At 46.0% G+C, this 60,948-nt stretch overlaps 1 protein-coding gene across 2 annotated transcripts; it reads left to right on the top strand.

Moving 5' to 3' along the window:
- The first annotated feature begins 3,870 nt into the window (after positions 1–3,870).
- On the top strand, positions 3,871–44,847 carry HMBS (hydroxymethylbilane synthase). Of its 2 annotated transcripts, XM_068240810.1 has the most exons (15): positions 3,871–4,000; positions 10,816–10,939; positions 11,532–11,585; positions 11,712–11,784; positions 17,408–17,457; positions 17,599–17,654; positions 26,508–26,585; positions 26,677–26,754; positions 29,464–29,539; positions 33,737–33,850; positions 34,227–34,265; positions 38,856–38,975; positions 41,321–41,374; positions 41,493–41,579; positions 42,185–44,847. In XM_068240810.1, the coding sequence occupies exons 2-15, from the start codon at positions 10,919–10,921 to the stop codon at positions 42,356–42,358; spliced, it is 1,074 nt and encodes a 357-aa protein (XP_068096911.1). In that variant the 5' UTR covers positions 3,871–4,000; positions 10,816–10,918; the 3' UTR covers positions 42,359–44,847. The 2 variants fall into 2 exon arrangements, with proteins under 2 accessions (XP_068096911.1, XP_068096912.1); XM_068240811.1 differs by lacking the exon at positions 10,816–10,939.
- Positions 44,848–60,948: the final 16,101 nt, after the last annotated feature.

Genomic DNA, 60,948 nt, shown 5'->3' with positions numbered 1-60,948 from the left:
GGTTAACATCCCGCCGGCGCTTCCGTATGGCCGGCGGGATGTTGCGGCGGGTCAGCGGTGACAGGCGCCGGCGGAGGATCGCGTCACGGATGACGCGATCGCTCCGCCCATGCCCTTACAAGGACCGCCACCTCTGGGTGAGCTGGTCCTTGCGGGCTCCACTTCCCAGCCGCCCCTGTGCGTTAGGCGGTCGGGAAGTGGTTAAGCCATGCCCCTGGCACACTCCTATTCACACATACCAGCAGCACGGTGGAATAGTAGTTAGTTCAGGCATGGGCAAACTTGGCCCTCCAGCTGTTAAGGAACTACAAGTCCCACAATGCATTGCAGGAGTCACAGTCATGACTCATAAAGGCAAATGCATTGTGGGACTTGTAGTTCCTTAAGGCTTCTTGCACACCAAGACGTTGCATTAGGTGGCACGTTAAGGTCGCATAACGTGCACCTAACACAACGTATGGTGCTGCAAGAGCCGACGGTAGAGTGAGCCGCGTTAGGCGGCTTGAGTCCTATAATGTCTCCCAGAGTGGCGCTGATTGGCCAGCGGGACCACGTGATGCGGAGCGAGACATCACGTGGTCCCGCCGGCCAATCAGCGCCCGCCAGTGCAGTGAATATTAAGTAGCCATGTGCGCGGCTACTGTAGCTGGCTCTCCCCGCCTCCTCTCCGCCTCCCACTGCGCATGTGCAAACAGTCTAACGCGGCTATAGCCGCTCCAACGCCGTAGCATGCTGCACTTTGCGGAGAACGTGCAGCGTTACATGTAACGCAACGTGGGCTGTGTGAACAGCCCACTTGTGTTACATTGCTGTGCGTTGGGGGAGCGTTACAGGCGCACTAACGTGCGCCTGTAACGTCTTGGTGTGTAAGCAGCCTAAAAGCTGGAGGGCCAAGTTTGCCCATGCCTGGGTTAGTTAGTGCTCTCGCCCTGCAGCGCTGGATTCCCAGGTTGAATTCCAGCCAGGGCAACATCTGCAAGGAGTTTGTATGTTCTCCCTGTGTCTGTGTGGGTTTCCTCTGAGCACTCTGGTTTCCTCCCACATGCCAAAAAACATACAGATAAGTTAATTGGCTTCCCCCTAAATTGGCCCTAGACTATGATACATGCACTACACGATACATACATAGTCATATGACTATGGTAGAGATTAGATTGTGAGCCCCCTGAGGGACAGTTAAAAAAAAACCTGTACTAAAAAAAAACATCCCCTGGGGGGTGCTCACCTCGGGAGGGGGAAGCCTCAGGGTCCCAGTGAGGCTTCCTCCATCCCTGTAGCTGCAGGCAAACCAGCGCTGCCCCCCCCCCCCCCCCTGAAGCATCCCACAACCCTCCCCCGACAAGCCTGACAAGGCTTGATATATTTACCTTGCCGGGACCCAGCGCAGGCGCAGTAGCGGCTTTTCCTTTTGGTAAGGCAGAAATAACCGAACACGATTCGATCCGCTCTACTGCGCAGGCGCAAAAGGTCTCGAGCCTGCGCAGTAGAGCCGATCGATCAGGTTCGGCTATTTCTGCCTTACCCAAACGAAAATCTGCTAGTATCCCTGCGCTGGATCCCGGCGAGGTAAATATTTACATCGCCGCACTTTGTGGGACCCGGGCAGGCTAACGGAGGCACGCAGGAGGAAGGGGGAAGCCTCCTTAGGATCCAGAGGCTTCCCCCTCCCGAGGTGAGTATCCCTCAGGGTCATATTTTTTAATACAGATTTTCTTTAAGTGGCAAGACAATATACTCTGTACAGTGCTGTGAAAGATGTTGGCGCTATATAAATACTAAAAAATAATAATACCACAAAGATATGTTGTTTTATAATTCAAACCACAATAGACCTTTCTATCCTGGTTCATTTTCCTTCATAGTAACAATTAAAAATAAGAAATATATCAATTTAAACCAGGGGAATAAAGTTTGCATATATTTACATAAATTTGTACATCAGTCCTGAAAGAAGGACACATGAAGAAGAAAGAAGGACAGGGGGATTTGGTTCCCAAAGAGTGACTGTCCCTCCAAAAGAGGGAAAGTTGGCAGCTAGGACATATTCACGTTTAAAAAGCACAAAACGCTTGCGTTTAGTGGGTGATTTTTCTGCAATTAAGGTGGAAAATCACTGGTCAAATACGCGTTCTTGGAGCAATCACGGTTAGCGCTTCTATAGAATGATAATGGCGAGCGCTCCTGAATCGCCAAAAAAGGCATGCAGGCGTTTCACGATTAGCTTGCCGCTAATCGTGAAACGCCCGCAATCACAGCAGTGAGATCACTAGCAATTGCACTAGGGCTTTAAAAAGCGCACGCGCTTTGCCGACTAGCTGTAAACCGCTGCTAATAGCCCTAGTGTGAATAGGCCCTTATGCCTGTTGATGGCCTTTGTTTCCCCGAGATTGAGATGGTAAATAAGATGTTAATAATTTTGAGTTGTTGCAAATACTATACAACTTGGAAATAAACCAACCAAATGCAGCAACTACTACATTTGGTGCATTTGCTGCATAACTCTAGCATCAACTCAGAAATATTAGCATCTTATTAAAGGACAACTGAAGTGAGGGCTGGTGCACACCAAAACCCGCTAGCAGATCCGCAAAATGCTAGCAGATTTTTAAACGCTTTTTTTTAATTTTTATGAGGCGTTTTGCTAGCGTTTTGCGGATTGCTGCTGCGGTTTTCAGTATAGTAGATTTCATATATTGTTACAGTAAAGCTGTTACTGAACAGCTTCTGTAACAAAAACGCCTGCAAAACCGCTCTGAAGTGCCGTTTTTCAGAGCGGTTTGCGTTTTTCCTATACTTAACATTGAGGCAGAAACGCATCCGAAATCCAAAAAATGCCTCACCCAGGCATTTTTCGTTTCTGCAAAACGCCTGCCGCTCTGGTGTGCACCACCCCATTGAGATACATTGACCAAGCAGATCCGCAGCCGCAAGCGGATCTGAAAACGCCCAAAAAGCCGCTCGGTGTGCACCAGCCCTGAGAGAGAGATGTGGAGGCTGACATATTTATTTACTTTTAAGCAATACCAGTTGCCTGACTATCCTGCTGATCCTCTGCCCTTAAGCCTCATCTACACATGTAGATGAGGCGGCGATCCGGCGGCTCGATTAGCCGCCGGATCGCCTCTTCCACGTCCCCGCTTGGCGTGCGTGCGCCGGGAACAATACCCGCTCGATTCCCGCTCGTCCCCGCGCCGCTTATCTTCCGCTCGATTCCCTGCCATTGTCCCCTCGCGGGGAGCGAGCAGGGCATCAGCGGTGTGGAGATCCGTCCTGTCGGATCTTATCAATTGAGCCGCATCAGCGGCTCGATTGATAAGGAACATCGCGGCCGCCTCTACGCATGTAGATGCGGCTTAATACTTTCAGTCATATAGCCCCTGAACAAGCATGCAGCAGATCAGTGTATCTGACATTATTGTCAGATCTGACAAGGTTAGCTGCATGCTTGTTTCTGGTGTGAATCAGATACTATTGTAGCCAAATAGATCAGTAGGACAGCTGGTATTGTAGGAGATAAATATGGCAGCCTCCATATACCTCACTTTTTATTTTAACCTTCCCTACTCGAGTCGAGATATAAGTTGATTTACTGTATTTAAAAAACTTACATACTATGTAAAAAAAACTTTTTTTTTTTAAATGCTAAAACCACTATTGTCCCTCAAAATGTATTTCATTCTACTTATTACAATGAGTAGTCATATGTTGTAATAAGAGAACCGTGTTGAGCAACTCCATAACATAGCAGGCGCTGGAAGACATGAGCCAAAATAATGTATGTACACCCTTTCCTCCCACTCTGTGGTACAGCGTCAGTTCTTTCTGTTTTCAATAAAGTTTTATTGAAAAAAAAAAAGCGACCTTCAAGCGCACAGCGTGTCATATGACGGGAGTGCACTGAGATTAGTGTCGGGGAAGAAGCATGGTTTTGATCGTTCCGCAAACTTGTATGGAATAAAACATCATAATTTATAGAGTATCGCTGCGGGGGAACAGCATGGTAAGTCAGCAGCAGTATGGTGCAGAACTTGTGTGAGAGGAAGGGGTCTGGCTGCGAGCAGTTTGCAGCTTCCTGTAGTGTGTTTTGCAGAGTGAATGACAGAGCTCAGTGTCACGTACTCTATAGGGAATTTTGTTCAGAAGTTGCAGCATTAATCGTCTCTGTAAGCTGAGTCACACGAGCACAATTCTTTTTCTTCTCTCTCTAGTTCCATTCCATTCTCTGTACAAAATCAAGAAGAAGTTTAGATAGTCAGTATAGTGCCTGTGGAGGATGCTGTTTTGTGGACCGATGTCCTGTCTTGCTGAAAGTGTAAAGCCTGGTACACACTTTCAATTATGATTGGCCAATCACTGACCAATTTTACCACCTTTATGTAGTATGAGGGCCCTTTTACACTTAATCAGTTGTTCTCAGTTAAAACGGAAAGAAAACTGATTTAGTAAGTAATGCCCATGTTTTCCTATGGCACCTTTTACACTTAACACGTTTTAACTGAAATATTCTTCCCAATGCACTGCTATGGAAAAAACGCGTACCAACGCGTACTAACACATACCAACTGATTAAGTGTAAAAGGGCCCTGAGGGTCAACAGATATGGAATACTATGAGCAGATTGTGTAAGTGAACTCTTATAGCACATGGAGGCGGTAAATTGGTCAGTGATTCGCCAATCACAATTGAGTGTGTACCAGACTTTTTTATGTCAGCGTGGGTCGCTGTCCACGCCGTATGCTGGGAACCTCAACCACACACACAGTCATCTCTATGATGGTAGAGTTCCTGTGAGCTGGTCAAGAGCCGCTTTCATTGGCTCCTGACCCTGCCTATCAATGTAAGCCAATGGAAGCTGCTTATGTTGATAGACAGGGCCAGGAGCCAATGAAATCTGCTCTTAACCAACTTACACGGCTCTGCTGTTATAGAGATGGCAGAGCAAGTGAGCTGTGGCGGGGAGCAGTGGCGAGATCGTCAGGAGCGACGAAAGCAGTGAAAACGTGTGGTGTCGGTGGGTTGAAATCTACGCCCTGGCAGCCAGAGAGCCATCAAAACAGTGCGTAGATTTCAATTAGCGCGATCCTTAAAGAAGAACTGTAACGTCAAAACGTCCCCTGGGGGGTACTCACCTCGGGTGGGGGAAGCCTCCGGATCCTAATGAGGCTTCCCACGCCGTCCTCCGTCCCTCAGGGGTCTCGCTGCAGCCCTCCGTGCAAAATGACGTCATTATTTACCTTCCCGGCTCCTGCGCAGGCGCTCTGACGGCTGTCGGCTCCGAAGTAGGCGGAAATACCCGATCGCCGTCAAGTCTGCTCTACTGCGCAGGCGCAAGTTTCCGGTGCCTGCGCAGTAGAGCGGACCCGACTGAGATCGGGTATTTCTGTCTACTTCGGAGCCGAGAGCAGCCACAGCGCCCCCGCTGGAGCCAGCAAATGTAAATATTGAATTTACAGTCGGGTCTGTCGCCGGCTGTTCGGAGGGCTGCAGCGAGACCCCCGTGGGACAGAGGACGGCGTGGGAAGCCTCATTAGGATCTGGAGGCTTCCCCCACCCGAGGTGAGTACCCCCCAGGGGATGTTTCTGATGTTACAGAGTCTCTTTAAGTAGTTAAACACTATGCAACAGTACAATCGCATTGAAATGCAATTCAATTGTATTTCATTGAGGCTGTTTGCATTGCGGTATGATTAGTGGCGTAGCTAAGGTGCTATGGGCCCCAATGCAAGTTTTTTTACATTGTGCACCCCAAGCATTCTATGCAGAACAATTTATACTGCGCACCAAAACCTGGCAAGGACAACCCCATTATCAGAGGTACAAGAAGGGGATGGGGAACAGTTTGTTAAAGATTACTACTATTCAGAGCATCTATAGTAGTTGTTATTATTACTGGAACAGGACCAATATAGAGCTATTACTGCAGTTTAGGACAATCGGAGCCCCTCAAGTCCAGGGGCCCGGTGCGGTCGCAACCTCTGCACCCCCTATTGCTATGCCACTGTGTACGATCAGTCCTGGTGGAACTGTGCTGCCTGCAGTGTGTTTACCGGTGATGTGCATGAATTGGGGAACAGTGCAAGTATAAGTGCATGGACTGTATGCTACACTGTACAGTATGTGTCGCATTGCATTCAAATGTGCGGTGCAACTTTTCAGCATCTAGTGTGAAAGTAGGCTAAGGAACATTCAAATCTGTCAGTAAGCTTAGGGTTCAGGTACTGGCAGGAGGACGGACTAAGTATAACTAACTATTTACAGGAACAACCGTTTGGTCCCCAAATCACTGAAAAAATGATTTGAAGAGCAATTTTGCAGTGCTTAAAGGAAAACGGAGACCGTATAAAAATAAAAGTTTTATACATACCTGGGGCTTCCTCGGGCCCCATGCGCACGGATTGTTTGCACGCTGCCGTCCTTAGTCTTCTGTATCGCCGGTACCGGGTCCCATAACTTCCTCCAGTTGCGGCCAGTCTGCGAAAGAGACGTGCGCCCTCTACGTATCTCTCCGGCAGCCGCGCCAAAAATGCTGCATGTCTGCGATTTTTCTAATCCCATTCCCACTAGTGGACTCAATCCTAACAGAATACAATGGTAAAGTGTTTTTTGGAATTGTTGGTGAGCCAAAAATGCTGCCAAAATCTCTCCCCAGCCCTGAAAGAAAACCTGTAATGAGAAAAAGTTCCCCTAGGAGGTACTCACCTCGCGCGGGGGAAGCGTACGGATCCTATCAAGGCTTCCCCCTGTCCTCCTGTGTCCCACGGTGGCGGCAAAAAATCTCCCGGAACTGCGGAGGTGTAAATATTTACCCTCCCGGCTCCAACACAGGTGCAGTATCGACACTCCGCTCGGAGATAGGCGGAAATCGCCGATCGCTGTCGGGCTGCTCTTCTGCGCAGGCGCAAGTCTCCTGCGCCTGTGTAGTAGAGCGGACCCGACGGAGATCGGCTATTTCCATCTATCTCCGTGCTGAGAGCCGCAACAGCGCCCCCGCTGGAGCCAGGGAAGGAAAATGTAGCTTGTCGAGCCTGGATTGCCAGAGACTTCGGGGGAGCCAGTGCTGGATTGCATGCAGCTACAGGGGTGGGGGAAGCCTCATTGGGACCCTGAGGCTTCCCCCTCCCAAGGTGAGTACCCCCCAGGGGAACTTTTGTTTTGTTACAGTCTCTTGAAACTGAGTTGGTCATAATATTGATAGTTAAAAAAAGTAATTCACTTTAGATTCATTCTAGAATGGTCAAAAAAAAGCATGTGCAGCAAAATGCATTAAAGTAACGTGAAATGCCGTACTCACACATTCTCAATATGCATTACTATTACTGTGCATTTTGCATGCACTACCTGGTATTGCTATATGGAGCTTCATTATAATGGAACTTCCTGTCACTCACAGATCCTCCTGAGTGATGCACAGTAGGTTTCCTGTATACTTCCTGCTGAATTGTTACAATTCCTGCTTTTACATCTTAGATCACCAGTGGGGTCAAATTGGTGTTTTTACTTCCATATGGAATCTGAGGGCATTGTTTTTAGCTACAAACCTCCATATAGGGCCTATAAGCGTAATTAGTCCTGTTATGTTCGCTATTCGTCACATTTATAATAGAGGTGACTCACAAATTCTGTTTCCACCACTTTCTCCACTTATGGGATTGCTGCATTCATAAAGGGGATGATGGGCTTGGGTGCCCCTTTATATTCATGAAAGGATTTCAATTGCTGTCACGGATTGCCATTTGTAAGGCCACACAATTTCAAGCAGCTGAACGGCAGCGTTTGTAACCCCACGTGCATCTTTATTTGACATGCATGTATCTTTATTTGACATGCCCTGTGGAAACAAAAGTGACATCGCATGTGAGAACAGCCACACTCCAATGTGACTAAATATGCACCGCCCGTACCGATAGCTAGCAAGCACCCGGCCGGTGCTCGGGGGCAACTGATGGGTGGCGAATTCACTCTAAAGGAGGCATTCTATGGCACAAGTGGTAGACACTGGTTTAAGGGAAAAAAACAAAACCCATCACTCTCTCTACCCCATTGAAGTAAATATCTTTCTCTGTTTTTACATTGAAAAATGTGCTGCCTTCGATCGTGCTCCCAAATGGCTTTTTTTAATTTAATTTTAATCTTTATTCACATGGTGTAAGGTAAACTCACCCTAAGGGGAACATTTATTATTTTTTATATACACTAAATATGCGAACGTGCAAAATGTTGGGCATGCTGTTTGTAAGGATGTGATGCTATTGCCACCATACAAAGCAAAAAGCATTGGTTTGGATCGCAATTTAACTCTGTGAGTGCTAGCACTTCCCACCGTCAATCAACTCTCAGCCACTAATTGTGACTTTTTTTTTTTTTTCCCCCACAAAGAGGTCAGCCATGGTCATTGATCAGCCATGTCATGTGTTTTTATGAATAGGTGAGAGGTTGTAATTGTGTAACATTGCAATGTGCAGTGAGTGGCAGTACTGTATTACCCTGCAGTTGAGAAAAGCTACAATATAAAGACCAGCTAGCCAGAGGGTTAGAAGGTTAATACTCCTGGCACCTTCATCCTCTACAAAAAATATAAATGTTTTACTGAGTTATTTTGTTTTCTTCTCATTAAGCATTTATTTTCAAATAAACGAATTTCCCCTCTAGATGTATTCTGGCTAGAGCACCAGCATTACTGCCAGTAACGTTTCATTCATTTGTGTAGATGGGTAGCGGTGCCGGTGCACAGGACAGTGACCAAGTAGATGCAGCGGAGTGCAGCTTACCAATTATAGTGGCAAAATATCAGGCAGAGCATAAGTGCACATCCAACATGAAGCAAATTTAAGAATTACAGGCATCAGTATAGCAATTAAAAGGAGAGCGGTACAGGCAGATGGAGGGTCAACAGTCGTTTTTGCGCCATAGGTGTGTGGTGCTTTATTAGGACCTATCATCCCTATCTGCCTGTTCCTCTCTCTCCATTTTCTTATTGCGGTACTGATGCCTGTAATACTTAGAGATTCGCCCTATCCGGACCTCTGTCACCACCAAACTCCTCATCCATGCCCTCATAATGTCCAGCCTTGACTACTGCAATGCCCTTCTGTCTGGTCTCCCTATGACCCGAATTGCCCCGCTGCAGCCCGTCATTAATGCGGCAGCCAGAACTATACACCTTTTCCATCGCTCCACCATGGTGGCTCCCCTCTGTGAATCCCTCCACTGGCTTCCTATCCAGTCCAGAATCAGATTCACTATACTGTCTGGCCTACAAATCTATCCACAAAACCTGCCCAACCTACATGTACGATCTTACTCAGTGGTATACACCTAACCCAATGATGGCTAACCTTGGCACTCCAGCTGTGACAACTACAAATCCCATCATGCCTCTGCATGACTTGTAGTTCCATCACAGCTAGAATGCCAACGTTAGCCATCACTGACCTAGCTGCTCACTCCGCTCCTCCAATGAACATCGCCTGACTGCCTCCCGCATCACCCAATCCCATGCACACCTCCAGGACTTCTCAAGAGCTGCTCCAACACTGGAACTCCCTACCTTCCCCATTAGGGTTTCTCCCTCCTTCAATATCTTCAGGAAGGCCCTTAACACTCACCTCTTCACTCTGGCCTACCCCCAACCCCCCCCCCCTCCAACTGGCGCTCTAAACCCGCAGCTGAGCTCTGGTCCCCTACCTTTTGTGTCCTTACCTCTCCCTCTAGATTGTAAACCTTCAGGCAGGGTCCTCCTCCTTATGTCTCGTACCTGTTCATGCACCTCCATTAGTGTACACCCATCCTATGTATATGAGTGAACTCGACTTGCCTAATATCTCCATGCTCCCAACCAGTGACTAAGCATTACGGTACCTTGCACTCATAATGTGCTGCGTGATCTGGTTTGCATGTAGGGATGAGCGACGGATTAAAAACGGATGAAATCCAAATTATTTTCATTTGGATTTCATGCTCCCAATTACTGCACCTGAGTGGGTGTGTAGGGGGGGGTGTTAAACTTAACCAGCAGCCGTCTTCTTTCATCCGTCCCACGGCGCCTCCAATGCTGCGTTCCAAGCCGCGGTCATGTGACTACAAACTCTCTCTCCTTCAGGGATGCGGCTTGGAACGCAGCATGGGAGGCGCCGTGGGACGGATGAAAGAAGACGGCTGCTGGGCAGGTTTAACTGTCTCCCCCCCCCCACACGCTATAACAGCATAGAGAGTGATAGCAGCGGCTGGGAACGCGGAAAATCAGCCACGTTCCCAGCCTGTCGGCGGCTGTCGCCGAACCGGAAGTAGCCGCCGGCGGGGACAGGACGATCGGAGCGGGGCTGCGAGGGCACCATCCAGCTTCGGGGGGCTGAGGGATGCCCCAGGTGAGTAAATGTCATTTTTTTTTTCTAGACTTAAGTATTCCTTTAATTGTGTTGTTCATTCACATAAATTTAAAGATTACATTTAGAAAACCTGTTTCTATTCATTTTCTTTGTTTTAATAACTGGACTTCCAGTGAGAAAAGCGAGCCCAAGGTTCTTTCAAAAATGTGTGTGCAGATTAACTAAATTGCTACACAGTACTTTACTTGATGCAATTTTGTTCAGGATAGGGGGATTAATTATTGCAGCTCAGCACTGAGGTAGGAGTTAACCCTTTTTGTGTCCAGATAAGTTCCCTCATGGTTTGCATTTCGCAAGAGGCCTAGTCTGAGCGACACTGATAACACCCTATGAGATCCCCTGATGAATTACACTGAGGGGTGGGGGCGGTAGAATGCTATCTATCCCACCCCTGGCTCCTAAACTTATCAGTCTGTCCATATTGTTCCAGACCTGGTCATATAACTGTCAGTGTAGAAAGGCCTGATCACTCACAGGAGACACGTGGAGGAGAGCACTGTGGAGGAGAGCACTGTTCCTTGCTGGGGTGAAAAATGGAAACTTTAAAAGCAAAGGTAAAGAATACTGGATACTATGTCCTTGTATATACGATATTCTGAGTAGGGCAGGAGTTGCTTAGATATGTACATATTATTATTTTACAGCTAATCTAGATCTGTTTTCAGTAGTGATTGCTGTGAGAATTGCATGTACATTTTAAGATAGTGGTTAGCGCTTTCACCTTGTAGCTCTTGGTCCCCAGTTCAAATCCCAGCCAGGATACTATCTGCATGGAGTTTGTATGTTCTCCCCGTGTCTGCGTGTGTTTCCTCTGGGCATTTCAGTTTACTCCCATTTCCCCAAATCATACAGTTAAGTTAAAAAATTGGTCCTAAATTACGATACATACACTACATGATGCATACATAGACAAGGCTATAGTAAGGATTAGATTATGACCTGCGCTGAGGGACAATTAAGTGACAAAACAATATTCTTTGTACTGCGCTGCGGTAGATGTTGGTGCTATATAAATACTAAATAATAATAATCGGTGGCAGTTCATAAAAGTTTGCCTTATTTCTTTTGTTGTTGTTGTTTTGAATATTGTTTTATAAAGGGATATCTAGCAGGCTTAACACATGCTTTTCTTTCTGTCTTATTTAGGATGGTGCAGGAGAGAGAAGAGATGTCATCCGGGTAGGAACAAGAAAAAGCCAGGTAAATATCTACACCTGATCTTATAATTCAGTCTGGATGGCTGCCTGGGTATTTATATGGGCGGCAGGGCAATGATAAAAGGCGTTAAGTTCACACTTGGTAACCATGTGCCGTGTATTCCTGCAGCTGGCTCGCATACAGACTGACAGTGTGGTGGAGATGCTGAAGCAGCAGTTCCCTAATGCTCATTTTGAAATTGGTGAGTAAGAATTAAACATAAAGTACTCCTGGTATTTTAGTATTATGTGGTTAGGGCTGTTTCAAGCCCATTGTAGCCTATTTGTGTGCTATATGTAGAAGTATTTATACCTCATTCATAAATAGACCTGCACGATAACTATGGTACATTGATTTTTATTTATTTATATGGTCATTGAAATTCCTATGCATTTTATGCATTTCTTCTATTCCCCCCCCCCCCCCTCTAAACTCTTATCTAGTGTAGAACTCTAAAGGTGCCCATAAAACACTCCATAATGTGGCCCAATTGACATTTCAATTTGATAATTTTATAGAATCGGCAGAGAATTGGTTCTACAACATTGCAGCCTGATCAATCATTCAATTGATTTTAGGCTGAAATCTGTCAAAAGGATTGATTGCCCGTGCTACAAAATCTTGGTTGCAAGTGCTTGATCAGATGCGTGATGGAGAATGACCAACGGATACACCACAAAGTGCAAAAGCTTCCCGCCTGTGTACAGTATAAATGTCTCATTTGTTCCCCGCCATGACTGCTGTCCTTCTCCGGGCTCCGGCGTCCACCATCAGCGCAAGTGCATTACACTATGTGGCACTAGGCGCATATATGATGTCACACGCTTGGCACCACGTGGTACAGGCACAGGTGATGCCAAATACTGGAGAAGGCTAGGAGTCACGCCAGTGGACAGGTGAGACTCTACAGAGCATGGGCACCTGGGGGACACTTTAACACTTCGAGTGCAGGCAGCGGATGTGGTGGCACTAGACTGATTTCTGATAGTTAATGATGAAATCTCTTGAAAATAAGTCTGCGGTGTAACAGACCCCTCTCTGATCAGATTCAATCACAGAGGGATCTGTCTTATGGCCGATCTGCCAATACATCGATTGATTTTTTATTTTGGGCACCTTTTACCTGTGTTGGTGAAGTAAGGAGGTGCATTTGATTGGTGCAACTTCAAGCTGCTTACATTGACATCCACTGTTCATCATACAAGTGATGCCTGGCATATAGCGTTGCTTTACATCTCTAGCAAAATGCTAGGGCAATGTAACCTCCACTACTGTTCTCAATGAGGCCAGCTCACACTAGAAACTTGGCTCTGCCTTTGGTCAGAATCCTGATGCAGGTTTTTTAGTGACCTTAACTAATCATTTCATCTTCAGAGTAGTAACTAGAAAAGGTCTACCAACTCCACTGGAATACCTAGCAAGCTGCAGTGGATGCATGCAATGTGCCAGGCAGCTCTTGGCAATGCTTGCTTACAGTCAGCACCAAGCAAGTCCTGCAGAAATGACAGTCAAATATGAAGTTTTTTTTGTTCTGCACTCCCAAGTGTTAGGCTAGGTCCACATTAGAAATTGAAAGAAAAGCAGACCGAAGTCTGCAGATCAAAGCACTCAATGAGTCGTGGATTTTATAAAAGTATAAAGCTTTTATTAATACATTTAAAAATTGTTCAATTAGAAACACCTAAAAAAGACCCCATAATAAACAGCAGTATTTGGAGCACAGTCTACTAGGTCACAACGCTCACTGTCAAGCTACTGTGGCGTAAAGTACTAGTATGGAGACCACCATATATGGAAACTGGATTGACAGTTCAAATAACTGTATCAGTTGAGTAGCCTGAAATGCTTGTACAAAGCCTAAGTTGCCTCTTGGTATAAATTTATAATGTTCTGATGGTAACCTCCATGGTAGAATACAGGGATATGCAGTCAAACTTGCACAGTATTCTCAAAAGTTAGAAAGGTGCTGGCAACAATTCACTTAGTATAAATTGCTCAGTCTATGTTGTAGTGATGCCCACTCGCAGCATCCACACTGCAAAAAGCAAATTTATGCAAACAGTAAATCCATTCGGTTTAGATGTCCAATCGCAACATCTTCCTTCTCAGGGACTTAGAATGTAGTTTCAAGCAGAAGTATGGGTCCAAACCAACAAAGTTCCAAAATGCGAGGGTAGAAAGTAAAGTTGTATAGCTACCACAACTTTGGTACAGGCCTGTACTTATAGAGGAACTTCCCGTTTGGAGCCATAATGGCGCGGTGTATACCAAGAGGCAACTTAGGCTTTGTACAAGCATTTCAGGCTACTCAACTGATACAGTTATTTGAACTGTCAATCCAGTTTCCATATATGGTGGTCTCCATACTAGTACTTTACGCCACAGTAGCTGGACAGTGAGCGTTGTGACCAAGTAGACTGTGCTCCAAATACTGCCGTTTTATTATGGGGTCTTTTTTTAGGTGTTTCTAATTGAACAATTTTTAAATGTATTAATAAAAGCTTTATACTTTTATAAAATCCACGACTCATTGAGTGCTTTGATCTGCAGACTTCGGTCTGCTTTTGTTTCAAATTCTTAGTTTTCAAACCACTCTAATGCTGGGTACACACTATGAGATTTTCTGGTCGATTTACTGTCAGATCGATTATTTCCAACATGTCCGATTTGCTTTTCGATCGATTTCCGAGCATTTTCCGATCAAATTCCGTGCACTTTAATAGGAAATCGTTTGGAAAATGCTCGGAAAACGATCGGAAAGCAAATCGAACATGTTGGAAATCGATCTGATAGTAAATCGACCAGAAAATCTCATAGTGTGTACCCAGCATGAGTCGTGTTTGGGCTAATGGATATTTTGTTGGCTTGTGGTGATTGTTGTTGGTTGGAACTCACTCTTTGTATCTAGGTCCACATTAGGCCTGTTTGCAGAACGGACCTGCGGGCAGTGATCCTGGCGGTCCGTGACCTGAACGCAAACAAATCCGTGCTGCTCTTTTGCAGCAAACTTTTTTGATTCATTTGCAGTTTTTTTTTTCCCCCTCACCCAAAAACAGATGGCTGCAGCCAGGACACCAATAGATGTCCCCCAGGTAGCCTGATATTGTAAGGAGAACAGAGGCGCCAACAGAATAAAATATATCTAAACACTTTAAAATTCCTCGGGAGGCGGTGGTGGACTCATCTCCCCGAAGCAGACATGATACTGTCGGTTTTAGTACAAACACATTTATATACTCCAACATACAGCGCAACGCGTTTCACGGGGATATTCCCGCTTCTTCAGGCAATAATTAACAGGAGTATACACAGTGCAGTCTTTAGGTCATAAGCGCTTATCGTGACCTAAAGACTGCACTGTGTATACTCCTGTTAATTATTGCCAGAAGAAGCGGGAATATACCCGTGAAACGCGTTGCGCTGTATGTTGGAGTATATAAATAAATGTGTTTACTAAAACCGACAGTATCATGTCTGCTTCGGGGAGATGAGTCCACCACCGCCTCCCGAGGAATTTTAAAGTTTTTAGATATATTTTATTCTGTTGGTGCCTTTGTTCTCCTTACAATATCAGCATCCACCCCTGGTGGAGGGGTTGAATTCCCTTTCTTCTCCCAATCTACAGAGAGCGACATCTTAATCCTGAGTGAGGACAGGTCTAATCTCCTCACCTGCCTACACAGTGGTTGCCTAATTGGTAACCCTGACTTGTGAGTATATCTATCATATACTTTTCCATTTACCCATCACCCAACTTACTACACTATATTGGGCTCTCGGTGTCCCTTCTTTTCCCCAGGTAGCCTGAGGAGGTACCAGCCGGGACGGGGGGTAGTGGACACAGCGGCGGGGAGGGGGGTTTTGAAAACGGGTCCCTGCAAATGCAGACAGATCTGTTTTTTGTTTGGGTAAAGACGGCTGCTACTTATAACGTTGCTAACCGTGGCTCCGGTTTTGATCCGGTTTTATTTCTGGACCTAGTGTGAACGAGCCCTTAGGCCCGTTTCACACCTGCGTTAAAAACGGTCCGTTTGCAGATCGGAACGGATACTCTACAAATGGAACGGATGCGAACGGATCCAATTTTAACCTATGGATTCGTTAACATCCATCCGTTCAAATGTATCCGTTCCGTATGATCCGCTGGACTGACTGCAAGTTTGCTGCAGCACCTATTTTCCCAGACTGCTGCGCCCAGCGGGCCGGAAACGGAAGATGAAACTCTGCATTGGGGGCAATGAGAAAATGGAACGTTTCTGCACGGATTGGCGGAATGGAGTTAAAACAGATCCGATCGACCGTTGATCAAATCTGTTTTCACGAATCCATTTGCCAGTGTGAACCAAGCCTTACGGATTCGGTGTAGCAAAAACCGGACCAGTGTGGCTGTAAATGCCAGTGTGAAACGACCCTAAGTGTGCTTTATGTAACTTTTTTAAAAAAAAATTTGTAATCTATTATGATTATTTTTTGGTATTTATATAGCACCGACATTTTCCGCCTTGCTGTACAGTGTGCGCGCGTGTGTGTGATATATATATATATATATATATATATATATATATATATATATATATATATATATATATATATATATATATATATATATATATATATATATATATATATATATATATATATATATATATATATATATCACTGTCTCTCATAGGGGCTCGCAACCTAAAAATAGTCATATGTCTATGTACAGTATGTATCGTGTAGTGCATGTATCATAATCTAGGGCCAGTTTAGGGGAAGCCAATTAAATTGTCGGTATGTTTTTTTGGGGATGTGGGAGGACACCAGAGTGCCCGGAGGAAACCCACACAATGGGGAGAGCATACAAACTCCTTGCAGATAGTGCCCTGGCTGGGATTCGCACCAGGGACCCATCACTGCAAGGCGAGAATGCTAACCACCATGCCACCGTGCTGCCTATCTCATCATGTGTCACTTCCTGAAGTGCTTTGAAACATTTTTCTCTTTTTCCACCTACAGTACTTTGTTTGTATTTGTGCTGAATGACATTACTTATTAACCCTTTCGGGACCGGCCACCTAACCCCCCTTCAGGACCGGGCTTTTTTGCAGAAGGGGGGTGGGGGCACGTTTGGGGGGGTCAGGCAGCCGGATCCCTGCAGGGTCTGGCTGGGCAGTGTCCCCCCGTGGTGGCCAGGTTTCCCCCCCTGTGTGCAGCAGCCTTCACTCACCTTCCAGGCTCCAGCGACAAGCCGCAGCAGATCCCTCCGCTCCGGCTGGCATCTCAGCTCCTACTGCGGCTTAGTTCCGGGTCGCGGCTTGATGACGTCATCAAGCCGGGACCCGGTGCTGATGTCAGAAGGAGCAGAGATGCCGGTAAGAGAGGTGGGGGGGCGCCGATCGCCGCGGGAATGGCAGGGAGGTGAGTGGATCCTCTTCTTTCCCCCCTACTGCCGCAGCTGTCAAATTGATCACTACGATCCGACGGCGATCGTAGTGATCACGTGATCAGCAGCCATACGCTGCGATGGCTGCTGATCACTGAGGGGAGATGCCAGCTGTCATATGACAGCTTAATCTCCCCTCTCCGGTGCGCACGATCGCGTCGGGACGGTTCGTTAGCGCGGACGTTGAATCAACGTCCGGTCAGAACAGTAGCACTACCTGCTGGACATTTATTCAACGTACCTGGTCCCCAATAGGTTAAAGGGTCAATGCAGTAACCTTCTGCTACAAGCCAACAGTATAACATTATCCTGTACATGACGGCATGGCTGTAGAGAACACTTGATTGACACCACTTCACTTTTAGTTACTGTCCTCTATCATTATTGTGTTTTCTAGTTGCCATGAGCACAACCGGGGATAAAATTCTGGATACTGCTTTGTCAAAGGTTAGTCTTTCTTGTGAAAATGAAGTATGTTTATGTATTACATGTAGATTTGTGTCACCAGAGTCTCTGAACCCCACATTATCAGAAGCATAGTTACTTACTTTGCAGTGCTTATTAAGTGTTGTGAATTTTAAATTACAGATTGGAGAAAAGAGTCTGTTTACAAAGGAGCTGGAGAATGCTCTGGAGAGAAATGAGTAAGTGACTGACTTCAAATTTAAGATAGTTGGGTTGTGCCCACAGTAGACCTATGAATAATTTACCATAATTAGAAGGAATTTATCAACTATAGTATTCAACCTCATTATTATTAATGTGGACTACTATATTTTTTTTCTTCTTCCAGCAAGGACCATTTGAAGGACAACTGTAGCAAGAGGGCTATGGAGGCTGTCATATTTATTCCCTTTTAAAGTGTACCGGAGATCAAGGTAATACAAAAATCGATACTTACCTGGGGCTTCCTCCTGTCCCATAAACACGTGCAAGTCCCACGCTGTCCTTCTGCGGTCTACCATTCAGCTGCGAACAGCCCTGGTAACTAGCCCAGTCGTGTCCAGTCTGGTTCTTCTGCGCATGTGCGGACCCACTGTGCATGCTCAGTAGACCTGGACTGACGTCACTGAGCAAGTTACCAGGGCTGATTGCGGCTGAACTGCAGACTGCGGGAGGACGGCGTGGGACTTGCACGTGTTTATGGGGTGGGAGGAAGCCCCGGGTAAGTATCGATTTTATGCATTTCCTTGATCTCTGGTTTCCTTTAAGCAGTACCAGTTGCCTGACTGTCCTGCTGTTCCTCTGCCTCTAATACTTTTAGCCATAGACTTTGAAAAAGCATAACAGGTGTTTTTGACATTGTCAGATCTGAGGGCTGGTGTACACTGTACACCAAGAGAGTTTCTGAGCACTTTTAAGCTAATATATTTGAATGGGATGGATCACACCAGAGTGATGTGATTCCCCCCCCCCCCCCCCCCCAATGCAAATAGACCCACAGCATTTCTGCTGATTTCTGAGGCGATTCAGCCTCAATGTTAAGAATATAAAAGTGGAAAATCGCTCTGAAAAGTGCTAGAACAGATCCATTTTCACGTGTTTTTTTTTTTTTTTTATACAAAACCAGTACACAGCTCTACTGTATTTACAATAGAAAATATCTACACCAGAACGCTCCCAAAATCGCTAGGTTTAAATAGAAAATCGCTAGGCAGTTGCCTAGAAAAAAAAATCACTTTTAAAAGCATTTTGCGATTACACTAGCGCTTTTAGGTGTGCACTGGCCCTGACAGGATTAGCTGCATGCTTGTTTCTGGTGTTATTCAGACACTACTGCAGCCAAATGGATCTGCAGGGCTGCCAGGCAACTGGTATTGTTTAACAGGAAACAAATATGGCCGCCTCCATACTCTTCTCTCTTCAGTTGTCCATGAAATGTGGGGTGCAGTACAAATAGGGTAATATTTAAAGCCTCCTGATGCATGGTAGGCAAGTGTAAAGGATTGTGGCTTGCTCTACGAAGGGAATAAAAAATACATTAATAATAATAAAAAAAAAATCTCTATCTCACTCACACTCTATGTTTGAAGCCTTAGTTTTTCTTTTCTCAGATGTTTCATTGTTCATAAAGCTGAATTGGGGGCCTATGCCATTATGATTACAGTCCTCATATTAGATGCTGCTGCTCTAGAGAAAGTCCCTTTGGAAAAGTCAAGCATGTGACCCCAGTGATCCTTTCAGCAAGCAAGGTTCAGCTTTGCAGATTTTTATCATCGTGAGACTGAGCTGTAGTGCTGACAACAAAGAGTTAATCTCTGCGTAAGGGGTGGGACAGTTCAGATGATCTGCACTTAAGGCAGCCATATACTGGTCGATGTGCCATCAGATCGACCAGCTGACAGATCCCTATCTGATCGAATCTGATCAGATAGGGATCGTATGGCTGCCTTTACTGCAAACAGATTGTGAATCGATTTCAGCCTGAAACCGATCACAATCTGTTCAGCTGCTCCTGCCGCCTGTCCTCCCCCCGCGCATACATTACCTGACGCTGGCTCCCGGGCATCTTCTCCACGCTGCACCGCTCTGTTCTTGCTCCATCTCGGCGCTTCCTGTGTCACTCCGTGACCAGGAAGTTCAAATAGAGCGCCCTCTATTTGAACTTCCTGGGTCACTGCAGTGACCCAGGAAGCGCCGGGATGACGCGGGTGCAGCGCTGAGAAGATGCGGAGAAGACGCCCGGGAGCCCGCATCAGGTAATGTATTTTTCATCGGATCGGCCACCGCTAGCGACGCGCACTTTACCCGCGGGCGGTCGAGGGTAATTTCCCGCACGGCGCGATCGACGGACCGATCCGATTTCGGGAGGAAATTGGATCGTCGGCGGCGTTTACCGCGAACGATTGGCAGCAGATTCGATCCCAGGGTCGAATCTGCTGTCGAAACGGCCGGGAATCGGGCCAGTGTATGGCCACCTTTACAGGAAGAGACTGGCTTTTGAACTCCTATCCCAACACAGCTTATATCTGACTACTGCATGTGTTTTGATTACTGGATTGATATTAGCGTGGTCAGTAAAATTGCACTCACTAAGGATGTTGTCTCGCTAAGGATAGAAGCTACAGGTATTTCATATATATTTACTGCAAAAAGTACAGATATGCAATGGGTAAAACCTTGTGTATTGCTAATTAATGTTATTGTACGTTTACTATCATATGGGTTAAAAAAAAAATAGGAGACTTAAAGCGGAACTGAAGATCTTCTAAAAATAAAGTGTTCCACTTAGCTGGGTTTTCTGCAAGCCCCTTACAGCCGTCCTGTCGCATGCCGGTCCTCCACAATCCTCCGTTCTCCAGCCGCCAGCTAGTTTTGGTTTCGCCGACGGCCCACTGCGCCTGCAAGGCTCTGGCCACACGTATCCTTCTTCGCGTTCCAGTCTGCAATAGCGCTATTGCAGACAGGAACGTGTAAAAAAGATACAGTTGACAGGGCTGTGCAGGTGCAGTGGACCTTTGACTTACAAGTCGAGTAACAAAACTTGCTGGCGGCGGGGAACAGAGGATCGTTCAGGAGCGCTATGGGACAGGATGGCTGCAAGGGGCTTGCAGAAGCCCTAGGTAAGTGAAACCTTTATTTATAGAAGATCTTCAGTTCTGCTTTAACTAGAATTTAAATGATAGTACTTATCAGAATAAAGGTGCATAATAGCAGTGATGCTCTGTGATAAGCAGAGAAATTCTAATGTGCAGATTGCTAGACACAGGAAGAGGAAGAAAGCGAGACAATCAAAGCCGACAGCTGGTAACTAACTGTTTTGTCTTTTATTTTTAATATAATCTTGAAGGGAAAGTCGAATCAAAAAAAAGATTTTAAAAAAACTTACCTGGGGCTTCTTTCAGCCCCCTGGACTTCTACTGTGCCCATGACATCCTCCTGATCCCCTCTGGCAGCTGTGGCAATCCCTGCAAAGCTTGGCTGTTGCTGCCAGATGGCGTCTACTGCACATGTGTGGCCCCAAGCCACGCTTCTGGCATCGGGAGCATTCTGTGCATGTACAGTAACGAATTACGCGTACTGCGCACGTGCAGAATGCTCCCGCCCCGGGACGCAACCAGGGTACGCACATCTCTAGGCCGCGCATGCGCAGTAACCGCTAACTGGCGGCGACAGCCCAGCTTTACAGGGGTTGCTGCCGCTGCCCAGAGGGGATCAGGAGGATGTTGTGGGCGCAGTAGGAGTCCAGGGGGCTGGAGGAAGCCTTAGGTAAGATAAAATCTTTCCCTTTTTAATAGGATATTATTGTAAATCAATTATGCATAAAAGTTTTCATTGGTATTAGTCATCTTGTGCAAATATCTCACTCTTTGTAAATTGAGGGCTACCATCCTCCAAGGATTACTAGATAGTTATTTCCTGGAGGCCACAGCATGGAGCAGCAGGTAGATGATGTAATTTCCTTTCTTCCTTAGTGAAGACATGAATACATGTTCATCAAGTAAAGCATTGGCACATTGCCCATACAGGATACAGATGGACACAAACAAGGCTAGCACACCCATAAAGACATTCACCACACGTACACACTGAACGGCATGTAGGACAATCATACATACCCTCTAATAAGGACAGATTGCTATGAACAAGGTGGGGAGCTGCTTTATCATTAATGTGGGACACGTCATCTCTCCTTCATAGCTATGGTAAATTTTGCTAACTCAGTACCCCTCTGTACATCATCAATGCATCTCTTCTCTCTCTGTATCCCATGCCTCATAACAGCACCGCCCTCTCTGTTCCTCTTCATAATGCATTGCTATGTGTCTCTCACACCTGTTAATTGATTTGTCTCATAACTTGTTTCTCCTCAGTCCTCTTTGTACCTTACCACATTTAAGCATCTTTCACTTGTGAAGCTGACAAGATATTACATGACATTACTTAATGTGTTTCTCTATCGCACAGCAACAGCACTGTGCAAACTGACACACTCATTGTGCATTATATTACAACTGGATGGCACTTGTTGCCCAACAGATTGAAGGTGGCTGAATCATGTTACAGGGTTGCCAAATCATTCCTTTTATTACTGCTTGGATAGTTTTCAGCACAAGGCAAGTATGACCAGAGATTGGGAGGACCAATATTTAAAAAATGACTGAAAGAGATTTAAAGGACAACTGAAGTGAGAAGGATATTAAGGCTGTCATTTATTTCATTTTAAACAATGAAAATTGCATGGCTATCCTGCTGACTGATCCGTTTGACGGATCAGTCTTATCAGTCTGATGACGGCCTGTACTCATGTGCAACTGTCGTCAGAACGACCGACCCGCGGGTGGATCTGACGACCCCTAGTTTGTAAAAGTCCGGCGTATGTACGCAACACATTGGTAGTATTGTCTCGCACTCACTAAAGGTTCAAACCCATAGTCTTTAAGGGAAGTGCGACAGCTGAAAAGATGGATGACACCCTCTGCGCTGTATTCAACAAGGAAGAAAGCTGGCACATCCAAAATCAATCTTTATTGATTCTATGTAAAAATATGGCCAACATTTCGGAGCAGAGTAGGACCCCTTTATCAAGGCAATATTTGCTCTGAGGCAAAGATCTGTCTGCTGCTGTGCAAAAGTTCCTGCATAGGAAGTTGGGAGTCTGACTCCTCCTCTAACACTCGCTGACAGCCATGTGCATTCACTGGGATCCCAGTGAACTTTTGCACAGCAGCAGACAGATCTTTGCCTCAGAGCAAATATTGCCTTGATAAAGGGGTCCTACGCTGCTCCCGAAATGTTGGCCATATTTTTACATAGAACCAATAAAGATTTGATTTTGGATGTGCCAGCTTTCTTTCTTGTTGAATACGGCATGTGTACGCGCCTTAATACTTTTAACTTTAGATTCTGAACAAGCATGCATATTAGATATTTGACTGGATTTGCTGCATGTTTGATTGAGACACTTACTCATGCGTGAAAGATCAGCAGGACTGCCAGGCAACTAGTTTTGTTCAAAAGGAAATAAATATGGCAGCCTCCATATCCCTCTCACTTCGTGTCCATTAAGGCCCCAGACCCCTTTATAACAGCCAAGTGAATTTGATGACTAAATCAATATACATTTATGTAGCAGGCAGATGAAGGGTGAGTGAGTGTGCTCAGCATGTTGCATACAGAGACAGCTTGCACTAAAGAAACTTACACACAATTGCTGCAAGCTGCAGGGAATGGTACTCGATCCTTTGGGCAACAGTTTGGGGTTGAGTTCTGTACAGATGCTAGCTTGTAGGCTAGCAACACATTCAGTTTCTGTGGAGAAATGAGAAGGGCTGATGGTGCAATGCATGATGGATCGGGCTGGATGAGTACGAGAAGAATAGGCTCAGCCAAGTTGATTCACCAGTTCCGGTCTCTTGCCATCTCGGCCAAGAACCATCTACAGTGTGTACAAGGCAAATAAAGCAAAACTACTCGGGCTCCATCATGTCCAAGAATCCTCTTCTTGTATATTGCACATACAGTAGGCCTATTGTGCCTTATCACAGCCCGTGTCAGAGCACTGGTCCCTGGCTGTACTGAGTTATGAATGAATATCCTTATGCTTAATGGGCAAAAAAATTTACAGGATTCCATAATGTGCACAGCTGTCAATCACAAAGTTTTAGACTCCGTTACCCTCAATTGAAAAAAGGGCGTCTGTGCCCGAAATGTTGTGCTCGTCAGGCTGTGTACCGTGTTTCCCCGAAAATAAGACACTGTCTTATATTAATTTTCCCCCTAAAAGATGTGCTAGGGCTTATTTTTATGAAGGGTGACACTACTGTATGTGCGCCCTCTTGTAAAATGTGCCCCCCATGTAGTCAGATGTGCCACCCCCCTGGTAGTCAGATGCATCTCCCATGTATCGTAGTGAGATGTGTGTCCCCCGTGTAGTCAGCGGCAGCCCCCAGCATGTTCCATTCATCCCCGGTGGCACGCCAGCCATTCCCTCCCTCTACAGAGTGGCGAGTGGAGCCCAAAGTCCCCCATTTGCTCCCGCCCTCCCTATGCAGAGTGGCGAGCGGAGCGCAACCTATAAAGCAAACAAGAAACTCACCGGGTTCCGAGGGGCCAGCGTTAACACCTCTCTTCAGCAGCGCGCAGCTTCCTCTCCTTGACAACGGCGGCTCTTGTCATGTGATGCACGCACGTCCAGGCGCATCATGTGATGCATCGGGACGTGCGTGCCATCACATGACGAGCCGTTGTCAAGGAGAGGAAGCCGCGCGCTGCTGAAGAGAGTTGTTAAAGGAATACTTAAGTCAAACTTAAAAAATGACTTTTACTCACCTGGGGCATCCCTCAGCCCCCCGAAGCTGGATGGTGCCCTCGCAGCCCCGCTCCGACCGTCCTGTCCCCGCCGGCGGCTACTTCCGGGTTCGGCGACAGCCGCCGACAGGCTGGGAAACGCGGCTGATTTTCTGCGTTCCCTGCCGCTATTATCACCCTCTATGCTGCTATAGCGTATATATATACACGCTATAGCAGCATAGAGGGTGATAATAGCAGCAGGGAACGCGGAAAATCAGCCGCGTTTCCCAGCCTGTCGGCGGCTGTCGCCGAACCCGGAAGTAGCCGCCGGCGGGGACAGGACGGTCGGAGCGGGGCTGCGAGGGCACCATCCAGCTTCGGGGGGCTGAGGGATGCCCCAGGTGAGTAAAAGTCATTTTTTAAGTTTGACTTAAGTATTCCTTTAACACTGGCCCCTCGGAACCCGGTGAGTTTCTTGTTTGCTTTATAGGTTGCGCTCCGCTTGCCACTCTGCATAGGGAGGGCGGGAGCAAATGGGGCACTTTGGGCGGCCAACTAGGCCCTATATTCCGGGGATGGCTTATATTTCAAGCTTGCTTGAAATATAAGCTAGGTCTTATTTTTGGAGTAGGTACTATTTTCGGGGAAAGACGGTAGATGACGTAGTCCTCTCTTTTTTTTTTCTGCCGATAAAGCATAAGGGCCTGACCCCACTAGCGCCGTTGTATCCGCTTCTGTCCGCTTTTCAGTATCTCTAACATTGATGTGTAACTGAAAAGCGGACACAACTGCGTCGGTGGGCTCAGGCCCTACGGATATTACAGGACTGTGGAGTCGGTACTAGAATCCTCCAACTCCAGCTGAGACTCGGAATCCTCAGTTTATAAAACCTAGCAAAGGCTATGGAATCGGTACAAAACTCCTCAGTTTATGAAACCTCTAACACAGACTCCAGGTACCCACAAATCGAGTGCTGTAATAACGGCGCAGGAGATTTGGGCACAGCCGGCATCACCATAGACCGTAATAGGAATTCTGGCAATAGCAGTGCACAGGGAGTAACTTCGTCGCCGTCAGAAGACGGAGCTGAAGTTACTTTTAAAACACTGTAATTCGGCAGCCAGCAATATCCGAATTACATCATTTCCCACCATCTACATGGACTTGGAGGGGGAATAGTAATGAACGCCCCCCGGAACTTGTGCAGGAGCAGGGTTAGCCATATAGCGGCTGTATCCTCTGCCCAAGTCTCCCGGTGGCGATTTCATACTTATGCCCCACAAATTATTATTTTTTTATTTATATAGCGCCAACATATTCCGCAGCGCTTAAAAAGCACAATAAGACGGCAAGGGGAACATAGATACAACCAAAAAATGTACAGCAGAGTCTCAAGCAGCACAAATATTGTGACAAAAACAGTAAACATTAGGAGGAGGACCCTGCCCTTGCGAGCTTACAATCTAAAGGGTAGTGGGACACGCACTAGGTGAGGGGGATGTATGAGGCAGTGACCCTTTGCCTCTGATCACATTGTGAACAGATAAGTAAGTAGGGGCTATAAAATGTTATAAACTTGTCTGAAAAGGTGTGTTTTAAGAGTGCGTTTGAAGATGTCCAGGTTTGGAGCATGCCTTTCAGGCTGTGGAAGAGAGTTCCAGATGAGGGATAAAGCTCGTGTAAAGTCCTGGATGTGAGCATGAGAGGAGGTGATGAGCTTAGAGGCCAGGAGAATTTCTTGGGAGGAGCGAAGGTTGCTGGAGGGACAATATCTAGAGATTAGTGAGGCGATTTATGGAGGGGACAACTCATGAAGGGCTTTGTATGTTAGTCAGTTGAATTGCTCTGACTCCATAACCCTAGGATATTTATCCTGGTAGGATGAGCTCTGGTTGGTTTATTCTTTTGGATGTGGGGCTGGTGGATGTTTTGTTAAACTCTGGTTATACTCTTTGTATGTGGGTTTGCTCAGCTGGCAGATGCCTTGTTGAACTAATGAGCACCCTACATTTGCAACAATATAGTGGTGTGTAGAATACTTCTGTGTGACTCCTGGGTTCTTGCACCTTGTGTAATTCCTGGTCATCTCATAGCTAGCAGGCTATTCCTAGGTTTGCTTTTTCAAGCCAGACTATCAGCATGATATAGAAGGTGATTAGAAACACAATATATTTTGTTTCAAGGGGGTTAGTATATAGCTTGTGCGCATTTGGAAACTTTCTAATTTATGTCCTCTTAAAATCATGTGGTGTTTTTTTTTTCAGGGTTGACCTAGTGGTTCATTCACTGAAGGATCTACCAACCACTCTACCTCTGGGTTTCACTATTGGAGCTGTTTGCAAGTACGTTTTCTATTTGGTCTCAGTATGAGATAAGTAAAATTGTGTACTACGTTCTTATTGTAACCAAGTAGATTCTTGTCTTTTGATTTAGACGTGAAAACCCATGTGATGCAGTCGTATTTCACCCCAAGCATGCTGGGAGTAGCTTAGAAAGTTTACCAACAAGCAGGTAAATGTAATTTTTGTTTTAAATAACAGCTATGTACGTTCTGACAACCACTTAACTGACAATAATAAAATCTAATGGGGGGGGGGGGGGGTCTACCATAGTGCAGATTCCTGATGATCCTCTGCATTGCTTTGCATTGTTCAAGGGTGACAACTGGGAGGCATGACTGCTAAATTCACTCCATCTGTCACCCATCCACTTTAGATGTTGTGTTTTTAAAATCTCTGAAAAATAAAGCATGGTCTTACTGAAGTTATTGGTAGAATTATGTTGTTTTGTCTTTTTAAGCATGTAGTTCTTTAGAGTCAGAACATTTTAGATGGTCTTTGCATGATCATCTTATTGGCGTCAATAGATGTTCCTTTAAAGGACCGCTATTGCGGAAATCGTAACATTTAAAATGCATGTTTTCACATACAAATAATAATAATAATAATAATAATAATAATAATCTGAACATTTATATAGCGATTTTCTCCCGTTGGACTCAAAGCGCTCAAGAGCTGCAGCCACTGGGACGCGCTCAAGAGGCCACCCTGCAGTGTTAGGGAGTCTTGCCTTGAACTCCTTACTGAATAGGTACTTGACCTAGCCAGGATTCGAACCCTGGTCTCCCTTGTCAAAGGCAGAGCCCTTAACCAGTACACTTTCCAGCCAGAAGCACGTTTCTTCCAGAGTAAAATGAGCCAAAAACCTCTTTTCTCCTATGTTGCTGTCACTTACAGTAGGTAGTTCAAATCTAACAGAACAGACAGGTTTTCGACAAGCCCATCTGCTCATAGGGGATTCTTAAGATTTTGTTTATTTTCAAAAGCACTTAGTAAATGGCAGTTGCTTTGTCCAACTGCCAAAAATGTGTGCACCAAGCAGGGAAGATGGCTGGCATCATTGTATAAATACTTTTCAGGGAGTGTATTTATAAAGAATAAATGCCTTGCTGAGAATACCCCATGATGAGATGGACTAGTCCAAAACCTGTCAGTTCTGTCAGATTTCTAATACCTACTGTAAGTGACTGCAACATAGGAGGAAAGTAATTTATGGCTCATTTTACTCTGGAAGAAAAATACTTCTTATTTGTATGTGTTTACACACATTTTTAATTTTACAATTTTTCACGATAGTGGTCCTTTAACCACTTCCCAACTGAGGGGTTTTACCCCCTGACCACCAGAGCAATTTTCACCTTTCAGCGCTCCTTCCATTCATTCGTCTATAATTTTATCATTACTTATCGCAATGAAATGAACTATATCTTGTTTTTTTCGCCACCAATTAGGCTTTCTTTAGGTGGGACATTATGCCAAGAATAATTTTATTCTAAATGTGTTTTAATGGGAAAATAGGAAAAAATGTGGGAAAAAATTTATTATTTTTCAGTTTTCGGCCTTTATAGTTTTTAAATAATGCATGCTACTGTAATTAAAACCCATTAAATGTATATGCCTATTTATCCCGGTTATAAAACCGTTTAAATTATGTCCCTATAACAATGTTTGCCGCCAATATTTTAATTGGAAATAAAGGTGCATTTTTTTCAGTTTTGCGTCCATCCCTAATTACAAGCCCATAGTTTATAAAGTAACAGTGTTATACCCTCTTGACATAAATATTTAAAAAGTTCAGTCCCTAAGATAACTATTTATGTTTTTTTTTTTTTAATTGTAAATTTTTTATTTTTTTTTTAATTACAAAAAAAAAAATTGGGTAGTGTGGGAGGTAAGGAGTTAATTTTTTGTGTAAAACAAGTTTATTTGTGTGTAAAAAATGGTTAGGGTGTAGTTTTACTATTTGGCCACAAGATGGCAACATTACCAATTTGTTTCATGCGACCTGCAAGAACGAGACTTCCGGAGCTTGCAGGAAGTAGAAAGAGGCTGGGACTTTGTTATTTTTTCACAATGATCGCGCTGCTCAGATCAACGATTGGGAATGGATTTTCCCGTTCGTTGATCTCTGGGCGGCGGGCGGCGTGTTTACGAGCGGGAACGCGGACAGCGGCGGGAGTGCGCAGAGTACGGATTTCTCCGTCCCTGGGGGTGAAAGGATGGAAAAAGGGGCGGAGAAATCCGTACGCGCGGGGGTAAAGTGGTTAAAGAGACTCTGAAGTCTCTGTAAATTCAGGTTTTTATTGCTAAAACCTGTTTAACATTATTTCCCCAACTAAAATGCTGCATCCCCGCGGCTGAAATCTAACTAAATCCCCCCAAACTCCCCTGGGCACACTGTGGGTAGCGCTTCTGTGAGAGGCAGAGCTTTCAGCTGCAGCTCTGCCTCTACACGCGTCTATCAGCGCGGATCGCTGCCTCCACCCGCCCCTCTGTCTTCCTTCACTGAGAGGGGCAGGGGAGAGGCGCAGATGGACGCGTGTAGAGGCAGAGCTGCAGCTGAAAGCTCTGCCTCTTATGGAAGCGCACAAGGCAACAAAATCCACGACCAAGAAAGTCGGGGAGTTTGGGGGGATTTACTTCGATTTCATCCGCCGGGATGCAGCGTTTTAGTTGGGGCAATAATGTTGAACAGGTTTTTGCAATAAAAACCTGAATTTATGGAGACTTCAGAGTCTCTTTAAGTTTTTAACTGTATGAACCCAGCACACCCAAATGCATATTTAATACGCCAATTGGTCATCCCTAGAGGGAGTTTATCTTTTAATTTGCAAACTTTTAATGCTACCTTTTCTGTTTTTCCATTTTTTTTTTTTAATAGTGTTATTGGAACCAGTTCTCTTCGTAGAGCAGCTCAGCTGAAGCGGGCGTACCCTCATCTAGAGTTCAGAGATATTGTATCCTTAGAGCTGACCATTCAGCTGCAGAGATGGATTACTTTGGGAAATGCACATTGGATGTCGTGATTTTTTTTTTCTTTGTGTAATATAAATAAAAGCTGCAGGTCATTACAACTGAACGTTTCAGCCATGCAGTTTTCCATGACTTGTATGGAAGGCTTTCCCGTCATTGTACAAGGCTCATTACGGTCATCAGTGGTGTAGCTCTATACATAACAATTAAAATAATGCACCAAAACCTGACAACGACCCTAACGATATTAGAGTTGCAAGCAGGGTGTGTTTGTTAATGATTACTACTATTCAAAGCATCTATAGAAATGATAACCAGCACAGGACCAATAAAAAGCTACGGGCCAAAGGGCCCGGGTGCGGTCTCAACCTCTGCATTACCTATAGCCATGCCACTGATGGTCATCTTTATTGCAGATGATCAACTTTTCCTGCATAGGTGACATGATGGAGTAGCATGTGATGGCTCCCTTTCTCAGTTAAAACAAACAGCAGAAATGACACAGGATCATGTGATTACACGATACGCACCATTTACAGATTTACAAATCTATCTGGTTATCGGGTCACACTCATGATATAGGAGAAGTTACGGAGAATAAACTGCTAATCTTTGATTTGTCAGTGGGTCACCATAATGTTATTATCATTAGTCACCTAACGAAAATATATATATTTTAAACTTTAAAGCGGAATGAAACCCAGCATTTCTTCTTTGCTCTGAAAAAGTATTTACAGCATATTTTACATATTTTACCACTTTTATTTATTTTTTTTTTTGCATTTTTTTTTTTTACTAGAACAGCATTCAATTAGTTAAACACAGCACTTTACAAGTTCCATGCAGATAAATCTGGATGCATCGGAAGTGGAGATAGTGTTATCTTGTGTTTACTTATTTGTATCAAGTGAGGAATGGGACACATTCTCTGACTGTGCAGACTCTTCTGGACACAGAGACACTGAAAGCATTTCTGCCTTCAATACAACATGAATAAAACCAGTTATGAATAAAATGCAAAGGCAGCTCTCAAAGCAAAAAACTGTACTTTTGGTAACTTGTAATTTCTAAATTAATAATACTTATGCACAAATGCAAATATAACCGTATGGCCTATAAAAAGTAGGAAAACATGTTTTTATAGAATATGTCAGGGTTTTATATCGCTTTAAGTTGGCCTTTTTTTTTTTTTTTTTCATTCTATGATCATTGTGATTGCCTCAGTGATCACAGGACTAAAGCTACGTACACACATGCGACAACGATCGTTCGTTGTCAAAGACGAACAAACTTTTAATTGATATAAGAACGACCTAAGTAAAGTTAGTTTTAAAAGGTGTGTAACGATCAGATCGTTAGAACGAACGTTACATCACGTAAAAGCAACTATTGCGCCTGCGCATAAAAATGAAAAGTTCTATGGAGAAATAGTGAAATGCGCATGTCAAGCCTAGTACGAACGACCGTTTTTAAACAATGTACTACTTTTGCAAACGATCGTCGTTGGAAAAAATCCGCCAAGCTAGATCGTTCGTTTGTAACGATCTAGCTCGTCCGTCGTTAGACTTAATGGTCGTTGGCTTCTTTTTTTAAACGATCAGGGAACGATCGTTTCAAACGACTATAGTGGCATGTGTGTACGCACCTTTAGAATGGTTGTGGCGGGAGCCAGCGTCATTATATTAAGCAGCCACATGCACAGCATATATTTTACTAATTAGAGGTACAAATTAAATTTGTAGTCTTAAGGGGAGGATTGCACCCAACTCTAAAACAGGGGTCTCAAACTCGCGGCATGCGGGCCATTTGCGGCCCTCGATACAATATTTTGTGGCCCTCGCCTGCAAAAGCTTCCTTATAGTGCTTATAGTGCTCCCAAGTAATCCACCGCATCTCCGCCGCTAAACGAGGGCTGCAGAGCCCCCAAATCGCCCGGGGGGCAATCTGCCGGCATTTCCTGGAAGGGGCAGAGCTTTCAGCTTCAGCTCTGCCCCTCCTGACGTCAATCGCCACACGGATCGCCGCCTCTCCCCGCCCCTCTCTGTGAAGAAAGAGTGAGAGGGGCGGGCAGAGGCGGCGATGCGCCGCGATTGTGAAATACCTTATCCGGCCCAGCCTCATCCTGACTTTGCCTCCTGTGGCCCCCAGATAAATTGAGTTTGAGACCCCTGCTCTAAAATGACTGTTTGTGGAAGCTTCAGTACTTGAATGGCATTTGGTCCTAGAGGCTGAAGTGTATGTAGAACTCTATCACATTTATTAAAACTGGAAATGCACAACTCATGCATATCATTTGCATTTAGTACTGAGACACTAAAGACACACACAAGCCCCCCCCCCCCCAATCCCTCAGGCAACAGTTTGGCTCTGTATGCATTGCTAATCTTAGGGCTGCTGTACACATTACTGTAGATTCATGGCTGTGGCAGCTCTGACTGGGCAGTTTTCCAGATCTTTGAGTTTAGGCAACAACTGTAATCACTTTCTGCTGAGGTGGTCATGAACGCAGCTTCATCAGTGTTTAATTTGTGTATGCACCTCTATAGTGAGTAGGGATGATCTATGATATGCAAATACTTCTGAGCTTATGCAAATTTATGTACATTTTTATGCACATATAGGCAGTTTGAAAATGGATCACTCAAGTACCACCCAGGTTTAAATTGGTACATTTTCAGGCTGCATATATTTGCATAAACTCTGAAGTATTTGTCTATCCTTGATCATTCCTAATAGTGAGTGACTGATTGCAGGAATGGAGAATAGAATGGTGACTCATCACCGTCACTTCCTCACCAGTACCTGGCTGTGTTCTTCGTTCTGTATGTCTGTACTATGTGAATTACAAGGCGGATTGTATATTATTATTATTATTATTATTTAGTATTTATATAGCGCCGACATATTACGCAGCGCTGTACAGTGTATAGAATGAAAGTGAACTTTTACTAAAAGATTTATTACCGCTTCCATTGCTTATCTGGTTCAAATGCATGTCATGCTGGTAACCTGGCTTTAGCAGACCTGCAGTAAGTATGCAATGCAGGCAGAGGTTGGTAATGGAAAGTCAGCAAGCACCTTTTGTCTATCTTTTTTTGAGAGGTGTGTATCCACTTTTAAAATATTACACTGTTTAGGTACAACCTGGGTTTTTACATATTAGAATATTTATGGAAATCCAATCAGAGTTGCAAAAATCGACTCAGGAGTGCCCATTTAGGTGTTAGAGATAGATGAATGGTAATTTTTATGTTTAACTGTGTGAAGACTAGTTCTGTGGTGCCCCCTGCTACAGTTGTCACTCTGGGCATCTGCCCTGTTTAATTATGCCTAAAAACAGCCCTGCTCTCTCTCATACAGTACCAAATGTTGTATGTTGTAGTTTTCACTAAAAATTCAATAAAAATGTACCTGTTAAAAAAAATATATATATGTAGAGGATCACTACACAACCAAGGATGCAAAAATTGTTAGATATGATTCGCAGTGTAGCTTTTGTAATCTTAGTATAGATCTACTTTGAAACAGATTGGCCTCAATTCATAAAGCATTACCGCATGTGGTAATGCTGAAAACAGCAGACTTTCCCAAGCACTTAGCAAAGTGTCAATTCATAAAGGCTGTTACCGCATGAAAAACTGAAATTACCGAGCAGTGAGGAAAATTACCGACTTGGCTGTAGTTACCTCCAACACATGTCAGCAAATGTCAATTCATAAAGCCTTCAACAAGTGGTAAGCCAGACGATAATTACCGACACCTCAAGTGAGGTCTTAACAAGTTACCGGCGCCTCTGGTGAGGTCTTAACAATGCAAAGTGCAAGGAGACGAAAGTCTCTGCAAGTCTGTGCAGGGAACCGTAATTACAGCTTGTAACAAAAGAGATATTGCCACTCTTCAGCTGTACCGCTCAATGGGCTGCGGTAATTTACCGAACTTCAAAGGCAGCTGTGAAAATCTTTATGAATTAGCACACAAAGGTCTAAAATACCGAATGCGGTATTTTCCCTACCAGATTTTTTTTTTTTTTTTTTTTTTTTTTACCGCAAATCCTTTTATGAATTGAGGCCATTGTGTTTCCGCTGTACAATTCTTTACTCTGGAGCTCAAATTTTACTATTTTGAAATGGAGATGGTGAAAGATTCTGAAAGCTGTTTAATTCTTGACACCATTTGCTCAGCGAGGTAACTTGAATACACGCTTGAAGAAGCTGGATGAACAGAATATGTTCAGTGCCATCATTCTGGCAGCGGCTGGATTGCGGCGTATGGGCTGGGAGAGCCGTATTGGTCAGGTAAGAGAGAACACTCACGTGGGTGAAGCTGTTTTGGAGCCTGTACCAAATACTGACAACTATGGTTGGAATGGAGTTTTGTAGCTTTACATACTGCTAATATACAAACATAATGGCTAGAAACTACATATGCACACATAAGTGTAAAGATTTTACAATGGGCAAATGCTGTCCAGTCTATTAATGAATATTGTAAAAAAATAAGCAGGGAAAGGGAAATCGGTAGCAATTTAAAGCGCTTCCAAAAATGCTCAAAAAAAAAAAAAAAAAAAAGGCTCTAGTGGGTACCAGCCCTTAGACTGACAGATGTTCACATACTTGGCATAGTCTTGTTTTCTACCTGTTGAAATTCCTATTTTTCCTTTTTATATCCTAGATTCTGTCTACTGAAGAGTGTCTGTATGCAGTGGGCCAGGCAAGTATTTCTAGAATTCCGTTTTTTAGGTTCTCTTACTATTTGTTTGCAAAGGAGAATAAATGGAAGCGTTTCAAGTCTACACTTATTAGCTGAAAACACAAATCATTGTCGTTAATCAAAAAATTGCAACAAACAGAAATAAGCAGGAGACTGAGGGGCATAGTTATAAAGTGTCTGGCCTATTTCTAAAAGCCAAAAGCTTTTTGCTCCTATTGCCAGCCCCTGATTGGCTGAATCGGGGCACTTGATGTTGGACACATGATGAACATTGCTGAGAAGTACAGTATCCTACCCCTTCATGGCTGCAATTGATGACTGAAGGTTGCTTCTAAGTGGGATGGACTTGAACTTGCTGCCTATTGTAAGCCCTTCTGCAATCTCCCTAAAGGGTGGCAAAGAAATGCCATAAAAGATTCAATGTGTAATGCCGTGCATACACTGCTCGTTTTATGCGCCGGATCGAGCCAGCGGCTCGATGCTGGCGCATCCCCGCTCGTCCGTGCGGATCGCTTGCTGCTCGTCCCCGCCGGCGCTTTATCACCGCTCGATTCCCTGCCATTGTCCGCCGGCGGGAATCGAGCGGGCACGGGTCGAGCGGCATGATCAGGCCAGCTGAATATTATAAGCTGGCCGAATCAGCTAGTCGATACACTGTACAGAAATGTACCGTGTATCCCCAGCATAAGCATTTTATTTTTTTATAAATCCAGTCTGGATTTGCTGGATAACAATCTCTGCTTCCCAACATTTGTAAACTAGAATCATAGACTACAAGTTGCGTACTAATTATTTTTATTTAACAGTCTTTAACCACTTCCCGACCGCCTAACGCACAGGGGCGGCCGGGAAGTGGAGCCCTTAAGGACCGGCTCACCCACAGAGGCGGCGGTCCTTGTAAGGGCATGAGCGGAGCGATCGCGTCATCCGTGACGCGATCCTCCGCCGGCGCCTGTCACCGCTTGCCCGCCGCAACATCCCGCCGGCTATACGGAAGCGCCGGCGGGATGTTAACCCCGCGATCGCCGCATACAAAGTGTATAATACACTTTGTAATGTTTACAAAGTGTATTATACAGGCTGCCTCCTGCCCTGGTGGTCCCAGTGTCCGAGGGACCACCAGGGCAGGCTGCAGCCACCCTATGTCGCACCCAAGCACACTGATTTCTCCCCCCCCCCCTGTCCCAGATCGCCCACAGCACCCCTCAGACCCCCCCCTGCCCACCCCCCAGACCCCTGTTTGCACCCAATCACCCCCCTAATCACCCATCAATCACTCCCTGTCACTATCTGTCAACGCTATTTTTTTTTATCCCCCCCCCGCCCACTGCCCCCTCCTGATCACCCCACCACCCCTCAGATTCTCCCCAGACCCCCCCCCCCCCGTGTACTGTATGCATCTATCCCCCCTGATCACCTGTCAATATCCCCCTGTCACTGCCACCCATCAATCAGCCCCTAACCTGCCCCTTGCGGGCAATCTGATCACCCACCCACACCAATAGATCGCCCGCAGATCCGACATCAGATCACCACCCAAACGCAGTGTTTACATCTATTTTCTCCTCTAAACACCCACTAATTACCCACTAATTACCCATCAATCACCCCCTATCACCACCTGTCACTGTTACCCATCAGATCAGACCCTAATCTGCCCCTTGCGGGCACCCAATCACCCGCCTACACGCTCAGATTGCCCTCAGACCCCCCCTTATCAATTCGCCAGTGCATTAGTTACATCTGTTCTTCCCTGTAATAACCCACTGATCACCTGTCAATCACCCATCAATCACCCCCTGGCACTGCCACCCATCAATCACCCCCTGTCACTGCCACTCATCAATCAGCCCCTAACCTGCCCCTTGCGGGCAATCTGATCACCCACCCACACCAATAGTTCGCCCGCAGATCCGACGTCAGATCACCTCCCAAGTGCAGTGTTTATATCTGTTCTCTATCCTAAACACCCACTAATTACCCATCAATCACCCCCTGTCACTGCTACCTATCAGATTAGACCCCTATCTGCCCCTAGGGCACTCAATCACCCGCCCACACCCTCAGAATGCCCTCAGGCCCCAGCCCTGATCACCTCGCCAGTGCATTGCTTGCATCTATTCCCCCCTCTAATCACAACCTTGAGACACCTATCAATCACCTCCTGTCACCCCCTAGCACACCTACCCATCAGATCAGGCCCTAATTTGCCCCGTGTGGGCTCCTGATCACTCTGCCAAACCCTCAGATCCCCCTCAGACCCCCTTCCGATCACCTCCCCAGTGCATTGATTGCATCTATTTTCCCCTCTAACCACCCCCTGAGACACCCATCAATCACCTCCTGTCACCCCCCCTAGCACTCCTATCCATCAGATCAGGCCCAATACAACCTGTCATCTAAAATGCCACCCTGCATATGACCGTTTCCACAAAATTCGCCCTCTCATAGACCAGATCAGGCCCAATACAACCTGTCATCTAAAAGGCCACCCTGCATATGACCGTTTCCACAAAATTCACCCTCTCATAGACCACCTGTCATCAAAATTTGCAGATGCTTATACCCCTGAACAGTCATTTTGAGACATTTGGTTTCCAGACTACTCACGGTTTTGGGCCCGTAAAATGCCAGGGCGGTATAGGAACCCCAGAAACTGACCCCATTTTAGAAAAAAGACACCCCAATGTATTCTATTAGGTGTATGACGAGTTCATAGAAGATTTTATTTTTTGTCAAAAGTTAGCGGAAATTGATTTTTTTTTTTTTTCACAAAGTGTCATTTTTCACTAACTTGTGACAAAAAATAAAATCTTCTATGAACTCGCCATACACCTAATGGAATACCTTGGGGTGTCTTCTTTCTAAAATGGGGTCACTTGTGGGGTTCCTATACTGCCCTGGCATTTTAGGGGCCCTAAACCGTGAGGAGTAGTCTAGAAAACAAATGCCTCAAAATGACCTGTGATTAGGACGTTGGGCCCCTTAGCGCACCTAGGCTGCAAAAAAGTGTCACACATGTGGTATCGCCGTACTCAGGAGAAGTAGTATAATGTGTTTTGGGGTGTATTTTTACACATACCCATGCTGGGTGGGAGAAATCTCTCTGTAAATGGACAATTGTGTGTAAAACAAATCAAACAATTGTCATTTACAGAGGTATTTCTCCCACCCAGCATGAGTGTGTAAAAATACACCCCAAAACACATTGTACTACTTCTCCCGAGTACGGCAATACCACATGTGTGGCACTTTTTTGCAGCCTAACTGCGCTAAGGGGCCCAAAGTCCAATGAGCACCTTTAGGCTTTACAGGGGTGCTTACAATTTAGCACCTCCCAAAATGTCAGGACAGTAAACACACCCCACAAATGACCCCATTTTGGAAAGTAGACACTTCAAGGTATTCAGAGAGGAGCATAGTGAGTCCGTGGCAGGTTTCATTTTTTTTTTGTCGCAAGTTAGAAGACATGGAAACTTTTTTTTTTTTTTTGTCAAAGTGTCATTTTCCGCTTACTTGTGACAAAAAATATCTTCTATGAACTCACTATGCCTCTCAGTGAATACTTTGGGATGTCTTCTTTCCAAAATGGGGTCATTTGGGGGGTATTTATACTATCCTGGAATTCTAGCCCCTCATGAAACATGACAGGTGGTCAGAAAAGGCAGAGATGCTGGAAAATGGGAAAATTCACTTTTTGCACCATAGTTTGTAAACGCTATAACTTTTACCCAAACCAATAAATATAGGCTGAATGTTTTTTTTTTTTTTTTTATCAAAAACATGTTTGTCCACATTAAGTAAAAATTGCATCAGAAATCAAATAGCGTCAAAAGAAAGCTTTATTAGTGACAAGAAAAGGAGCCAAAATTCATTTAGGTGGTAGGTTGTATGAGCGAGCAATAAACCGTGAAAGCTGCAGTGGTCTGAATGGAAAAAAAGTGGCCGGTCCTTAAAGAAAACCTGAACTGAACATTAAAAGTGAAAATAAGCATACACAAGTCATACTTACCTTCCATGTAGTCTACTCCTCAGTGTCTTTCTCCTGTCCCGCGTCCTGTTTGTTCACTGTGATCAAGGGAATTTTCCGTCCTCCATTTTGAAAATGGCCATTACCCATAACAGCTTTCTGGTCAGCACACAGTTAAACTGTAACATCGCCCACTTGAGCCATAGGGAAACATGGACATTACCTGGTACATCAGTTTTCCTCTCAGCTATAACTGACAGCAACTGATATTTTACTGACAGCAACTGATATATTTCAGTTCTGACAAAATGTTGTCAGAACTGGAAGGGATCATTGTCAGAAGAAAATGGTGAGCTTCTGAGAGTAACTGATGGCAAGGTAACTATGTAATGTTCATTTGAAGTTACCTCATGTGTTTATTTTAAATATTTTACTCAGTACAGGTTCTCTTTAAGGGGGGTAAAGCCCTAGAACATTTTGAAGCATGCTATTTGCAGACATCCAATAAAGTATTATTTTTGTTTAACATAACTTTTTTTAATCAAAATCTATGTAATGTTCAATCTATGCATAAGAGTTGTGTTGGCCTTTACAATCTGGTTCTCTGCATTGCTTTGTAGGGAGCTCTAGCTGTGGAGGTCAGAGCCAGGGACCATCATATCTTGGAGATGGTTTCCTCCTTGCTGGATCCACAAACTGTTTTGTGCTGTGTTGCAGAGAGATCTTTCATGAGGCAGCTGGTAAGGGACATGCATATCGCTAAGTCAATGTGTGGGCTGCAGAAGTACCATAACTTCCCAGAAGAACACCATGTGCTTTTGGCCAGCTATTTAAAGGTCCTTTGTTGCGAAAATCTTAAAATGTAAAATATATGTGAACATATACAGTTAAGAAATACGTTTCTTCCAGAGTAAAATGAGCCATAAATTACCTTTCTCCTATGTTGCTGTCACTTACAGTAGGTAGTAGAAATTCTGACAAAACCGACAGGTTTTGGACTAGCCCATCTCCTCATGGGGGGTTCACAGGGATTTCTTTATTTTCTAAATGCACTTGGTGAATGGCAGTTGCTCCGTCCAACTGACAAAAAGTGTACGGTGAGCAGGGAGGCTGGTCAGTATCTCTGTATAAATCTTTTTCAGGGAGTGTCTTTATAAAGAATAAAGGCCATGCTGAGAATCCCCTATGGAGAGATGGACTAGCCCAAAACCTGTCGGTAATGTCAGATTTCTACTACTTACTGTAAATGCCAGCAACATAGGAGAAAAGTAATTTATGTCTCATTTTACTCAGGAAGAAACCTACTTCTTATTTGTGTGTGTTTTAAATTTTAAAATTTTTGCGACAGTTCCTCTTTAACCAATTCATACATGTCATCAGTGCACAAACTGGTTAATCTTTCCCAGCCAGAAGTGTAATGATCTGTATTATTTATGATAACTTTCAGAATATTTGTAGATAATTACCCAAAAATGAAATTAAGTATTAAAAAATTAGTTTTGTGTATAATTCAGGTGTTAGTGATGTAAAAAAAAAATTACCCTTTTCCCTATTAAAAAGTAACCACCATCTTAGTTTCACATTTGTTTTAAAGTACACCTGAGGTGGAAGGTATATATGAAGATGGCGATATTTATTTCCATCTAAACAATACCAGTTTAAATGGTCAATACAATACCAGTTGCCTGGCAGTCTTGCTGATCTTTCTGGTAGTGTCTGAATCGTACACCTGAAACAAGCATGCAGCTAATCTAGTCAAATTTCCAGTCAGAACCATCTCATCTGCATACTTGTTCAGAGTCTATGGCTAAAAGTAGGAAGAGGATCAGCAGGACAGCCAGGCAATGCGCATTGTTTAAAAGAAAATTAATGTCAGCCTCCTATTCATCTCACTTCAGGTGTGCCTTCATTGCAAACTGCATATAGGCTTGATTAGTCACTGCCACAGCCAGATTCTGCTGCTGCTGTAAAGCTTCCGTAATTCTTATTAACTTGGTTGCCCAAAGTGATGCATGTCTGACAGTACACTTATCCATTGTTGTCCACATATGTGATACGTTATTTCACTAGTACAGTACTTCCTGCTTGTCTCATGACCAAGCTTCTGAGGAAGTAAACCCCATTTCACAAAATGCATTGGTCTTCTAAAACCAACTCCAGGGCCGAGGTCCTCTCACATTTTTGGCACATCTCAAATTGATTGATGGGATTTAATAAGGAAAGGTGTGGTTTATCCAAGTAGAACTCATTTCTCAAATGGCTTAGTCCAGGGGTCACAAACCTTTTTGGCTGAGAGAGCCATAAACCCCACATATTTTAAGATGTAATTCCCTGAGAGCCATACAATATGTTTCAAACTAAATACAAGTACAATTAGAGCGGTCGTTAGTTTTGGAGGGAGTGTGAGTAAGTTGGTAGTGCATGCTACAGCAGTAGTGTGCCTACTTTGAAAATTTTACTTGCGCTGCCACACTAAGCTGCGCTGCTTGATCAGTGTAGCTTAGTGAATCAACCCCTACTGATTTGTCAGAGAGCCAGATGCAGCCATCAAAAGAGCCACATCTGGCTCCTGAGCCATAGGTTCCCTACCACTGGCTTAGTCCATTCTAAACACTGGCATGGCTATAGCCCTTGAGGACTGGAGTTCGACTCCTGTACAGTTTGCTTTCAGTACATTGTGTATAGGGATGATCAATGAGATGCAAATATTTCCGAGTTAATGCAGGATTATGCAATTTTTATGTAAATTTGTACAGCTTGAAAATGGACCAATTAAATCTCACTTTGCTTTTATTTGACTTTGTACATTTTCAAGCTGTATACATTTGCATCAAAAAATGCATAATCCTTCATCAACACTATTATATTTGCATTTCAATGACCATCCCTAGTTGTGCAGTTTTGTAGTGCAGCATTGTTGCTAAACTTCAGTCGGTGTTTAGGTGGAGGTTGCAAGCTTTTGTTACATAATAGTAGACCGAATGAGACTGCACATACATAAAAATTGTTATGGATCCTTTGAAATGCAACAAAAATATATCTAATAGAAATCAATGTTTGCTCATTTCATTTCGCTCTCTTGTAGGAGGGTGGTTGCAGTGTGCCAGTTGCAGTGAGTTCAGTTATACATGATTCTCAGGTAATTCTGTTAATGCTGCAAAATTGCAGATTACTTTGGTTTCTTGTAATCTTGATTTAGGTGTTGCTTTTTGATGAACAGCCTTTTCATAATGCTTAACATAATTTCTATTCCACAGTTGTACCTTACTGGAGCAGTCTCTAGTCTTGATGGCTCAAATTATCTAAAAGAGACAATGGAGCGGTGCCTGATTTTCTCGGATGAGGTGAGGACATAAATTAAAACAGCCATTTACTTTAACCACTTAAGGACCAGGGGTGATTTCGCTGATCTGTGCAGTGTGGGCTCTACAGCCCGCAGCACAGATCAGCAAGGAGGCTGGGCGATCAGACTTACCCCCTTTTTTCCCCATTAGGGGGATGTCCTGCTGGGGGGGGTCTGATCGCCGCCGGCTCTGTTCGTTCGGCAGGGGGGGCTCCTCAAAGCCCCCCTCCGCAGCGAATTTCCTCCTCCGTCCCCTTCCGTCCCTCCCCTTCCTCCTATGGGCAGCGCAGGACGGAGATCCGTCCTGCGCCGCCTAGAGTCAATGCCGGCGAATCAGAATGCGGCGATCCCCGGCCAATCAGAGGCCGGGGATCGCCGATCTACGTCACGGCGGCTCGCACACTGTTCACGGAGGCAGTCTCCGTGAACTAGCATGGAAAGGCCATCGAGCGGCCGTTTCCATGCTATACTATTTAAAAAAATAAATTGTGGTTGCTTAATGCTTTTTACTCCAATGAATTGATAAAGCTAATGTTATCAGTGTTGCATGGTTTAGACTGAACTTACTACAGTACATAGCTATACTAAATGTATTTTCTCTATCAGGGTGTGGAACGGGCAGATGATGATGCACAGCATGTGGGCATTACAGCACTTGGAGTTCCTTGTAAAGCTCTGCAATCAGCTGAGAGTTTAGGAAGAGATCTAGCAAACCTTCTGCTGAGCAAAGGAGCAAAAGAAATTCTGCTTGTTGCAAGACAACTGAATGATGCCAGATAAAACCCACTGACTGCAGCTGAAGATCATATGCACACCTCCTAAGTTTGAGTCCTCCCCCCCCCCCCCCCACCCCCTTCGCCAGGCATTACTGCTAGGGAAATTACAGGGGGAGATAGAGCTGTATGCAAGTTTAGACCTCAGCATCAAGTGGCATACAAGAGTTGTGCCAAAATCTTTTAACATTTACTAGACAGCGATGAGAATGTAGTGGAGGAGCTCTGCAACTAGCTATTGGTACCCCTGTGTGGGGAACACAGGGTTACATCTCCTTCAAATCCCATGGAAGCCTCAAAGTCTAGTGAATGTGAAATACAGTAGAATCCCTTTTATAGTTAACGTCAAGGGACCAGAAAAAGTAGTTTACTATATCAAAATTGGTCATAAATGTATATTTACACAGTCGCATGTGATGGGACCCGAGGACTATATGCAGAGGTTTACTATAACGAGATTCTATTGTCTGCTTTGAAAAGGCTTCAGGCATGTTCCAGTGAGCTATATGTATATATGTAATTTTACTGTGATTGGTTATTAGAATATGCCATAAAGCCACTAAAGAGCAGTAGAAATACTAATTTGTGTGCCAGATGTTCCATGTGGATCATTAGGTTCCCACAAACAATAGAAACCTATCCATACATACATATGACTAGTGATGGCTGAATATGGCCATTTTTATTTTCGCTATCATTTTTGCACAAATAAGAATTTTTGCAAAAATATGCGGACATGAGAAAACTCATTTGCATTGAAGTCTATGGGCATGAGGAAATACATTTTCAAAAAAGTTCTAATTGTCATAAAAATTTTCGCTATAGCGAAAAAATGTATTTATATTTTTATGAAATTTTCTAATAAGATTAAAATTTCAAGGTGGTAATTTGAGCTCATCCCTACATGTGACCATGTGATTGCTGCATTTGATACCATACTTATGGTCATACGCTGGCACTGCAGGTAATGTTCTGATGATCAGTAAGGTGCTTTATTTATACAGCTTGGAAATGGACCAATCGAATGCAGCAGCGGCTGTACTTCATAGGCCCATTTCCAAGCTCCATAAATATCCATGAAATTTACACCAACCCAAAAATATCAGCATCTCATTGAACATCCCTAAGGCCCCCTTTCACAGTTCTCAAGTTGTGTTGCAGAATAGTTCTGAATATAATCTCACTGGCCATCCATTTCTACGGACCAGTTCACAGTACTGCATTCTAACTGATTGCGTTATACTAATGTGCTACATGCAGGCTTTGTAATAAAGTCTATGTCCAGTCTCTATTGCTGTTCACACACATTACAAGGCATGCGTTATGGAACACACCACTGTGAACATAGGCTTAGGGCTGGTTCAGTCAGACGGCTGCCGGTGATTGTCCCTGGTATTTAATGCTAGGTATCCAACACGTTGTACGAGAGATGAATGGGAGCATTCATCTCACAATGTTTATCACTGATTGCCGTTATTTGTTCGTTCAAGCTCTGTGGCTGGTCAACTTTCTCCAGGCATGCAGCAAGATGGATTAGATTGCATTCGAGCATCTTAGGACACTAAACATAATAAACATTGAGATAAAATGAGCTGCCGGGAGTAGGGAGGATCAGAGATGCAAATACTTCCGAGGTGATGCAAATATATGCAGTTTGAAAAAGGACCAATCGGTTTAAATTGACTAGTCCATTTTGAAGCTGCATATATTTGCATAAAAATTTGCATGACCTCGGAAGTATTTGTATCTGTTTGATCATCCCTAGCTGGGAGACAACCATGTGAACAGGACTTAATTCTCAGGTATTCAGCTGTCATTTATGGGCTCATCCTCCCCAAGTTTTTAAGGGCTCAAGCAAGTTCATTAGAAATGTCTCCTCTGCTCCAGTTTTGGCGCATCTAATGAAACTCAGACACATACAAGTACAAGAGGTCCCTTGTATATGAAACCAGAGCTGCAATTATTTCTTCTCTAGGACCGAAACTGAATAAGCTTTTATTATATTTTTTCTTTGAAAGCCAAAAATTCCCCTCAATTTTTTTTTTTTTTTTATGCATGTATCAGTAAATTCAGAAAATCTGCAAAAACCTTCCATCTTTGCAGCATAAGGAATACATTTACCTGATGCAGCAGATCCCAGGTCCTCAGCGCCTTATTACAGACAGGAGACCAGATTGCTGCGGTTACAATGTGGCTCACTGAAGGCTGGAGGTAGGGGGTGGAATCAGAGAAGTCATCCGACTGCTGGTAGTGAGGAGCTGTGAGCCTGTGATCTGCTGCAGCAGCAGGTACTCGCGTTCAAACGGATGAATTTCAATGCATTTTTTTAATGCAGTTAATAAATTACTTGGAAATAAAGGGGAATTGGGGCTTCAGGTTTTAGTGTTCTCTGAATACAATACACTGTTGTAGAGATTATTTTATTGTGAAAATAATTTCTATAAATACTCAAACACTGGCTGTGTAATCATTGTCTAATAAATGATTTACTAAATATCCACTGTGTACGATTTTGTTAATGCACTGGTAACACTTCACACACCTCACACTGGTAATTTCTGTCAAGCACTAATAGCTTGTACTGGATTCAAAATGGAGGACTGTGACTTACCTGAGGCGTCTTCCAGCCCCTGTAGTCCATCAGGTCCCCCAGGGTTCTTTCTTTCTTTCCATTCTCCCTCTGGTAGCTCACCCCAAAAATCTGTGACTGAAACTTTAGTTGCACCCACTGCACATGCACGGTCCCAACTGCATGGCCTTTTCGATTGCACTGCCATTGCTGGAAGCATTCTGCGTATTTGTTACGGCCAGAACCTGAAGTGTGGCCACTTACAGTGGTGACACGCATAGGGTCCCCGGACTTCTGGGTAAGTTAACCTGCTGGGCGGTCTGGACGAGCACAGCTCGTCCAGTACCGCCGGAGGCTGCCGCTCAGGCCCTGCTGGGCCGATTTGGCTGAAATAAAAAGCAGCACACGCAGCCGGCACTTTGCCAGCCGCGTGTGCTGCCTGATCGCCGCCGCTCTGCGGCGATTCGCCGCGAGCAGCGGCGAAAGAGGGCCCCCCTAGCCGCCTGAGCCCTGCGCAGCCGGAACAAAAAGTTCCGGCCAGCGCTAAGGGCTGGATCGGAGGCGGCTGACGTCACGACGTCGGCTGACGTCGATGACGTCACTCCGCTCGTCGCTATGGCGACGATATAAGCAAAACAAGGAAGGCCGCTCATTGCGGCCTTCCTTGTTTATTCTGGGCGCCGGAGGCGATCGGAAGATCGCCTCCGGAGCGCCCTCTAGTGGGCTTTCATGCAGCCAACTTTCAGTTGGCTGCATGAAATAGTTTTTTTTTTATTAAAAAAAAACCCTCCCGCAGCCTGCCTGGCGATCTTAATAGAACGCCAGGCAGGTTAAACTCCCCCATCATTATGTAACATAGTCTGCCACTGGAAAGTGTGATTTGGTGAGTTATACCAAATACTTTCCCGCCATACTTCCGACAGGATGGAGACAGATGGAGAGCTATATTATCCCACCCCTGATCTCACCCTGCTATAGTCAGCATTATGCCCGTTTGTCTTATTAACTTAATTTTTATGTATTTTTTAGGTTTAACAGCAAACCAGTGTGCTAAAAGGAAACCCACACATACAAGGGAGAGCATACAAACACTATTCAGATAGCGTCTGAGCTCAGGTTTGAACCAGGGACCCCAACAATGCAAAAACTGCGCTCCAATCAGTATCAAGGCTATATACCCTGCAAAGTGCTGTGCTGAGGATATTAGTGCTATATAAATACATAATAATAATAGCAGGACATGAAATAGTAGAACACAAGACTATGTCAATGAGATGCAAATAATTCCAATGTTACTCATTTTACTCAGCTTAAAAATCGACTAATCAAATCATGCAGCAGCTGTATTTAGTGGATCCTTTTTTTGAAGTGTACCTGAGAGCACTATAATGAGGCTATTTATACTTACCTGGGGTTTCCTCCAGTCCCATGAGGTGCATGGGCTTGCTGTCTTTTGTTGACTTGTAACCTTCCCCAGTAGTCTGGCCAGTGAAGGCGCTTCTGAGCATGTGCGACTTGGCCGCCAACGATGATGGCCAGCCGGATTACCGGGGGGGGGGGGGGATTTCAAAATAACATAGCTCCTGGAGAGGACGGTAAGGCACCTCATGGGCCTGGAGGAAGACCCAGGTAAGTATACATAGCCTCATTATAGTGGTTTTAGGTTCCTTTTAAAGAGAATCTGTACCTGTAAAAAAAAACCCCTCTGGGGGATACTTACCTTGGGAGGGGCAATCCTCTGGACCTTAACAAGGCTTTCCCTGCCCTCCTACATCCCTGCGTTCAAGTGTCGAGACCCCCTGAAGTGCGGAGAGGTAAATATTTACCTCTCCGCGATCCTGTGCAGGTGCACTAGCGGCTCTTACTTCGGTTAAGGTGGAACCCCATAGTATCGGCTCTACTGTGCAGGCACGAGTCCTTTGCGTCTGTGCAGTAGAACGGATATGATCGGACTTGGCTATTTCCGCCTAGACCGAACGAAGAGCCGCTAGTGTGCCTGCGCTGGACCGTGGAGAGGTAAATATATAATCGCTTGTCGGGGGAGGTTTCGTGGTAGCCAGCGCTAGATTCCCCGCAGCTACATGGGAAGGGGAAGCCTCACTGGAACCCTAAGGCTTCCCCCTCCCAAGGTAAGTATCCCCCAGAGGGTTTTTTTTTAAGTACAGTTTCTCTTTAAGCTGCCTACATTTTCAATACTTTACCATGAATTTTGCATCACCTAAGAATAATTTGCGTGTTATGACAATCAGTGATTATGCTCTCCCCTCCACCTAGAGTCCTGGCACAGACTATTCCATCCCCTGCACAGAACACTAGAGGTGCTCACTACAGAGACAAATGCTAATAATTCAAGCTTGCATACAGATAAGATACAGCTTCAAAGTAGGCCAGTAAATAACACTTTTGTCTATTTTAATTGGTTAAAGTTGTGCTACTGCGCGGGCCTTCCTTACACCTGAGCAGTGCAGCTGCGTTCATCCACGGACAGCTGGAGTGCGGCTGTGCAAACATTTCCCACAAACCTTTGTTAAATGTTTAGGGGTTCCAGTGTTGGTTTTATGAGGTAAAGGAGAATGGGAGAGGCCTTTGGGCCGCGTACAGATAATAGCAGCGTGAGTAAAAATGGACATTAAACGACGGCAATAGAATATCCATAGTTTTACAGATATTCTATAATCCACTATAGTAAAATATCAGTAATTTTACAGATATTTTACAATGTCCTAAGTTACCTAACACTACTCTCAGCCAAGTAATGTTGAACAGCTCACCTCATAGGCGTGCCTATGCCCGTGTCCGCACGTGTCTATTAGTATGCATGCCCAGGCCCGGAAGTGCGTGTCCTTGATTGCGCGCCTGTGGCTGGGCACGCTATGCGTGTGACGTTACCAAGCGTGCCCGGCCACAGGCATGCAATCAAGGACGCGCACTACTGGGCCTGGGCATGCGTACTAATAGACGTGTGCGGACATGGGCATGCATACTATTGCGGGTCATTGCAACTCGGAAGTAGTACGCGGCCAGACTGTCCATAGATGTTCGCCCGCGAGCATAACTAACCATGAACCCCCTATCCACAGCTAACTAGGTGAGTGCCTAACCTTAACCTCCCCCCACACCCACCTAAGCCTAAAGATCACTATTTTATCAGAAAGGTCCCAAATGTAATAGCTGTTTATATAATGGGTGCCCATACATAACGTTGCATATAGTGTCTACATTTACGTGATCCTCAGGACCATCTAGAGGTTTGCCATTTTTATTCTCACACATACTTTATAGAATTGCAGCCTATGGTTGCACCCAATGTAAAGCATCAGAACACGTGGAGGCATTGCACGGAACCCTTAGGGCTTGTTCACATCTAAAATTGAAATCACAGACGACAGCGATTTTTGATTTTTTTTGCACATTTTGTTCTCCTTCCGGCGCTTACCTGCGCGCTTCAATTTTGTGTAAAGCGCTTTTCAAAGCAATTTGTTTTATGACTTCCTGACGCAAGTCAGTAAGTGAACTCTTTGACCTGGAAAAGAATAAATACAATGTATTTATTCTTAAAAGCGCTGGGGAAATTGCTATACCAAGCTTTGGGATTTCCCTGTACCTGCCATTGTAGGCAAATCGCCCCAAAAATGGTACAGGCATTGCTTTGCTGAGCGGACCGGAATTGAACCGCTCAGATGTGAACGCTCTCATAGGGAAGCACTGCATAAGTGCTTTTAAGGTGATTTGCGGCGCTTAAAAAAAATAGCGAAAACGCCTTATTTGTGAACAAGCCTTCATTACCTGCATTACTGCCTGGCTGTGTCCCTAGCTGTTTCTGCTGGCTGCTAACTTCAGCTGGCTCACTGACTGGCAGGCTGGCTGGAGATGCCTGACAGATCGCCATGACTCCCGGGAAGCCCCGCCCCAAACAGTTTGAAGCCCGCCCCCAAACAGTGTGAAGCCCCGCCCCCAAACAGCCGAAGCTCGGCCCTCAAACCGCGCGAAGCCCCGCCCATCGGCAGCATGACGTCACAATAGTGTCACAGTGTGATATTATAACAATACCTGTCCTCGGCTCGCGGACAGTCCAGTCCCGGAGAGCAGAGGAGGAGGACGTGTCCCTGCTGTCCCCCACTTCACAGGAATGCTGTCACTCTGGAGACCAGGTAGGGATGAGGCTCCGCCTACTCACTCGGGGGCGTGTATCAGAGTAACGGGGAATCAGGTACTAGTGTATGCCAGCCAAAGAGATAGCTTCAGTAAGCCCGGAGCTCCCCCTTGTGGCCGATAGTGAAACATCCTCGCTGAGAATAATAAGCGTGTATGGACGGAGACAGCAGATCACTGGGAGGAATATGGGAGCCGTGCCGGGGCTGCTGCACAGGAAGGAATAGGGCGGCTGCATACAGAGCTGTATAGGAACGGGATGCTGCAGATGACAGTCTACCCACCTCTCAGAGCGTATCATACATGGAGTAGGGGGCATATACATGTATATATTCATAAGCATACCTTATAAAGCAGTGACTTGCTGAGTACATCAGTGTGAGTAGAGACAAGGGCTTTATCTGAGTATAACAAATAAAGCTAAATAGGATTAGGCACCAGGGATCAGGGGAGGACTGGGACCTTTTGGCCTGGGGGGGACAACACAAACTAGAGGCCCGTTTCACGGCATCCCCAGCCCAAAGCCATATCTTTCTTGTGTGCAAATCTTCAAATTGTGATGACTAACAGCCACAGGCACACACACAGACACACAGACACACACACACACACAAACACACACAGAGTGCACACACACACACACACACAGAGTACACACACACACACAGAGTACACACACACACACAGAGTACACACACACACACACACAGAGTACACACACACACACACACACACACACACACACACAGAGTACACACACACACACACACAGAGTACACACACGCACACACACAGAGTACACACACACACACACACACACTATGTACCTGATGCCTAACCCCATTTCTCCGCACAATCTACCTGTCTGTGTCTGACGCCTAACCCTAAAGGAGTTCTGAGGCTTTTTTTCTTTTATGAAAATAAGTGCTGCTTGCCCAGGGCTCGTCCAGCCCCAAGCTCCCAGCATGTCCCTTGCTGCAGCTCTGCAGTCAGCTGTTCGCTGCCGCTGCCTCCCAGTCCCCGGCGATGACGTCAGGCCGACTGCGCCTGTGCGAGAGGCGCTGTCAATCACCGCCACATGGCCTCCTCTGAAGCGGGCCGAGCCCGCGTGGTGCACTAAGGCTGTCGTTCGGGCATCTCTCCTCTCTCCCTCCCTGGCGTCTGGTTAGCTGCGCTTTGGCTCCCTCCATCTTTACGTAAGTCACCTAGCTCTATTGCTCCATTCCTCTACCCCTTTTGGGCACTGTGCAATATATTTCAATTGATCACAGGCAGTTATCCCACTCATTCACTTTCCCCACTTTTCTGCCTTTCTATTGGCATTCTACCATCATGCACCTTACGCATTCTAGTCCCCCTTGCACATACACATTTTGAATTAACATATTGTTAATCCTCACACAGAGCGTTGCTCATATACAATTTTGTGTGGTTTCTATATAATATATTATAGATGAGGTGATTCTTTTTCATTTGGAATATTGTATCAGTAACCAGATGTTGTTATTCTTATTACATGTTATTATCCATTATTAACCACTTGAGGACCCACCCTTTACCCCCCCTTAAGGACCAGCGCTGGTTTGAGTGATCTGTGCTGGGTGGGCTCTGCAGCCCCCAGCACAGATCAGGGTCCAGGCAGGGAGATCAGATTGCCCCCCTTTTTTCCCCCCTATGGGGATGATGTGCTGGGGGGGTCTGATCTCTCCTGCCTGCTGTGGGTGGCGGGGGGGGGCACCTCAAAGCCGCCCTCCGCGGCGAAATCCTCCCCCTCCCTCTCCTACCTGGCCCCCTCCTGGAGATCCGGCTGCACAGGACGCTATCCGTCCTGTGCAGCCAGTGACAGGCTGTCTCCTGTCACATGGCGGCGATCCCCGGCCGCTGATTGGCCGGGGATCGCCGATCTGCCTTACGGCGCTGCTGCGCAGCAGCGCCGTACAAATGTAAACAAAGCGGATTATTTCCGCTTGTGTTTACATCTAGCCTGCGAGCCGCCATCGGCGGCCCGCAGGCTATTCACGGAGCCCCCCGCCGTGATTTGACAGGAAGCAGCCGCTCGTACGAGCGGCTGCTTCCTGATTAATTAGGCTGCAGCTGGCGACGCAGTACTGCGTCGCTGGTCCTGCAGCTGCCACTTTGCCGACGCACGTTATGAGTGTGCGGTCGGCAAGTGGTTAAATGGGATTGAGAGACCCGATTGGTCATTTGTTATGACCTTTTTTTAATAATTGTTTTTATTACCATTGATGGTTTTTTGGAATACAATAAAGTTTGTTACATATTTTCATTTCATTAGTCTGGTGCTGTTTATGGGGGCCTCTTTCCTTGTTTTGTATTGAAAATCACCGCCACATGGACCAGAGCGTACTGTGCAGATGCAGAACTACTGCGCCTGCGCAGTACACTCCGGTCCACGTGGCGGTGATTGACAGTGCTGCTCGCACAGGCGCAGTACAGGCCGACATCTAGGTCGGACTGGTGCCATCGCCGGGGACTGGGAGGCAACGGAAGCGAATGGCTGACTGCAGAGCTGTGGTGAGGGACATGCTGGGAGCGTGGGGCTGGAGGAAGCCCCGGGTAAGTAGCACTTATTTCATTAAAAATGCCTGATAACTCCTTTAAACAACCCCCCCCCCCCACACACACACACACACACAAACCTACCTACCTGGTGATGCCTAACCCCACTCCTGCCCACCCACCATACAAACTACTTGTCTGACACCTACCCCCCCCCCCCCCCCTCCAACCACCTGTTTGACAGTGCCTAACTGCCTGCCTCCCCCCTCCCCTGCCGCCAATCACACCACAAGAAGAAAAAAACGTTCCCCCTCAGGCCAGGGTCAGAATAGGGATGATTATCCCACAAAAAAACCTCAGAGGGCACTGGCCTGGGCAGAGAATTGAATATGACAGCAGTAGCAGGCAGGCAGAAAAGTGTGAGTAACTCAGTGACAAGAAGGGAGAAGAAGTACAGAAACAAAATTTATAAAAACCACCTTCTCCTCTGGCAACCTGGACCCGACCTCCTCTATCCTCCTGTCTCCTCAGTCCTACACCTCCTCCACAGCAGCAAGCAGCTATAGGTGGCATCTCCGACTCCCAGCCCCCAGAGTGTCCGACTCCTCCAGCCAGGACAGCCAGCCAGCCACTCGTAGCCACAGCTCGAGACCCCCAGCACAGAAAGCTGAAGAGTGAGACAGCTCACTCCGACGACACCTCAGGCACAGCAGCACAGGGGAGGACTGTGTCCGACTCCTCCAGCCAGCCACCCGTAGCCACAGCTCCAGGCCTCCAGCCCCCCCAGCACAGAAAGCTGAAGAGTGAGACAGCTCACTCCGACGACACTGCAGGCACAGCAGCACAGGGGAGGACTGTGTCCAACTCCTCCAGCCAGCCACTCGTAGCCACAGCTCCAGGCCCCCAGCCCCGCCAGCACAGAAAGCTGAAGAGTGAGACAGCTCACTCCGATGACACCGCAGGCACAGCAGCACGTTGCGGGCGGCAATGGCTCCAGGCGGTGGGCGGAGTCAAGCAGGGTCAACCGACCGGGCCGGAGAGGACCTAAGCTATTTGTGTCCTTGTGCCGCTCACATCCACCACAGGCGCAGCCACGCACAAGGGCACACCACGGCCGGCCGCCTCAGCCCCTTCTCTGATTGGATACTTTAACTTGCCGGGAAATATCGCGCGAGGTTGCGATCCCCACTGCGAACCTGTCACCTGTGATATGTCTGTGGCCGCTGCATATAGCAGCGGCTGGCCCTAATTACTTTAGATTCGGGCGGCCCGGGGGGCAATTGCCCCCCGTCCCCCTGGGCCAGTCCTCCCCTGCCAGGGATGGGCTTTCCAGTACTGAAGTTCCCAAATTCGGAATTCTGATGAAGAATTATTACTGCACCTGTGACTGCGACATGGTGGGGGTTAGGCTAACTTACCCAGAAGTCCGGGGATTCTATGCGTGTCACCGCTGTAGTACACGACTTAAGGGACGCGTTCCACCACTCACTACCGCATGTCCACATCCTCCTACTGGAGAAAGGAGGAAGTGCGCTAGCGAGTGGTGGAATGCGTCCCAAAGGTCGCGCATTACAGCGGTGACACGCATAGGGTCCCCAGACTTCTGGGTAAGTTAACCCCCCCCCATCATTATGTAACATAGACTGCCACTGGAAAGTGTGATTTGGTGAGTTATACCAAATGCTTTCCCGCCACACTTCCATCAGGATGGAGGCAGATGGAGAGCTATATTATCCCACCCCTGATCTCACCCTGCTATAGTCAGCATTATGCTCGTTTGTCTTATTAACTTAATTTTGATGTATTTTTTAGGTTTAAGAGCAAACCAGTGTGCTAAAAGGAAACCCACACATACAAGGGAGAGCATACACACACTATTCAGATAGCGTCCGAGCTCAGGTTTGAAGCAGGGACCCCAACATTGCAAAAATTGTGCGCTCCAATCAGTATCATGGCTATATACCCTGCAAAGTGCTGTGCTGAGGATATCAGTGCTATATAAATACATAATAAGAATAATAGTAATAATATAGCAGGACATGAAATGATAGAACACAAGACTATGTCAATGAGATGCAAATAATTCCAATGTTATTCATTTTACTCAGTTTAAAAATAGACTAATCAAATCATGCAGCAGCTGTATTCAGTGGATCCTTTTTTTGAAGTGTACCTGAGAGCACTATAATGAGGCTATTTATACTTACCTGGGGCTTCCTCCAGTCCCATGAGGTGCATGGGCTCGTTGTCTTTTGTTGACTTGTAACCTTCCCCAGTAGACTGGCCAGTGAAGGCGCTTTTGAGCATGTGCGGCTTGGCCGCCAACAATCACGGCCAGCCGGATTACCGGGGGGGATTACAAGATAACATAGCTGCTGGAGAGGACGGTGAGGCACCTCATGGGGCTGGAGGAAGACCCAGGTAAATATACATAGCCTCATTATAGTGGTCTCAGGTTCACTTTAAAGAGAATCTGTACCTGAAAAAAAAAACCTCTGGGAGATGCTTACTTTGGGAGGGACAAGCCTCTGGACCCTAACAAGGCTTTCCCCGCCCTCCTACATCCCTGCGTTCAAGTGTCAGGACCCCCCCGAAGTGCGGCGAGGCTGCCTACATTTTCAATACTTTACCATGAATTTTGCATCAACTAAAAATAATTTGCATGTCATGACAATCAGTGACTGAGACAAATGCTAATAATTCAAGCTTGCATACAGATATGATACAGCTTCAAAGTAGGCCAGTAAATAACACTTCCTGTCTATTTTAATTGGTTAAAGTTGTGCTACTGCGCGGGCCTTCCTTACACCTGAGCAGTGCAGCTGCCTTCATCCACGGACTGCTGGAGTGCGGCTGTGCAAACATTTCCCACAAACCTTTGTTAAATGTTTAGGGGTTCCAGTGTTGGTTTTGTGAGGTAAAGGAGGATGGGAGAGGCCTTTGGGCCGCGTACAGATAATAGCAGCTTGAGTAAAAATGGACATTAAACAACGGCAATAGAATATCAGTAGTTTTACAGATATTCTATAATCCACTATAGTAAAATATCAGTAATTTTACAGATATTTTACAATGTCCTAAGTTACCTAACGCTACTCTCAGCCAAGTAATGTTGGAGAACAGCTCACCTCATAGGCGTGCCGGGCTGTGTACTACTTCCGGGTCACAATGTCCCGCAGTAATATGCATGCCCGTGTCCGCACGTGTCTATTAGTATGCATGCCCAGGCCCGGAAGTGCGTGTCCTTGATTGCGCGCCTGTGGCTGGGCACGCTTTGCGCATGTGAGTCACGTTACCAAGCGTGCCCGGCCACAGGCATGCAATCAAGGACGCGCACTACTGGGCCTGGGCATGCGTACTAATAGACGTGTGCGGACATGGGCATGCATACTATTGCGGGACATTGCAACCCGGAAGTGGTACGCGGCCAGACTGTCCATAGATGTTCGCCCGCGAGCATAACTAACCATAAACCCCCTGTCTATCGGCTAACTGAAGGTGGGTGCCTAACCTTAACCTCCCCCCACACCCACCTAACCCTAAAGATCACTATTTTATCAGAAAGGTCCCAAATGTAATAGCTGTTTATATAATGGGTGTCCATACATAACGTTGCATATAGTGTCTACATTTACGTGATCCTCAGGACCATCTAGAGGTATGCCATTTTTATTCTCACACATACTTTATAGAATTGCAGCCTATGGTTGCACCCAATGTAAAGCATCAGACCACGTGGAGGCATTACACGGATCCCTAAGGGCTTGCCTTGTTCACATCTAAAATCGAAATGACAGACGACAGTGATTATTGTTTTTTTGCACGTTTTTTCTCCTTCCGGCGCTTACCTGCGCGCTTCAATTTTGTGTAAAGCGCTTTTCAAAGCGCTTTTGCAGAGCAATTTGTTTTATGACTTCCTGACGCAAGTCAGTAAGTGAACTCTTTGACCTGGAAAAGAATAAATACAATGTATTTATTCTTAAAAGCGCTGGGGAAATTGCTATACCAAGCTTTGGGATTTCCCTGTACCTGCCATTGTAGGCAAATCACCCCAAAAATGGTACAGGCATCGCTTTGGTGAGCGGACTGGAATTGAACCGCTCAGATGTGAACCCTCTCATAGGGAATCACTGCATAAGTGCTTTTAAGGTGATTTTCGGCGCTTAAAAAATACTTATTTGTGAACAAGCCTTCATTACCTGCATTACTGCCTGGCTATGTCCCTAGCTGTTTCTGCTGGCTGCTAACTTCAGCTGGCTCACTGACTGGCAGGCTGGCTGGCTGGAGATGCCTGACAGATCGCCATGACTCCCGGGAAGCCCCGCCCCAAACAGTTTGAAGCCCGCCCCCAAACAGTGTGAAGCCCCGCCCCCAAACAGCCGAAGCTCGGCCCTCAAACCGCGCGAAGCCCCGCCCATCGGCAGCATGACGTCACAATAGTGTCACAGTGTGATATTATAACAATACCTGTCCTCGGCTCGCGGACAGTCCAGTCCCGGAGAGCAGAGGAGGAGGACGTGTCCCTGCTGTCCCCCACTTCACAGGAATGCTGTCACTCTGGAGACCAGGTAGGGATGAGGCTCCGCCTACTCACTCGGGGGCGTGTATCAGAGTAACGGGGAATCAGGTACTAGTGTATGCCAGCCAAAGAGATAGCTTCAGTAAGCCCGGAGCTCCCCCTTGTGGCCGATAGTGAAACATCCTCGCTGAGAATAATAAGCGTGTATGGACGGAGACAGCAGATCACTGGGAGGAATATGGGAGTCGTGTCGGGGCTGCTGCACAGGAAGGAATAGGGCGGCTGCATACAGAGCTGTATAGGAACGGGATGCTGCAGATGACAGTCTACCCACCTCTCAGAGCGTATCATACATGGAGTAGGGGGCATATACATGTATATATTCATAAGCATACCTTATAAAGCAGTGACTTGCTGAGTACATCAGTGTGAGTAGAGACAAGGGCTTTATCTGAGTATAACAAATAAAGCTAAATAGGATTAGGCACCAGGGATCAGGGGAGGACTGGGACCTTTTGGCCTGGGGGGGACAACACAAACTAGAGGCCCGTTTCACGGCATCCCCAGCCCAAAGCCATATCTTTCTTGTGTGCAAATCTTCAAATTGTGATGACTAACAGCCACAGGCACACACACAGACACACAGACACACAGACACACACACACACACAAACACACACAGAGTGCACACACACACACGCACACACACACAGAGTACACACACACAGAGTACACACACACACACACACAGAGTACACACACACACACACACACACACACAGAGTACACACACACACACACACACACACAGAGTACACACACGCACACACACAGAGTACACACACACACACACACTATGTACCTGATGCCTAACCCCATTTCTCCGCACAATCTACCTGTCTGTGTCTGACGCCTAACCCTAAAGGAGTTCTGAGGCTTTTTTTCTTTTATGAAAATAAGTGCTGCTTGCCCAGGGCTCGTCCAGCCCCAAGCTCCCAGCATGTCCCTTGCTGCAGCTCTGCAGTCAGCTGTTCGCTGCCGCTGCCTCCCAGTCCCCGGCGATGACGTCAGGCCGACTGCGCCTGTGCGAGAGGCGCTGTCAATCACCGCCACATGGCCTCCTCTGAAGCGGGCCGAGCCCGCGTGGTGCACTAAGGCTGTCGTTCGGGCATCTCTCCTCTCTCCCTCCCTGGCGTCTGGTTAGCTGCGCTTTGGCTCCCTCCATCTTTACGTAAGTCACCTAGCTCTATTGCTCCATTCCTCTACCCCTTTTGGGCACTGTGCAATATATTTCAATTGATCACAGGCAGTTATCCCACTCATTCACTTTCCCCACTTTTCTGCCTTTCTATTGGCATTCTACCATCATGCACCTTACGCATTCTAGTCCCCCTTGCACATACACACTTTGAATTAACATATTGTTAATCCTCACACAGAGCGTTGCTCATATACAATTTTGTGTGGTTTCTATATAATATATTATAGATGAGGTGATTCTTTTTCATTTGGAATATTGTATCAGTAACCAGATGTTGTTATTCTTATTACATGTTATTATCCATTATTAAATGGGATTGAGAGACCCGATTGGTCATTTGTTATGACCTTTTTTTAATAATTGTTTTTATTACCATTGATGGTTTTTTGGAATACAATAAAGTTTGTTACATATTTTCATTTCATTAGTCTGGTGCTGTTTATGGGGGCCTCTTTCCTTGTTTTGTATTGAAAATCACCGCCACATGGACCAGAGCGTACTGTGCAGATGCAGAACTACTGCGCCTGCGCAGTACACTCCGGTCCACGTGGCGGTGATTGACAGTGCTGCTCGCACAGGCGCAGTACAGGCCGACATCCAGGTCGGACTGGTGCCATCGCCGGGGACTGGGAGGCAACGGAAGCGAATGGCTGACTGCAGAGCTGTGGTGAGGGACATGCTGGGAGCGTGGGGCTGGAGGAAGCCCCGGGTAAGTAGCACTTATTTCATTAAAAATGCCTGATAACTCCTTTAAACAACCCCCCCCCCCCCCCACACACACACACACACAAACCTACCTACCTGGTGATGCCTAACCCCACTCCTGCCCACCCACCATACAAACTACTTGTCTGACACCTACCCCCCCCCCCCTCCAACTACCTGTTTGACAGTGCCTAACTGCCTGCCTCCCCCCTCCCCTGCCGCCAATCACACCACAAGAAGAAAAAAACGTTCCCCCTCAGGCCAGGGTCAGAATAGGGATGATTATCCCACAAAAAAACCTCAGAGGGCACTGGCCTGGGCAGAGAATTGAATATGACAGCAGTAGCAGGCAGGCAGAAAAGTGTGAGTAACTCAGTGACAAGAAGGGAGAAGAAGTACAGAAACAAAATTTATAAAAACCACCTTCTCCTCTGGCAACCTGGACCCGACCTCCTCTATCCTCCTGTCTCCTCAGTCCTACACCTCCTCCACAGCAGCAAGCAGCTATAGGTGGCATCTCCGACTCCCAGCCCCCAGAGTGTCCGACTCCTCCAGCCAGGACAGCCAGCCAGCCACTCGTAGCCACAGCTCGAGACCCCCAGCACAGAAAGCTGAAGAGTGAGACAGCTCACTCCGACGACACCTCAGGCACAGCAGCACAGGGGAGGACTGTGTCCGACTCCTCCAGCCAGCCACCCGTAGCCACAGCTCCAGGCCTCCAGCCCCCCCAGCACAGAAAGCTGAAGAGTGAGACAGCTCACTCCGACGACACTGCAGGCACAGCAGCACAGGGGAGGACTGTGTCCAACTCCTCCAGCCAGCCACTCGTAGCCACAGCTCCAGGCCCCCAGCCCCGCCAGCACAGAAAGCTGAAGAGTGAGACAGCTCACTCCGATGACACCGCAGGCACAGCAGCACGTTGCGGGCGGCAATGGCTCCAGGCGGTGGGCGGAGTCAAGCAGGGTCAACCGACCGGGCCGGAGAGGACCTAAGCTATTTGTGTCCTTGTGCCGCTCACATCCACCACAGGCGCAGCCACGCACAAGGGCACACCACGGCCGGCCGCCTCAGCCCCTTCTCTGATTGGATACTTTAACTTGCCGGGAAATATCGCGCGAGGTTGCGATCCCCACTGCGAACCTGTCACCTGTGATATGTCTGTGGCCGCTGCATATAGCAGCGGCTGGCCCTAATTACTTTAGATTCGGGCGGCCCGGGGGGCAATTGCCCCCCGTCCCCCTGGGCCAGTCCTCCCCTGCCAGGGATGGGCTTTCCAGTACTGAAGTTCCCAAATTCGGAATTCTGATGAAGAATTATTACTGCACCTGTGACTGCGACATGGTGGGGGTTAGGCTAACTTACCCAGAAGTCCGGGGATTCTATGCGTGTCACCGCTGTAGTACACGACTTAAGGGACGCGTTCCACCACTCACTACCGCATGTCCACATCCTCCTACTGGAGAAAGGAGGAAGTGCGCTAGCGAGTGGTGGAATGCGTCCCAAAGGTCGCGCATTACAGCGGTGACACGCATAGGGTCCCCAGACTTCTGGGTAAGTTAACCCCCCCCCCATCATTATGTAACATAGACTGCCACTGGAAAGTGTGATTTGGTGAGTTATACCAAATGCTTTCCCGCCACACTTCCATCAGGATGGAGGCAGATGGAGAGCTATATTATCCCACCCCTGATCTCACCCTGCTATAGTCAGCATTATGCTCGTTTGTCTTATTAACTTAATTTTGATGTATTTTTTAGGTTTAAGAGCAAACCAGTGTGCTAAAAGGAAACCCACACATACAAGGGAGAGCATACACACACTATTCAGATAGCGTCCGAGCTCAGGTTTGAAGCAGGGACCCCAACATTGCAAAAATTGTGCGCTCCAATCAGTATCATGGCTATATACCCTGCAAAGTGCTGTGCTGAGGATATCAGTGCTATATAAATACATAATAAGAATAATAGTAATAATATAGCAGGACATGAAATGATAGAACACAAGACTATGTCAATGAGATGCAAATAATTCCAATGTTATTCATTTTACTCAGTTTAAAAATAGACTAATCAAATCATGCAGCAGCTGTATTCAGTGGATCCTTTTTTTGAAGTGTACCTGAGAGCACTATAATGAGGCTATTTATACTTACCTGGGGCTTCCTCCAGTCCCATGAGGTGCATGGGCTCGTTGTCTTTTGTTGACTTGTAACCTTCCCCAGTAGACTGGCCAGTGAAGGCGCTTTTGAGCATGTGCGGCTTGGCCGCCAACAATCACGGCCAGCCGGATTACCGGGGGGGATTACAAGATAACATAGCTGCTGGAGAGGACGGTGAGGCACCTCATGGGGCTGGAGGAAGACCCAGGTAAATATACATAGCCTCATTATAGTGGTCTCAGGTTCACTTTAAAGAGAATCTGTACCTGAAAAAAAAAACCTCTGGGAGATGCTTACTTTGGGAGGGACAAGCCTCTGGACCCTAACAAGGCTTTCCCCGCCCTCCTACATCCCTGCGTTCAAGTGTCAGGACCCCCCCGAAGTGCGGCGAGGCTGCCTACATTTTCAATACTTTACCATGAATTTTGCATCAACTAAAAATAATTTGCATGTCATGACAATCAGTGACTGAGACAAATGCTAATAATTCAAGCTTGCATACAGATATGATACAGCTTCAAAGTAGGCCAGTAAATAACACTTCCTGTCTATTTTAATTGGTTAAAGTTGTGCTACTGCGCGGGCCTTCCTTACACCTGAGCAGTGCAGCTGCCTTCATCCACGGACTGCTGGAGTGCGGCTGTGCAAACATTTCCCACAAACCTTTGTTAAATGTTTAGGGGTTCCAGTGTTGGTTTTGTGAGGTAAAGGAG

This window comes from Hyperolius riggenbachi, chromosome 6 (assembly GCF_040937935.1).
Source record: "Hyperolius riggenbachi isolate aHypRig1 chromosome 6, aHypRig1.pri, whole genome shotgun sequence".
In the NCBI taxonomy this organism is placed as follows: Eukaryota; Metazoa; Chordata; class Amphibia; order Anura; family Hyperoliidae; genus Hyperolius; species Hyperolius riggenbachi.
This window is presented reverse-complemented; position numbering and strand designations above follow the sequence as displayed.

Bases quoted from the DNA above. Each gene is read 5' to 3' on its own strand.
- HMBS (XM_068240810.1), top strand. From the start codon at position 10,919: ATGGAAACTTTAAAAGCAAAG. The intron at 11,586-11,711 runs GTAAATATCTAC...GTATTCCTGCAG, and splicing joins TAGGAACAAGAAAAAGCCAG to CTGGCTCGCATACAGACTGA. The intron at 17,458-17,598 runs GTTAGTCTTTCT...TTTAAATTACAG, and splicing joins TGGATACTGCTTTGTCAAAG to ATTGGAGAAAAGAGTCTGTT.